General features: G+C 36.0%; 2 protein-coding genes across 2 annotated transcripts; one reads left to right on the top strand and one right to left on the bottom strand.

Annotated features, from left to right (window-relative positions):
- Positions 1–30777: 30777 nt before the first annotated feature.
- LOC127083826 (protein FIZZY-RELATED 3) lies at positions 30778–33950 on the top strand. The gene is made up of 10 exons (XM_051024163.1): positions 30778–31529; positions 31783–31905; positions 31998–32102; positions 32190–32369; positions 32586–32648; positions 32762–32956; positions 33043–33144; positions 33230–33292; positions 33410–33478; positions 33566–33950. Exons 1-10 carry the CDS (start codon positions 30996–30998, stop codon positions 33617–33619), a joined length of 1488 nt encoding a protein of 495 aa, XP_050880120.1. The 5' UTR covers positions 30778–30995; the 3' UTR covers positions 33620–33950.
- A 24106-nt stretch (positions 33951–58056) lies between these two features.
- On the bottom strand, positions 58057–62320 carry LOC127083825 (telomere repeat-binding protein 4). Its single transcript, XM_051024162.1, has 9 exons — positions 61982–62320; positions 60908–61048; positions 60056–60800; positions 59752–59973; positions 59576–59655; positions 59253–59485; positions 58808–59122; positions 58659–58722; positions 58057–58431 (listed from the first exon to the last, which is right to left on the bottom strand). Exons 2-9 carry the CDS (start codon positions 60986–60988, stop codon positions 58228–58230), a joined length of 1944 nt encoding a protein of 647 aa, XP_050880119.1. The 5' UTR covers positions 60989–61048; positions 61982–62320; the 3' UTR covers positions 58057–58227.
- Between the last annotated feature and the right edge of the window lie 9769 nt (positions 62321–72089).

Raw genomic sequence — 72089 nt, 5'->3', positions numbered from 1 at the left:
TATACAAAGGGAAGGTATTAGCACCCTTTGTATCCATGGTTATCCATGGGCTCTTAATTGCTGGATCACTTATATTTTTGTCTGAAAAGTGTTGGTGAATTGTTTAAAAATGTTTCGAAAAGAGAGTTTAACTTTGTAATGATTCTCGTATGAATGTATACAAAGTATTTATCTCGTTTGATTTTGAAAAACAGTTTAGAAAAATATAACTTAGTAATGATTCTAGTATGAATGTATACCAAGTGGTGATTTTCTAGGACTTGCAAAGTGTGAGGGGTGGAAAATGTTTTAGGTTATGATCCAGTAATTGAGAGTTATACCTTCCTAAGGTCGTTATGGGCATTTCCTATCCTTATGAGGGTAAAACTGTCCTTACTATTGAGAAGTAAGTAGTTTTATCCTTTGGATGTAAAAAGGGTCATTGTAGGGTCATCGATAGGTCATTGAAGGCAACAGTTGTAAGGATACCTTAGCATTCGAAGGGACGATCATCATTTAACCGTAGGCTACACCGAAGGGTCATCGAGGGACAAAATCGTATTTTCGAAGGCAACATCCGAGGGACCATGATTTATTTTATGATGATTTAATCGAAGGGTCTTTGCTAAGTGTATCCCTACATTCGCGGGGCACGAGCGTTATACCGTAATACCGTAGGGAAGCAAAGAGAGGTCCAAGATCACATATTTAAAGGCCGTATTTTACAATCAATTAGGCAATTAGGATGAATCTCCACATTAAAATCAATACATTAAAATCATCTAAGTAATTGAGGGTGGATCTCCACATTAAAATTAATACATTAAAATTAATTAGGTAATTTAGGGTGAAACTCCACAAAGGGCATCCCACAAATAAAGTGGAATACCTATCTAGCTAGCTTTCCCGGCGATGTGTGAACCTTTGCAAAACTCAGCAAACATGTCAGAATACCAAATCAGGGTGCAATCGAGAATTACACCACAAAAGAAACCAGAACAGCAGTAGGGTCAGATAAACAATGCATGGCTATGATAAAAACATGACAGGTGGGCAAAAGTCAGAACAGAAAAGTCGGCTGCTGTCGCGTTCGCTCCTGCTTCGCCTAGCGAAGTCTTAGCGAACACTCGTTGCATGCTCGCTTAGCGATGTGCTAGCGAGCGGCTGCGGATTCTGGTTTTAATAACGATATAATGGCAGCAAGCTTCACACCTTATAGCATTCATTACAGAGATTATGTGGTTAGACATTCAGATGTTCATGCATACTTAAATTCATATGTAAAACTTAAGATAGTTTCATAAATTCAATCATGATACCATGCGCAAATTAAGAACATAAGGTAGTAATAGCAATGCCAACCTGTTTGTAATCGAATTGTAACCTTGAATTGGCCGATCGGATCGAATTGAGCGGAAGTGACCTTGCTGCCGCCGGCTTTTCCTTCAGGGTTTCCTTTAGGGTTTTCCGTCTGTGAGCGCTAGGGTTTGCTTACTAGGGTTCTCCTTTCGTCCTTTTTCCGTCCTCCCTTTTTCAGACTGGAGTTGTGGTATTTATAATGCCTTTTTTCATGACCTAATGGGCTCAGAGTGAAGCCCAGAATTTTCTATTATCTGCCAGCTTCGCTAGGCGAGCGTGTAGCGAACGTTCGCTAGGCGAGCGTGCAACGAACGTTCGCTAGGCGAAGGATTTGCTCGCCTAGCGAGCAGGCCAGTTTGGGCCATTTTCTGGATTGGGTCATTCGTGAGCTGGGCCTTTGTTCCTTTAAGATCAGTGTCATAAAAATGAGTCGGAGTGCCCTGAAAAATGTCTTGAAATATTAATGGGCAAATTTTGGGGTATGACAAGGTCCCCATGTGCTCAAGATGATTGAGTATGTGGAAAACCTTGAAAGGTTGGGTTTTCCCCTCAGAAAGGAACTTGCGACTGATTTGATCTTGCAATCGTTTCTAGATAGATTCAGTCAATTTGTCCTAAATTTCAATATGAATGATATGGACAAATCTCTTTCTGAACTGCTAGACATGTTAAGAACTGCTGAGCAGAATCTGAAGTCAAAAGGGAAGTCCATTATGATGATCGAAAATGGAAAGAGACAGAACAAAAGACCCACCAAGCAGGGTGATAAAGGGAAAGGCAAGGAAGTTGCCAAACCCAGACCCACTGTTGCTGCTTTGAAGCCTAGTGGAGGCATAGCAAAGGCAGGCACCTGCTTCCATTGCGGTAAGACCAGACACTGGAAGAGAAACTGCCCAAAGTACCTGAAAGATATGAAGAATGGAGTAGAGACTTCAACTTCAGGTATTTTTGTTATTGAAATTAATTTATCTACTTCTGCATCATGGGTATTAGATACTGGATGCGGTTCTTACATTTGTACAAATGTTCAGGGGCTAAAAAGGAGTAGAGATTTGGCAAAAGGCGAAGTTGACCTACGAGTTGGCAATGGAGCAAAGGTTGATGCTTTAGCCGTAGGAACTTATGTATTGACTTTACCTAGTGGTTTAATAATTCAGTTAGAGAACTGTTGTTATGTACCTGCAATTAGTAGGAATATTATTTCCGTTTCTTGTTTGGACAAGTTTGGTTTCATTTATAATAAAGAACAATTGTTGCTCAATTTATTTGAATGATATATTTTATGCTACTGCACAAATGAACAATGGACTATATGTCCTTGATCTTGAAATGCCTATTTATAACATTAATACTAAAAGAATGAAACCTAATGAGTTAAATCCAACTTACCTTTAGCATTGTTGATTAGGCCACATAAATGAGAAACACATTTCCAAACTCCATAAAGATGGACTCTTGGACTCTTTTGATTATGAATCATATGAGACATGCAGATCTTGTTTAATTGGAAAGATGACAAAGTCTCCATTCACAGGAAAAGGTGAAAGAGCTAATGATCTTTTGGCCCTCATACATACTGATGTATGTGGACCATTGAACATATCAGCCAGAGGAGGTTTTCAATACTTCATCACATTTACTGATGATTTCAGTAGATATGGTTATGTGTATTTAGTGAAACACAAATCAGAGTCCTTTGAAAATTTCAAGGAATTCAAGAATGAAGTACAAAACCAACTAGGTAAGAATATTAAAACTCTTCGATCAGATCGAGGTGGTGAGTATTTAAGCCTAGGGTTTGATGACCATCAGAAAGAGTGTGGGATCCTATCCCAACTTACTCCTCCTGGAACACTCCAATGGAATGGTGTATCTGAGAGAAGAAATCGAACCCTGTTAGACATGGTTCGACCCATGATAAGTCACGCCGATCTTCCAAACTCCTTTTGGGGACATGCACTACTGACAGCAGCTTACACACTGAACATACCAGATATGTCTTACATGAAGATTTGGGGTTGCGAAGTTTATGTGAAACGACAAATTTCAACTAAGCTTGAGCCTGTAAGACCCCAATTTTGTCCCTAAGATCCCTCATGGCATCATAGCATTGCATTACATAGCCTCAAGGATATTTGAGCATCTTGGCTTCCTTTCCTTTTGGGTAGGGATCTCCTGTGAGTGGATTGAGATCACCAAGCATGCTTGAATTGTATATCATTGCTTTTCTTGTTTTATCCACTAACCAAAAGCACAAAAATATGTCATTTACTGTTTTGTTTGTAGCTTAAGCAAGCATCAGGTCAAGAGCTTCAAGAAGATCCTTTGTGCAAGAGATGAGGTATTTTTCTTGAGATGAGGATTACATGATCATTATAAAGAGCTTACATGAGCTAGGGTTCCATTTTGGAGCAATTTCCCCAAGTGGTAAAGGCTCAAGCTAATCCAGACATTTCATGGTCATCTGAGGACCAAAAAAGTCAACTGTGCAGTCAACTGAGGACTATGAGGTGGGGAAATGATTTGAAACACCTCAATCATGTTCAAATTAGGCCTATTCATCATTCTAATAATCCATCTTGAAGATTCAAAGGTCATGGCAAAAGTTACTAAAAATGGAAAATGACCTGTAATTCAAGGTTTCCAAATTTGGCAAGTTTTTAATCCATATTCAACTTGACTTTTCAATGTCAAAGAAGTTTCAAATGGATTTTTGGTGAACATGAAAGTTGTAGATCTTTGTCTCCCCTTTCCAAAAAGTCCTAATTCATGTCCATATGATGGATGGTTGAGAAGTTATGGCCATTTGATCACAAGGTGTGCATGGAAATTCAAAATGGCATAACTTTTGATACAAAGCTCCAATTTGGTCCATTCTTTTTGCAAAATGTTTCTCTTGATCAAGACATTTCAAATGAACCATTGCCATGCATGGGAAAAGTGTGTATGCTCATCATTTCTCATGTGATCATTTTGGAGGGAATTTCCACAATTCAAATTTGGCTTATGATACAAGCAAGAACAACAATTCCATGATGATCCTTGGTTGATTTTAAGTGAATTCAGGCCCTTGCATGAGCATGTGCACGTGTGTTTTGGCCATGCAAGCTCAAGGTGCAACTTTGCAAGATACTCCAATTCTCACTAATCCTGATTAAACAAAGGCTAATTTGGATTTCAGTGTGATTAGCATGCCATATAAATACCAAACCCTAACCATAATCACAAGAACAGAAAATTCAGATCTGAAAATTGAAAATTCCCTCCATTTTTCTCTCTCTTCGAATTCTTCATTTCTTCACATAAACACCAAAAATTCTTGCATAATCTTGTCATCATGCTTCATTGAGCAAGAATCAACCATTGGTTTGAGCAATTCAGTCAAGATTCGAGCAGTTCAAGTGCAAACTCATAGCAATGGAATCTGAAAATTGAAGTAGATCTAGGTGGTTTCAAGTGATCCTTTATGCATAAAGCTTCAAGGCAAGGATAGTGGAGTAGATCTGGAGCTGTAGAGTGCTTGAGGACGCGTAAACAACAACCTGCATTTCAGGTGAGTTGAAATTCAATCCTCTCATTTTGCTATTTTATGTACATAGATTTGTAGGTCTCACTTAGTAGAGCTTGTGCATGTGTTTAGATTTTGATTTGGTTGAGAATTGAGCCTGTATGATGAACTGGAATTTTTGATCTCAAATATGTTTTGCTTCGATCCGTGCAATATAGGAAGAATTAGATGAAATTGATTTGATATTTGGATTCCTTGTTGAAAACTGGTTCGATTGATGTATGATTTGTTAACTTCTGGAAAATTTTTGGTTGAACTCCGCCGGAGATGGCCGGAGAAGACGACCGGAGACTGTAGCTGCGGCGTCTGGTTCATTTTAGGGTTTTGCCTTGTCATCTGCTGATGTGTTGCCTTGCGTGTCCATTTGTTTGGCTATGGATTGTTTGACTCGCTTGCGTGTGCGTTTGACTTGCTGATTGTGCTGATGATGTGTTTAATGAAACACATCGTTTCATTTATGCTTGCGTGTGTTCCATGTGTACACTGGCGTGTGTGTTTGATTGGTTAGGAATGTTTGACCAGGCCAAGTGTGGCGTTGAATTGCTGAGTGTGCTGCTGACTCAATTAATGAAGTGATGCGTTTTGGTGTTTTAAATGTGATCCGTTGATACGGATTGCGCGCCTCATCGTGTGGCTGTGAATATTTCTGATTTTTATTTGAATATTGCTTTTCCCTCCATTTAATTTGTTTATTTCATTTCTTTTGTTCATTTTGTTTTAATCATAAAAAATAGAAAAATGATCCAAATTAACTCCAATTTTTTTTCATAGATTTGTTTTGATGTCTAGTTTTTTTTGATATTATTTTCATGATTTGTTGATGTCTGATTTTTAATGTGTGAATTTTTTGATCCATGCCATGTTATTTTGATATGTGGCATTCAATGCATTGTGAAATCTTCATCTTTGATCCAATTGATCTGATTTTTTGCATGCTTGATCTTCACACATGATGTGAATTTTTGAGCACTGGTTTTGATTTTTTCTCATATGCTATCATTGTTTTTGACACATGAAGATGAATGTGACAATTTGTGTCACATTTTTGACATTCAATTTGTGCATTTTTGTTCATCTATCATTTGAAACTTTCTGGATTTGATTTTTTGCATATTGCTTGTTCATAACATGAGGAGCTTGCATTAAAAATTTCAAAGCCATTGCATGCATTTCTATTTTGATTTGAATTTTCTAAATTGGAAGTTCAATTTGTGCATATTTTATGATCATTGCATAGCATAGGCCATTTGAGATATTTGCTTTTTAAATTGATGTTGGTCCTTTTGAGAAATTTTGTGACATGTTTGAATGTGCATTGTGTAAAAGATTGAGTTCTGTTTTGATCTTTTGGTTTGGTTTTGAACTTAGTCTTTGTACTAGTGTTTTGTGCATATACTAATTGTGCTTTGTGTTTCAGGTTTGGACATTTAGCATTGATGGTTGATTTGTTCTCACTTTGTGAGATGCAAATGATTTGAGTTCTAACTTTTGTTTGTTTTGTAGGATCTTAAGTGATGTGCTTGAGCTCATGAGTTCATTTGAGTGCTTGAGCATTGTTCACTAAGTTGTGTAACTGTGAATGGTTCCACTGTTTGTCTGTTGGTTTTCTGACTGAAATATTAACTGTTTATCTTTTGTACAGGTACATTAGTTGCTTGCTTTTAGCTCTTGCTTGAGCTTTGGATTGTGGTTGATACACCACTTAGGTAGTTATCTTCTTACTTCATGTAGTCTGGAAGTCCTGTCACCTTTTTGGCAGGCATTTTGCTGGCAAGTCCTCCTTAAGAGGCTCTGTTTGTGATTGTTTACAATTGTGCCAAAGACCTCCAAGGTGAGGCATGTGCTACTTGATAAGACCTCCAAGAGTTGAGGCAATTGACGGATAAAAGGGATTAGTAGCCAATCCCCCGTTATTCAGTGAGTCGTTCATTATGCTCGCACTACGTGCTGATGCTTTTGAACATGTACCCAAGATCTTTGTCTAGTGTCTGTCAAGTGGAATAGGATCTCACTTTCTGGATCCCCACGCTTTCTTTATCATGAGCTCACCCCGGCCAGGGTTAAGAGCATGAGGTCTCATCCTCATTTCCATCTTGATCAGCTTCACCCTAACTTTCAATGTTAGTGGTTAAGAGCTACAGATTACCCTTGTACAGTTTTGGCTTGTTTGTCGAGGTTGATATGACCCCTCTTGACTAAAGCCCACCCATTGTTTGAGCCTCTTGTATGTATATAGTGTGTGATGATTGTTTGCTTGATTGCTTTTGATGTGTTTGCTTTTGATGTTTGTTTGTTGTTAGGAGTCGGATATAAGTCCATGTATTGGCATTCTGTTTCCTTTTTGTTGTTAGGAGTCGGATATAAGTCCATGTATTGGCATTCTGTTTTCTTTTATTAAGGATCTCTTATGAGTCTTGTGTAATTGCTTTGCGCTTGCTTATTCCAAAGGATGGGAACCACTTGGATCATCAATATGATCTCAAGAGAGGAACTCCTAGTGTGGTTTTATTCCATATCCATCACCTTTTTGTTTCCTTCATTTCTCCATCTCAACCCAAACCAAAAACCTTTTGTGCAAACATTCGACTTGTTTTCAACATTAGAAACCTAAGCCTTATGCTTTTGATTTTCAAACTTTCTTTTCATAACACTCATTTTGAATTGAATCTTTAAGTCAACTTTGACCATTTTTGTACATGCTTCTAATTGGTAAATATAACCCATTCAAATGTGCTTTTTGGGGTTTCAATGATCACTTCTTAATTAAATTTTCCATAATCTTTAGCTATTAGGTTTGAGTTCTCTTTGTGGTAGATGTAATACTCACCTTTGTCCTTAGTGATGGACAATGAGCCTTCCATGCTTATTATAGGGTTAACCACTCACTAGCATGTTGAAGCTATCCTCACATGGTGGACTTGTGGTTTTTCAGGTTGAGTTTTCTCCCTTTGATAACAAAAGACCTTAAGGTTTTTGGACCAATCAATCCACTCATTTGTTTTGAATTTTTTTACCCGAACTACGAGGTTTTGATCCTAATCTTTTTATAAGAGGGTACGTAGGCAATGGGTTTATCCATCCAAACACAAAATGTAAATAAACTTGTATATTCTTTTCTCATCTCTTCAATCATGTTTGCACAAATAAAATTTCCACAAACAATAACCTTTGCAACAAGTGTGAAAAGGGCTCCCTAGGAGTACCTATGATGTTTTGGGTGCCTAACACCTTCCCATTGCATAACCAACCCCCTTACCCAGATCTATGTTTCTTTTACTAGTTTTGTTTGTAAAACTTTTAGGTTTTTGTTCGCTTTCTAACCTTTCCTTTGGATAAATAGAAGTGCGGTGGCGACTCGACTTTGTATGATTTACCTTGGATTTAGACAATAGCTCCAATGGTAACGAGTACACCGCTACAGAGCCCAAATCTGACAAATGCTTATTTGTGGGGTATCCTAAAGAAACAAGAGGGTATTACTTCTACAATCCTTCTGAGGGTAAAATGTTTGTCGCTCGAACTGAAGTTTTCCTAGAAAAGGATTTTATTTCCAAAGGAATCAGTGGGAGGAAAGTAGAGCTTGAAGATTGTCGCAGCCTAAAAAATATAGTGTGCGAAAAACAACAACCGACGAGAAAGAAATGACAGAAGAGTCGCCACCGTGCGTTATTTATCCCAAAGGAGGGAAAGGAAACGCTCGAAGTAAACCTGGAGAAAGGAAAGGAAAATACAAGGTCTCGCAACCAAATCTTGGGTTCGGGAGTCGATTATGCGAAGGGAAGGTATTAGCACCCCTACGCATCTATAGTACTCTACGGGATCCACTCCTGTTGTTCTTGTCTAAAGGGTGTATGTTTATCTAATGTACTATTTACTAAAAGAAAAGGGTCAAAGGAAAATGACTCGCACGGATGTCGTATCCACTACATACGTATCTCATCTAAATATGAGAATCAGAGTCTTCGTAGCTCGGCTACCTATGGGTTAAGGAGATGTGTGCTCGCCAAGACATCGCGTCTTATGCCTACGTATCTCATCTGGAATGAGAATCAGAGCAAAACGTAGTTCAGCTAAACTACGGGGACAAAGGTCTCGATTGCAACTAGGGCAAGAGAAAGGGAATGTCTCGATCGCAACGAGGGCGAGAGAAAAGAATCGCAACGAGGGTGAAAGCAAACAAGGATTAGTTGTTAGTTGTCAGTCAAAAAGGAAACTCGGCAAGACATCGCATCTTGTGCCTACGTATCTCATATGAACATGAGAATCAAAGTTGGCGTAGTTCGGCTAACTAGGGATTGCCATCTGAACATGGACTTACAAAGAAGGACACCAGTTGTGTCAAAGAAGAGTGGGCAATGTGTTCACGTCCTAGCAGCAGGTGTCGCAGCTCGCTGAATCGAGTCTTAGGCAGTTACCTCTTTGAAATAGAACGGACTGACATGCCACAGGATCGGAGATGCACATAAGGTCTAAAAGATGGGGGAAGCTCTGCCCTAGAGTTGTCATGCAATGTGGACTTAAGTGTTAGGATTTACAAATGGGAACATCTACCTAATGTTAGCATGCAAAAGAATATGGGAATTCTACCTATGTTATCATACAAAAGAATGAGGGAATACTACCTATGTTATCATACAAAGGAATGAGGGAATTCTACCTATGTTATCATACAAAAGAATGAGGGAATTACACCTATGTTATCATATAAAGGGTTCTACCTAATGGGTGCTACCTAAACGGAACAAGAATCGAGGAATGGAGCAAGAAGAGGAGTGGGGTAAAGGTATATGGCGATGCACGAAGCAATCGACTTACAAGGTAGATGGCATGCATGAAGCAATCGACTTACAAGAGAAATGGCGATGCATGAAGCAATCGACTTACAAAAGAATGGATGAATACGTGCTGGTTCTGTTAAGTTTTGAAAAGGATTACTCGACGTTGGATCGAGGTTTTGATCGTGTTTTGAAGTGGTTATTGGATGTTTGTTTTAGTTCTTTATATTAACAGATGAATAAAGAATGAAAAAATAAACATTATACACTTAATGGGAGAGGGGTACATTTGTTATGAATGGGGATTGTTCATGGCAATAGGACAATGGAAATATATGCCTCATATACCATACAAGTAGACCACAGTTAATCAGATAAGATATAAACAAGTATATGATCAAATCAAATAATCAAAGAATAAAATGAATGAGCATTAGACAAAGCATGAGAAGTATAAACATGTTAAACAATCAAACAATGGAAGCATGGATGAAAGAAACAAGTATAGAAAATATCAGATGAATCAGACAAGTGAAACTATGCACACAAAGAATCAATGAATAATTTAATCGGGAAATGATGCAAGGATCAAATAAAATCAAGATGAAAGGCCTCTAATATGTGGCATATGAGATGAACAAGGAAGGATCAAAAGATCTCTTAAATTTCCCTAAGCAATCCCTAAGTCAAACAACAATCATGGAAAAGTCAACTGTGAAGTCTGGTCAACTTGAAAATTATCAAATAAATAGTAAATTAATTCAATAAATTATGAAAAAATAAATTAAAATAGGTGGGGTCAAGACATCATCATCCCCCAAAAATATTTTAAAAATAATGAAAATTGGTTATTGAATTAATTGAATCAAAACAAAGGTCAAACCAAAAGTTCAACAATAAGACTAGGTTGGAAATAAATCAAGAATAAATAGTAAATTAATCACAAAAATTATGAAAAATTAAACTAAGTTAGATAGGGTCAGGACATCATCATCCCCGAAAAAGATTTCAAAAAATAATGAAAATTAGTGTATAAATTAATTGAAATAAAATAGAAGTCAAATGAAAAGTCAACCAAGCAAACTAGGTCAAAAATAAATCCAAAATAAATTGAAAATGGGAAATAAAATTCCAATAAAAGGTCAGGTTGACCATGAGACATTTGTCAACCCTCATCCCAAAAATCAGAAATTAAAAATAATTTTAAGTTAAGAAAATAAAATTAATAAAAATAAGTGTGTTAAAATGGACTATTTGAAACAATTAATTAAAATAAAATATTAACATTAAATAAAAACGAAAATTAAAATTAAAATAAATAAAATAAAACATTAAGGAAAGTAAAAAATATTTTTTCGTATTTTTATGAATAAATAAAATATTTTTTATTAATTAAACTAAACAGAAAGTTAAAATAAGAAATTAAAATAAAAGTGTACATTTAAAATGCATGTGACATTAGCTCAATTGGACAAGCTTCATTAAAGCCACAAAAGGATAAAATAGCGCTGGGCGGTGGAGATCATGCATGGGGCGCGCGATCTGAAGGCCATTACGCGGACACGTGTCCGCTCTGCATGAAATAAAAAGAAAGAACAAAAGCCATGCATAACATGCGAAATGCAACCCATTTCTTCCCATCTTTCAACCAACCTATCTCACTCTATGGTGCTCCAAATGAGATGATGTAAAAACCAAAGTTTAAGTATGGAACATGTAGAACACAATGGTATCTTGTTTTATTAAAAATAGTGGCTTAAACATGTAGAAAAGCGAACAATAAGGGGGCTTCATGCACCCGGATTCAGCACACATGAAAAACACAGCCCATTTCCTCCATTTTCAAACCAACATAACTAATGCTACAGGGCTCCAAATGAGGTGATGTAAAAATCAAAGTTTGAGTTTGGAATATGTAGAACACAATGGTACTTTGTTTCATTAAAAATAATGGCCTTAATATGTAGAAAAGCGAACAACAAGGGGGCTTCATGCACCCGGATTCAACAAAAAAAATGTTACAAAATTAAAGTTAAAAGCAATGCCTCATGTTGAGGGTTTTGTAAGCATGTATAGCATATTATTTACATGGACAATAAGCATAGAACAAGCATGGCATAAATGGAAAATAACATGAAATATGGATGGTAAGCATGAAAGAATAGTAATGAACAATGGTAAACATGATGATAAACATGGATATATGGTCATAAAAATGGAGAAGTGAAGGTACCTAGTGGATGCAAGGTCCACTGCCCCTTTGAAGATGGAAGGAAAATGAGATGCTTTGAAACTTCAAGAACCTTGTGGAAATGCAATGGAATAAAACTTGGTCTTTTCTCCCCTTGCCTTGCCTCCTTTGAAAATAGCAGCCTCTATTCTGATTAGGGTTTTAGAAGTTTATATATGTAGGTCTTATGTGACTAATGGGCTTGAAATGTTGGTTTTGAGTCATGAACAAAATGTGCAAAAATGAGGTGTGAAAAGAAATGGCTAAATGTGGCAAAACTTAAGTGAATGAACCAAAAGCAAATGGCCAAATGGAGTAAAAAGTGTGTTGGTCGTTTTTGGTGGTCTGACTTGGTTTGGCTTGTGCAACACAAAAATAGTCCAATAGGGTGACTTTAAGACCTTGTATCTTGATGAATATGTAACCAAATGGCAAGGCAATGCAAACAGTAGAAAGAGGGTATGGAGCTTAACATCTTTCATGTTGAACACAAGTTGAAATGATGAGTGGAAAGAGGTGAAAAATGGCCATAAAGTTCAGGTTCCATAGCTGCAAAATGGTTGGGCCAGTTTGGCCTAAATGCTGTCAAAAAATTCAGTCTATGATACCAACTTTAGATGAGTGTATCTTTCAAACCAATGATCCAAATAGGGTGGTTCCAAAAAGGTGTGAAAGAGGACATATCAAGGAACAACTGTCATGAAGAAAGTATTTTCAAAAGATGCCTTGAAGTGCAAAAAATATGGCCCATAAGTCTTGACAAATCTTGCAGATTTTGGACTTAGAAAATTTTCTAAGTGTTCTAAAATAATGTCTCACTTTGACCAAGCATAAATTTCTCAATTTTAATACAAATGAAATAAACTTTATATCTCTAGAAAGCTTGGAACAAGGGGAACAACTTTCATGTTGGAGAAATTTTCAAATGGAGCTTGCATCTTGATGGGATATAGGCTTAAAGTGGGTGCAAAAACCATAAAAACTTGCCTTAAATGGAAAGTCAACTATTTCCAAATTTGGTAATTTTTCCAACTCCTGATTAAATGATGAATCCATGATCCAACCTTGATCAAATTTCACATGTAGGCTCCCTTAGGCATGAATTTTGAGATTCCACCTTCAAAATGTCAGGAGTTGACTTTTCTGGCCCCACAGTTGACTTTTCCCAAACCGTCTGATTTTTGAATCCATTGATCAATTGAAGCGCCTCCGGCTCAAATGAAGAGCTGATTTTTTGTATGTAGATCCTTGTGGACATATGGAGGGCCATGGAAATGAGTTTCACCCAAGGAATCAGAAATAAACCGATTTTATGCAAAAACCCTAGTTTAGGGCAAAAATGCTCAAGAACTGATTGCACTGACCGCCAATGGATCTTTGTGAGATGATTATGAATATTCCTAGGCCAAGATGCCTCTATAATCATGACATGAATGAGCCCCTCTACTTCCAATCAAACATTGCCTGTTGCAGATGGCCCTGAAACCTTAATTTCCTAATTAAATCCAGATGCACCCTCTAAGAGCTCTGAATCTTCCACTGATGAACTGAGGACCATAATAAGACATATGGAACTCCTTGAGACCCTTGAGACTTGTATAATTGGAGAATGAAGTCCAACTCTCAACTTTGCTTTGTATGGGCTCCTTCTGGTTAAGGAGTGGTCAATCAAACCCTGATTTCCCAAGTCACTGATGCAGTATGCAATGAGTATGACCTAGTATGTTGCTAATGCAATCCCATGCTTTCCATGAAAAAATGAAGGGTAAATTTTGGGGTATTACAGCTGCCCCTATTCAATCAACTAGAGACCCGAAAGGAAGATAGCAACGACTTTCGCACTTTCGAGGTATCAAGGGATTGAATACAATAAAAACCCGAAAATTTACACTGAAGTGAAGTGAAGTGACAATGCCTGTCAGAATCGGCAAAGAGGTGGTTTTGAGCAAGAATCCGTCTGGTACGGTGAAAGTCGGTCTGAACACCGAAAAAAGAGAATGTTAGCCTGAATACCAAAATAAATGGTAACACAGAGATAACCATGGCCTGAATACCGCTCATCAGTCTAAATACTGGAAATGATTTCGATCTGAGCATCGGAAGATATGAGATTATTAACATTGGTCTGAATACCGGGAAACTAGCCTGAATGCCATAAGTTGCATCGACCTGAATGTCGGAAACTTCTTCGATCTGAACATCGGAAAATTGGCATGAATGCCACTTCGGTCTGAATATCGGAAATCTGGCCTGAATGCCACTTCGGTCTGAATACCAGAAAATTGGCCGGCTGGTGTCAAGTCAGAATCGGTAAAACCCAACCCGTTGCTTGCATGAACATTGGCAACGATCCCTTCTAGTTGGTTTACCGAGATTTCTTGAGGTACATAAGCAGCATTAAGAACCTTCAGAAGTGCCTCCATGTGTGCCTCCGAACATAACAGGAGTGAGAGAATAGATATCTTAGACGGAGTCTGAATCAACTGATCGACTACCTTGTAGTCGCTTTTCTTTATGATTCTCAGAAGCTCGTCCACATCCTTCGCAAAAGTAGGCTCAGAACCAGCATGTGGTACAGAGGTACCCTCATTCGCAGCTTGCTTACCTTTGGCCTTGGCCGCGGTGTCAGCACTATCAGCTTGGGTAGCCGGTGGTGAGAACAGCCTACCACTCCTGGTGAATCGCCTGATTCCACCAACATTGTCCACTGCGGGATCTTCTACTTCAACCTCGGATTTAGACTTCTGATTCTGCACCTCCTCTATTTTTAGTGGTTGTTCCACTCTGTGATCATGCGTGTATACACTCCCCCCATAATGCCACGGAATGGCCCTTTCGCTGGTGAAAGGTAAAGGACCAGGGGTCGTGATGGTCATAGTGGATGGTCGCACTGGTGGCACTGATTGCGCTTCTGGCACACTGATCTGAGCAGTTGGGTAAAAAATGGTGATAGTAGCAACATCACAGTCGTACTCGGAAATCTCATTCATTGAAATGCAAGCATCCGAAACATCGGAATCAAGTTCAATTACATCAGAATCAACCACATTATTTGGGATATCAGCAATAACATTGGAAAAATTAAATACATCAATGGGAATTACACAATCAACAGGATCAACATTTGGAAATTCATCAGCAGCATCTTCAAACACCTCTTTATCAACCCCTTCAACAAACAAGTCTTCGACTTGGAGGATACCATTGTCAAGCAAGGCCTGGATACCCTGCTGCAGCTTCAAACAACCGTTGCTCTGTGTAGCACAATCCAAACAACCATTCCCACAACCGGGGAAAACATCGGCCTTCAGCAAGCAGTCTTTAATCTCCAACAGCGGAGTCTTCAGTTTCAACACATCCTTGATGGACTTGACTTCTTCTCCCACCATATTAACATTTGCACCACCATGCTGCGGCATGGGATTGTTGACGACATTAGGAGCCGGCGCAAAGTTGATGGCCTTTGAGTCTATGAGGTCCTGAACTACGTGCTTAAAAGCTTTGCAGTTATCAATGTTATGGCCAGGTGCCCCAGAGTGGAAATTACACCTAGCATTGGCATCATATCCTACTGGGAGTCTGCCAACAGGAGGAGCCAGAGTGCGTAACTGCACAAGTTGTAGTTGTTGAAGGCTAGGAAGCAACTGAGCGTACGACATTGGAAGAGTGTCGAAACGCCTGTCTATCGCCTTTTGCCTCTGTTGATAGGCGGGTCTGTTACCCTGTTGCTGTTGTTGGTACTGAGCTGGTTGACGTTGTGGTTGTTGTTGTTGTAGTGGTGTTGCAGCCGGAATGGTCACAGCCGCAACATATGGTTGTTGATGATAGTTCTGAAAATTGTTCCTTCTGACACCCCTGTTATGATAGGAAGACACAACACTGATATCCCCTTCTCTTCGCTTCTGTCCCTGAATGAACGACTTCTTAACCCCTGATGATGATCCACCTCCATTCTGGATCTTGCATGTCTTCAAATAGTTCTCCACCCTCTCACCGGTAGAGACTACATCAGCAAAGTTGGAAGCGTTGCAACCCACCAAGCGCTCCAAGTAAGATCCGGGAAAAGTGTTCATGAACATGTTTTCCATCTCCTTCTCTAGCATTGGAGGCTGAACACGGGAAGCTGTCTCTCTCCAGTGTTGAGCGTATTCTCTGAAGCATTCATTGCTTTTGAGAGACAGATTCTGAAGTTGGGTTCTGTCAGGCGCCATATCAGCATTGTACTGATACTGCTTCACGAAAGCCTCAGCCAAATCCCTCCAACAATGGATGTGGGCTCTATCCAGCCTCATATACCATTCTAGGGATGCCCCAGCTAGGCTATCTTGGAAAAAGTACATAAGCAACTTTTCATCGTCAGAGTATGCAACCATTTTACGGAAGTAGGCTTGCACATGAGTCTTTGGGCAAGAGCTGCCATTGTATTTGTCAAAGACTGGGACTTTGAATTTCGATGTCACCCTCACGCTTGGGACCAATCCCAAGTCAGCAACGTCTACTCCCAGAGGATTCTGTCCTTCCACTGCCTTCAGCCTCTCCTCTAATCTTCTAAACATGGGGTCCATGCCATGGCCCATGCCAAAGTCTTCCTGCATCTGGGTGAACTGATCGTCCTGATCATCATGGACGGGCTGTTGACCGGAGTTGACATGTGGGATCGGCGTAGGCCCGGGTCCACTGGGTCCGTTAACCTCTCCAGCTGGAGGATCAGTCAACGTCTCTGGTTGAGTAATGGAGGGATTCCTTTGCATCATCTGTCTGAGCTCTTGATGTCCTTGAGCTACTCCCTGAACCACATCCATGAATTGGTTCATGCGGATCCTCATCTCGGCGAGTTCTGCTTGTATGCCCTCCATAGCTCTCTGCTGGTTTCTGCGGGAACCGTACCGGTGAATTCCTAAATCAGCTATCCTGCTAGTGGAACACCAAATAATATGAGAACACCGCAGCGGTACCTATTATGCAAGATATGCAAATGAATATGTTAATGCAATGACATGTTTATCGATTCCAAAGGGTATTCTAACCCCTTGATTCCAGTCTCACATCAGGTGAAAGTGCAAGAAGACCGAGTCATGGATAAGCTTCTGAGATCAAGATGCAATAAAGGGAAACCATCATACAAATGAGTTCAAGGAAAAGGGCCTTAGCCAACAATACATCAAAAGAGGATCTCCACAACAAGCTTGTGGATCATCACTATATAGCAACAAGACAATAAGTAAGAAGAGGAACAAAAATCAGAAATCAGCCTCCTATACACAACCCATAAGGACTGCTCCTCACTCAAGCCAGTAATGCCACCGTGTCGGGATGATCTGGAGATTCTGTCAAACGCCGGATAAGCAGATTCCTCTTGTGAATAATCCCATCGAGTTCGTTGATGTGCTCTATGTAGTAATTCCCATCATCCTCTCTGAATACCTCTTCAAGTCTAGATTTCTTCAAACCTGCCAGCACCTTGAGTTCTCCAATTTGTTCTTGAGCCTCATTGAGTTGATCTATGATGCAACCATTGGTTGAACGGGTGCACAGAAGCTCATTGTTCTTCTCCTTCAACTGAGTCTTCAATTTCTCCATCTGATCAGTCAATTGAGCTACCATCTCCTCCTTTTTCGCCCTCCTAGAAGCTAAGAACGCATCCCATTGCTCTTGCCACCCAGCTAACCTACCATGGGCATCTGTTAACTGCTGCTTGACTCGCCTCAACTCAGAACTGGACGACCCCAAGGCTTTGTCAGTCTTCCTAAAGAAGTCCACCTCCACAACTAATTTCTTCTCTGTTTCCTCTCACAATCTGATGGATTCCCCCTTCTGATATTCCGCCTCATGGTACAGGTGCATACAGTCTTGCAACTTCGCACTCAACTCCAAGTTCTCAGCTTGAAGTCCCTCCATGGCATTCTTCAATTTGTCATACTCCTCTCAGCTCACCATTGTTGACCGCTCAGGAGTAGGTGGATACAAAGGTTCTTCAATAGGAAACGACAGACCAAACTCTTCAACTCTTCCCTAAAGCCAATCTTCATACTGAGGGTAAGTTCTATAATCTCCTTTTCCAAGCACAGTTCTTCCTCTCTTGATCACCTCGAGCCAGGCCTCTGCTGCCTTACGGGATACAGTCAAATCAGGCGAAGAATGGAAAAACAGAGATTCTTCCACATCTTTTTCAAACGGAGGAGTTTTCAAAGCATATCCAAACTGTCTGACTGCAAGAGAAGGATTATAATTCATCCCTCATCTTCTTCCTACCAACGGTACATTCGGGAAGTTCCCACAACTATGAATAATATCCGCCCGAAGCAAGTTCTGGTCTGACCACCAAGAAATATCTTCAGCTCTTAACCCCATCAGCCTCTTCGACCAACTCGATAAGTCCTTGAGATCGACGAATGCTCCGGACTTGGGTAGGTGGGAACTGAACCACTTATAAAACAAAGGCGCACAACAATTCACCAATCCTCCTCTCCTATTCTCATTCCTGTGATGCACTGAATGAAAGAAATCTCCCAACAAGGTCGGCACTGGATTTCCCAACATGAAGAGGCGTATTGCGTCTATATCCATAAATTTTGCAACATTAGGGAACAGGACAATCCCATATACGCAAAGAGCCAACACAATATTGAAACCCCTCTAATCACCATCTTCAAGCTTCTTCTTGGCTTCTCCCACTAAGAAACTCAAATGAAAACCACTGACTCTTCCCTTCTGACACATATTAGCCTTCAAGATTGATTTCCCCAAATATGTGGCTGAAGCAACCATGTTGAGATCGGGCAGAAACTCAGAACTGTAGAATAGCAACTGCGGCTTGATAGGAACTCTGAGAAAACTGGCAATCTCCTCCAAAGTAGGGACCAAAATATAATCCGGGAATGTGAAACACCTCAATGGAGGGTCATAGAACTGCGGCAGTGTGAAGAGAGCATCATGTTGATCTTTGGAGAGAACCGTGACGAAACTTAGAATCAGCCCGTAGTCCTTCTGGAATCCTTCTAGAGAATCGTGATCCATTGCCTTCATCAACTGTTAAATGGGCTCCAAACAAACCACAGGAAACTTGTAAGCAACGTGTCTCTTTCTGCCAATATCCATCTTAGGAGAACCAGAAAACCCCGACCGGAATCAAGAAGAAGATGTAAACCCCTGGATATAGATAAACATGTATCAAATGATATGAATGCAAATGATGTGATGCAACGCAGTGACATGGAAATCAGGACTGATGTATCTGCTTGACATTTGTCGGGTTGCATTGTCTGAAGAGAAATCCACTGAGGAATATAATACAAGATCAAAACTCTGCTCCAGAAAACTGGGTTGGTTGGAGGTTAAGGTTTCCTGAATTTAGCCCGCCCCTCACTGGTAGGTTCTAAGAACAGAAGTTTGTCAACTTCAGCCCTTCAGTCGAGAATAATACGTTTACCACTGAAGGTTTGGCATTATTACGGGATAAAAGACCTCCACTGACTCCCCTCAACAGGATATCCTAAAGCAAGTTCCCAGTCTCGGGGTCCTCGGATTGAGCAGCGAGAATGCGCCCACCAGAGCTAACATAAACGCGTCTCAGAGGAGAGGCCTTGATTGAGTCCTCGGGAAATGGTCACCAGAGTCGACGATTTCTAAAGGAATATCTGTCGTATTGGAACACCCATAGGACATAATATATCCAAAAGAAACCTCGTCTGGGTGTGGGTCTTCATGAACGACTTAACGTAGCAACATACTACGCAAGCCTCATGACTATCCACTCTAAAAACCTGTGTGTACGCTCAAGCATGGGTAGTGGGCTTATCTCTCATAAAACATCCCACCCCAACAAACAATCAACCCTCCACAGAGCCAACAGATACAAGCAATGATATGTACACCAATGCAATAAGATAAATCAGGTAAATGCTGGAAATAAATAACTGTACAAAAGAATAAACACCCAACAAACAAGAAACCTACAAAAGCTAGGAGGGACTCGCTTAGGGAAACCGGGTCCCCAGCAGAGTCGCCAGCTGTCGCAGCCTAAAAAATATAGTGTGCGAAAAAAAACAACCGGCGAGAAAGAAATGACAGAAGAGTCGCCTCCGTGCGTTATTTATCCCAAAGGAGGGAAAGGAAACGCTCGAAGTAAACCTGGAGAAAGGAAAGGAAAAGACAAGGTCTCGCAACCAAATCTTGGGTTCGGGAGTCGATTATGCGAAGGGAAGGTATTAGCACCCCTACGCATCTGTAGTACTCTACGGGATCCACTCTTGATGTTCTTGTCTAAAGGGTGTATGTTTATCTAATATACTATTTACTAAAAGAAAAGGGTCAAAGGAAAATGACTCGCACGGATGTCGCATCCACTGCATACGTATCTCATCTGAATATGAGAATCAGAGTCTTTGTAGCTCGGCTACCTATGGGTTAAGGAGATGTGTGCTCGCCAAGACATCGCGTCTTATGCCTACGTATCTCATCTGGAATGAGAATCAGAGCAAAACGTAGTTCAGCTAAACTATGGGGACAAAGGTCTCGATTGCAACTAGGGTAAGAGAAAGGGAATGTCTCGATCGCAATGAGGGCGAGAGAAAAGAATCGCAACAAGGGTGAAAGCAAACAAGGATTAGTTGTTAGTTGTCAGTCAAAAAGGAAACTCGGCAAGACATCGCATCTTATGCCTACGTATCTCATCTGAACATGAGAATCAGAGTTGTCGTAGTTCGGCTAACTAGGGATTGCCATCTGAACATGGACTTATAAAGGAGGACACCAGTTGTGTCAAAGAAGAGTGGGCAATGTGTTCACGTCCTAGCAGCAGGTGTCGCAGCTCGCTGAATCGAGTCTTAGGCAGTTACCTCTTTGCAATAGAACGGACTGACATGCCATAGGATCGGAGACGCACATAAGGTCTAAAAGATGGGGGAAGCTCTGCCCTAGAGTTGTCATGCAATGTGGACTTAAGTGTTAGGATTTACAAATGGGAACATCTACCTAATGTTAGCATGCAAAAGAATATGGGAATTCTACCTATGTTATCATACAAAAGAATGAGGGAATACTACCTATGTTATCATACAAAGGAATGAGGGAATTCTACCTATGTTATCATACAAAAGAATGAGGGAATTATACCTATGTTATCATACAAAGGGTTCTACCTAATGGGTGCTACCTAAACGGAACAAGAATCGACGAATGGAGCAAGAAGAGGAGTGGGGTAAAGGGTATATGGCGATGCACGAAGCAATCGACTTACAAGGTAGATGGCGATGCATGAAGCAATCGACTTACAAGAGAAATGGCGATGCATGAAGCAATCGACTTACAAAAGAATGGATGAATATGTGCTGGTTCTGTTAAGTTTTGAAAAGGATTACTCGACGTTGGATCGAGGTTTTGATCGTGTTTTGAAGTGGTTATTGGATGTTTGTTTTAGTTCTTTGTATTAACAGATGAATAAAGAATGAAAGAATAAACATTATACACTTCATGGGAGAGGGGTACATTTGTTATGAATGGGGATTGTTCATGGCAATAGGACAATGAAAATATATGTCTCATACACCATACAAGTAGACCACAGTTAATCAGATAAGATATAAACAAGTATATGATCAAATCAAATAATCAAAGAATGAAATTAATGAGCATTAGACAAAGCATGAGAAGTATAAACATGTTAAACAATCAAACAATGGAAGCATGGATGAAAGAAACAAGTATAGAAAATACCAGATGAATCAGACAAGTGAAACTATGCACACAAAGAATCAATGAATAATTTAATCGGGAAATAATGCAAGGATCAAATAAAATCAAGATGAAAGGCCTCTAATATGTGGCATATGAGATGAACAAGGGAGGATCAAAAGATCTCTTAAATTTCCCTAAGCAATCCCTAAGTCAAACATCAATCATGGAAAAGTCAACTATGAAGTCAAGTCAACTTGAAAATTATCAAATAAAGAGTAAATTAATTCAATAAATTATGAAAAAATAAATTAAAAGAGGTGGGGTCAGGATATCATCATCCCCCAAAAATATTTTAAAAATAATGAAAATTGGTTATTGAATTAATTGAATCAAAACAAAGGTCAAACCAAAAGTTCAACAATAAGACTAGGTTGGAAATAAATCAAGAATAAATAGTAAATTAATCACAAAAATTATGAAAAACTAAACTAAGTTAGATGGGGTCAGGACATCATCATCCCCCAAAAAGATTTCAAAAATAATGAAAATTAGTGTATAAATTAATTGAAATAAAACAAAAGTCAAATGAAAAGTCAACCAAGCAAACTAGGTCAAAAATAAATCCAAAATAAATTGAAAATGGGAAATAAAATTCCAATAAAAGGTCAGGTTGACCATGAGACATTGGTCAACCCTCATCCCAAAAATCAGAAATTAAAAATAATTTTAAGTCAAGAAAATAAAATTAATAAAAATAAGTGTGTTAAAATGGACTATTTGAAACAATTAATTAAAATAAAATATTAACATTAAATAAAAACGAAAATAAAAATTAAAATAAATTAAATAAAACATTAAGGAAAGTAAAAAAATATTTTTTGGTATTTTTATGAATAAATAAAATATTTTTTATTAATTAAACTAAACAGAAAATTAAAATAAGAAATTGAAATAAAAGTGTACATTTAAAATGCATGTGACATTAGCTCAATTGGACAAGCTTCATTAAAGCCACAAAAGGACAAAATAGCGCTGGGCGGTGGAGATCATGCATGGGGCGCGCGATCTGAAGGCCATTACGCGGACACGTGTCCGCTCTGCATGAAATAAAACGAAAGAACAAACGTCATGCATGACACGCGAAACACAACCCATTTCTTCCCATCTTTCAACCAACCTATCTCACTCTATGGTGCTCCAAATGAGATGATGTAAAAACCAAAGTTTAAGTATGGAACATGTAGAACACAATGGTATCTTGTTTTATTAAAAATAGTGGCTTAAACGTGTAGAAAAGCGAACAACAAGGGGGCTTCATGCATCCGGATTCAGCACACATGAAAAACGCAACCCATTTCCTCCATTTTCAAACCAACATAACTAATGCTACAGGGCTCCAAATGAGGTGATGTAAAAATCAAAGTTTGAGTTTGGAATATGTAGAACACAATGGTGCTTTGTTTCATTAAAAATAATGGTCTTAACATGTAGAAAAGCGAACAACAAGGGGGCTTCATGCACCCGGATTCAACAAAAAAAATGTTACAAAATTAAAGTTAAAAGCAATGCCTCATGTTGAGGGCTTTGTAAGCATGCATAGCATATTATTTACATGGACAATAAGCATAGAACAAGCATGGCATAAATGGGAAATAACATGAAATATGGATGGTGAGCATGAAAGAATAGTAATGAACAATGGTAAACATGATGATAAACATGGATATATGGTCATAAAAATGGAGAAGTGAAGGTACCTAATGGATGCAGGGTCCACTGCCCCTTTGAAGATGGAAGAAAAATGAGATGCTTTGAAACTTCAAGAACCTTGTGGAAATGCAATGGAATGAAACTTGGTCTTTTCTCTCCTTGCCTTGCCTCCTTTGAAAATAGAAGCCTCTATTCTGATTAGGGTTTTAGAAGTTTATATATGTAGGTCTTATGTGACTAATGGGCTTGAAATGTTGGTTTTGAGTCATGAACAAAATGTGCAAAAATGAGGTGTGAAAAGAAATGGCTAAATGTGGCAAAACTTAAGTGAATGAACTAAAAGCAAATGGCCAAATGGGGTAAAAAGTGTGTTGGTCGGTTTTGGTGGTCTGACTTGGTTTGGCTTGTGCAACACAAAAATAGTCCAATAGGGTGACTTTAAGACCTTGTATCTTGATGAATATGTAACCAAATGGCAAGGCAATGCAAACAATAGAAAGAGGGTATGGAGCTTAACATCTTTCATGTTGAACACAAGTTGAAATGATGAGTGGAAAGAGGTGAAAAATTGCCATAAAGTTCAGGTTCCATAGCTGCAAAATGGTTGGGCCAGTTTGGCCTAAATGCTGTCAAAAAAATTCAGTCTATGATACCAATTTTAGATGAGTGTATCTTTCAAACCAATGATCCAAATGGGGTGGTTCTAAAAAGGTGTGAAAGAGGACATATCAAGGAACAACTGTCATGAAGAAAGTATTTTCAAAAGATGCCTTGAAGTGCAAGAAATCTGGCCCATAATTCTTGACAAATCTTATAGATTTTGGACTTAGAAAATTTTCTAAGTGTTCTAAAATAATGTCTCACTTTGACCAAGCATAAATTTCTCAATTTTAATCCAAATGAAACAAACTTTATATCTCTAGAAAGCTTGGGACAAGGGGAACAACTTTCATGTAGGAGACATTTTCAAATGGAGCTTGCATCTTGATGGGATATAGGCTTAAAGTGGGTGCAAAAACCATAAAAACTTGCCTTAAATGGAAAGTCAACTATTTCCAAATTTGGTAATTTTTCCAACTCCTGATTAAATGATGAATCCATGATCCAACCTTGATCAAATTTCACATGTAGGCTCCCTTAGGCATGAATTTTGAGATTCCACCTTCAAAATGTCAGGAGTTGACTTTTCTGGCCCCACGGTTGACTTTTCCCAAACCGTCTGATTTCTGAATCCATTGATCAATTGAAGCGCCTCCGGCTCAAATGAAGAGCTGATTTTTTGTATGTACACCCTTGTGGACATATGGAGGGCCGTGGAAATGAGTTTCACCCAAGGAATCAGAAATAAACCAATTTTATGCAAAAACCCTAGTTTAGGGCAAAAATGCTCAAGAACTGATTGCACTGACCGCCAATGGATCTTTGTGAGATGATTATGAATCTTCCTAGGCCAAGATGCCTCTATAATCATGACATGAATGAGCCCCTCTACTTCCAATCAAACATTTCCTGTTGCAGATGGCCTTGAAACCTTAATTTCCTAATTAAATCCAGATGCACCCTCTGAGAGCTCTGAATCTTCCACTGATGAACTGAGGACCATAATAAGACATATGGAACTCCTTGAGACTCTTGAGACTTGTATAATTGGAGAATGAATTCCAACTCTCAACTTTGCTTTGTGTGCGCTCCTTCTGGTTAAGGAGTGGTCAATCAAACCCTGATTTCCCAAGTCACTAATGCAGTATGCAATGAGTATGACCTAGTATGATGCTAATGTAATCCCATGCTTTCCATGAAAAAGTGAAGGGTAAATTTTGGGGTATTACAAAGATATTCAAGAATCACAAAGCATTGATACACCTATGGAGGAATTAGAGCAGGAAACACAAGTAGTTGTGGAAGAGCAACCTGCTCAAGTAGAACAAGACCAGCGTAGGTCAAGCAGGATACGTCACCTACCTGAGAGGTATGAATATCTCATAACTGATCAAGGTGATGTATTACTCATGGATAAGGATGAGCCTGTGACCTACCAAGAGGCCATAACTAGTCCCGAGTCTGAGAAGTGGCTAGAAGCCATGAAATCTGAAATGGATTCCATGTACACAAACCAAGTTTGGACCTTGGTAGAGCCTCTTGTAGGAGTTAACCCTATAGGATGCAAGTGGGTCTTCAAAAAGAAGACTGACATGGATGGTAAGGTACATACCTATAAGGCAAGACTGGTTGCAAAAGGATATAAACAAATTCATGGGGTTAACTATGATGAAACCTTTTCACCAGTTGCAATGCTTAAGTCTGTTCGGATTTTACTTGCTATCGCTGCATATCATAATTATGAAATATGGCAGATGGATGTCAAAACTGCTTTCCTTAATGGGAATCTTCTTGAGGATGTGTACATGACACAACCTGAAGGATTTGACATACCTGAAGAAGCCCTAAAGATATGTAAGTTACAAAGATCAATCTATGGATTGAAGCAAGCTTCCAGAAGCTGGAATCTTCGTTTTGATGAAACAGTAAAACAATATGGATTCATCAAGAACGAAGATGAGCCTTGTGTCTACAAGAAGGTTAGTGGGAGCATGATCGTTTTCCTGATATTATATGTAGATGACATATTACTCATTGGAAACGATGTCCCTACCCTACAACAAGTAAAGTCTTGGTTGGGGAAATGCTTTTCTATGAAGGACCTAGGTAAAGCAGCCTATATATTAGGAATCAGAATCTATAGAGATAGATCACAAAAAACTGCTTGGCCTAAGTCAGAGTACATACATAGACAAAGTGCTGAGACGCTTTAATATGCATGATTCCAAGAAAGGATTCATACCTATGCAACATGGCATGTGTCTATCAAAAACACAATCCCCTTCAACTAAGGAAGAAAGTAATCGCATGAATAAGATTCCATATGCATCTGCAATAGGATCTATCATGTATGCCATGTTATGTACTCGACCAGATATCTTGTATGCTTTAAGTGCAACGAGTAGGTACCAATCTGATCCTAGTGATGCTCATCGGGTAGCTGCCAAGAATATCCTTAAGTATTTGAGAAGGACTAAGGACTCATTCTTGATATATGGAGGTCAGGAAGAGTTGGCTGTAATTGGATACACCGATGCTAACTTCCAGACAAATAAGGATGACTTTAGATCGCAATCTGGTTATGTGTCTTGCTTAAACGGTAGCGCTGTGAGCTGGAAAAGTTCAAAGCAAGATACAGTTGCTGATTCTACAACCGAGGCCGAGTATAGTGTTGCCTCAAGTGCAACAAAGGAAGCTGTTTGGATCAAAAAGTTCATTAGTGAACTTGGCATGGTTCCTAACATTGTGGATCCCATTGGTCTCTATTGTGATAACAATGGTGCTATCGCACAAGCTAAGGAACCTAGATCTCACCAACGATCCAAACACATACTTAGGCGTTATCACCTCATTCGAGAGATAATAGATAGAGGAGATGTGAAAATATGCAGAGTACCTACACTTGACAATATTGCTGACCCACTGACAAAGCCTCTTGCGCAGCAGAAGCATGATGGCCATACTAGATCTATGGGCATTAGGGGTATGCCTGATTGGCTCTAGTGCTAGTGGGAGATTGTAGGTGTAATCCCTATAGGCCAATACTTTTAGTACTTGTATCGAATTATTTATTAATAATAAAAGGCTTTTTCTTTATTATGTTTGTTTAATAAAGTCCCTAGAATAGCTAGTCCGTTTAATGTATCAAGTGTGACTTAATCGTGAGATCACATTAAACATAAGGACACTATTATTAAAGTATATGCAGTCGAGATTTATTGTGAAGTATATGCAGTCGACATTAAACATATGAATATTGAGAGTAATATTTATACTGGATTGACCCGCTATGAGAATACTATATAGAATGCTATGCAAAGTGTCATAAGTTATTCTCATGGTGATAATGGTGTATACCACCCTTCGACCTGAAACCACTATGGACCCTAGATGTAGAGTCGAGTGCCTTGTTGCTGATAAAACATTGTCCGTAACTAGATGACCATAAAGACAGTTGATGGGTACTCTACGAAGCATGCTAAGGGACATGAGTGACCTATATGGAATTTGCCCATCCTGCGTAACAGGATAAATGTCTATGGGCCCAATATTGAACTAGACAAGGATGACACGGTTTATGCCTTGTGTTCAATATAGACATAAGGGCAAAAGGGTAATTATACACATAAGTATTATCACAGAAGGATTTGTCAGATCACATGACATTTTCGTGTCTTGGGTAGCAGTGATGTGTTGCTAGATACCGCTCACTGTTTATTATGTTAAATGCGTGATTTAATATAATTGCCAATGTCGCGAAAACCTACAGGGTCACACACAAAAGGACGGATTGATGAGAGATAGAGTAACTAAGTAACACCGTAAGGTACGGTGCACTTAAGTGAATTGTAGAACATCGTAAGGTACGGTGTACTTAAGTAGAACACGAAATATGGTCAGGTACCACACGCTTAAGTGATTTTGGCATATTATAAGATATGGGCCACATACACTTAAGTGGGCTTTTTAGCTTGCAGCCCACAAAAGTGGTTCTATAAATAGAACCCTTGTGCAGAAGCATTTGTGCAGTTGCAATTTCGTTTCTCTCTCTTTTTCTCACTCAAAGCCTTCATTCGTAGCAGCTAGCACTGAGATTGAAGGAATCTGTTCGTGTGGACTGAGTAGAGTCGTTGTCATCGTTCAACGTTCGTGATCGCTCCGTAGATCTGCATCAAAGGTTTCAATCGTCACAAGAGGTAACGATTCTATCACTGATCATGCCCATTCGTAAGGATCACTAAAGGATAAAATTTTAAATTCCACTGCGTTTTGGATCGCTATTCTCCTTCAAAATCATCATCCTTCATGTCAGCCATGTTAGCCCATGATTGTTTTAAAAAATTCCCATCTTTCTTTAGTGTTATAGCCATCATATTCTCCAAGTATGTGGTTTGAGTTGCATCCATAAATTCAGACTTTTTAGATCTTGCTACCTCTAATATTGCTAATTGTTTATACTTTTCTAAATTACTCTCTATATTACTCTCATTGTCAAGGTTTTGAGTTTCCTGTTGAACTTCCTTTAATTGTTTCTCCATCATAGAGTCTTCAACTGGTGGAAGCAATAAATAATTATTGAGAGGGTTTTTCTTATTAGCATGAGCACCATTAACATCTTTGATCATTCGACTTGTTTCTACTGCCTCATTCATATTCCTTGTCAGGTCCACCACTCCCATAACCCGATCCTTGGGTTTATTAGTCACAAACACATAGATTTATGTGTATCTTCTTTGCTTTAGTCTTGTAATTTTCTTCTAGAATTGCATTTCTTCTTCTACATGCTTCAATCGAGTGACCAATAACATTGCAATGAGTACAAAACTCTCGTAGTTTCTCGTATTCAATTTTAACAAAGAAAGCAAAACCCAATCTTTTCACAAGGATTTTGTAACTCAAATCTTGGTGCAAATCTATGTCAACCAATACTTTAACGAAGTGGCCAAAAGGAAGGTCAAATTATGGTTTACTTGAGGTAAAATCCATGCATATTGGTGTTCCTAGACTACTGGCTATTATGAATATTATTTTAGACTACCAATACTCTTGCGATAAACCATGGATTTTGACCCAAACCTGAGTTTATGTTTGGTTAACATTTGAAGGTACAAAGTCCTTAGACCAAGGGAATAACTTGAGAATACATGGATTTAAGTTCCATGAACTTATGGATCTAACTCTCTGCATATCTTCAAGGCTTGAAACAGTGAACTCATAAAAACCTTTTCTTAATGATGTTATACCCAATTTTGAAATGGATGACCATTGAGCGGCTAGCTTTGCTCGTAAGTTAATAAGAGTTAAAGGTGTTGAACCCTTATGCCATATGATCCTCCCATGAAGATTGTGTTTACAAATTTCAAGGTCTAGTTTGTATTTTTCTTCTGAGATAGTAATGGTAAGACAATCTCCTCTTAAACATGGCATTAGTAGTTGACTTTGAGGGATGTTGCAGCCATATGCTATTGCGTTTGCAAAAAAAATAGTTTTTGTTGTTTCCCTGGTTTCTTCATGTGGTTTAGAAAGATTCTTTTGGTTGTTAATGATTTCGGAGAACAACAAATGTGAAAGAATGAGAGACATAACTGTGAGAAGAAGATGGATTATATGTCAACCGTGTTATTCAAGAAACTTGGAATATGATTTATTTAGGGATTGATTTTCTAATTTTCTCCTATTAATTCAATTTAGTTGACTTAGAGTAATAGATAAATAAATAAAAAGTCCATATTCGAATACTAAAATTGTACGATATAAAAATAAAAAATCTATTTATTATTCATTTAACGTAAGAATTATGGGTGACAATTAAGTCAGACATATTTTTATTTAAATAAGAATAATAAATTATTTAGATTTAAGCAAGACATACCATAAACTGCTTATAAAAAACATAATTTAAATTTTTTTTTGGATAAAAATATAATTATTTAGTACTAATTGTCTCTCAATATATATATATATATATATATATATATATATATATATATATATATATATATATATATATATATATATATATATATATATATATATATATATATATATATATATATATATATATATATATATATATATATATATATATATATATATATGGTTTAAATAATTATATGGTTTAAATGTATAGTTTACTATATATAATTATTTAGCATCTTAGTTAAAAAAAATTAAATATTTTAAATGAGTAGTTTTTTAAAATGTAACAACAAAAAAACGAAGAAAATATCAATTGTTATATATTATAGTGTTAACTTGTATCCTTTATTAGTTAAAAACTAAATAAATAAATATTGTCATGCGTATTAATTTTAATAAGTTTATATAATTCTTGTTTTTTATTATTTTTTCAATAAAACTATAACTTTATATGATATCCTCTATTTTCAAAGAGATAATAATAATAATAATAATAATAATAATAATAATAATAATAATAATAATAATAATAATAATAATAATAATAATAATAATGGTAATTATAATTTGTGCCTAAAAGCACATGTTAAGAATGTAGAAATATTTTTTTTGAAATTGTGTAGAAATATTTTTATTGTTTTTTAATACAAATTTTTAAATATAGAAATACTTTTATTGTTTTCTAATACAAAGTTTTTATTAGTTGATTTCTTTAAGATATATCTCTATGGCATAAGGAAGCATTACTATTCTTCTTCTAATAAATAATAATAATAATAATAATAATAATAATAATAATATCTAGGACTAATAGTCAAGAAAGAAAATAGCAAAATTCAGTGTAACAATTATTGTGAGATGTTGGAAAGAACATGGACATGAAACCTCAACGGCTTGCAAACTTATTTATGTAATTGACCGTTGGAATATCTCTCTTCCAGAAATTAATTAATAATAATTTAATAAACTTACCAAAACCACCTCCGCTCTCTCTATAAACATCCTCAAAAATTCGACCGTTAAGGATCTTCTCCTTCTTCTTCCTCCTCCTTAATTCCTTCAAATAAAAAAACCTCCTCTTTCTGTCTCTTTTTCTCCCTTTGCTCTCACAGAGAGAGTGACCATTGAAATTCTCATTCTTCTCATTATTCTATTGTTTCAAGAAAAAATAAGCAGAAAAATGGAGTCACCACAAACAAGAAAATCAGGGCTTAATCTCCCAGCTGGAATGTCCAGCATAACCTCTTTACGCCTCGAAACCCTCTCAACTCCCCCATCTTCCGCTTCACCTCGTGCAATCTCAAATCTCTCATCCTCATCATCACCTTCTAAATCTTCTTCATGTAGTGATAGATTCATACCTTGTAGATCCTCTTCAAGGCTCCACACATTTGGCTTAATCGATAAACCATCACCGGTTAAAGAAGGGAGTAATGAAGCTTACTCGAGATTATTGAAATCTGAGCTGTTTGGATCTGATTTTGCTTCTCCTTCTTCTCCTGCAGGTTGTGGTGCTGGTGCTGCTGCTGGTGGTGCTGTTTCGCCTATGATCAGTCCTAGCAAGAATATGCTTCGGTTTAAGACGGATCATTCTGGACCTTCTTCGCCGTTTTCGTCCTCTTCACCTTCAATTTTTGGACATCATTCTGGATTCTCTAATGAATCTGCTACTCCTCCTAAGCCTCCTAGGAAAGTTCCCAAGACACCCCACAAGGTAATCTCTTCTATTTCTTCTCTTTTCCCTTTGTGTATATTTACTCATTTTGTAGGATACAGTTACACCCTAAACCCTGAACTCTAGTAGAATCAAAAGAGTTTGTGCATTGTTCACCTTTCAAGCTCAAAAGTCTTTGCAATTTTAAGTAGTTATTATTTAAGAGAGTTTGTATTTGATACTGTAAGAAAGATTCTTAGAGTTAATAGTGATTGTTTAATGTTGATGCTAAAATTGAACATGGGTTGTGCAGGTTTTGGATGCACCTTCACTTCAAGATGACTTTTACTTGAATCTTGTGGACTGGTCTTCACAAAATACTCTAGCAGTGGGGCTTGGCACCTGTGTTTATCTATGGAGTGCTTCAAACAGCAAAGTGAGTATGAACCTGTAAATTGCCAACAATAAACAAAAAGGAGAAGCACCTCTTCTAAACATGGTGAATATATACTTTTGTGTGGCTTTCAGGTGACTAAGCTTTGTGACTTGGGGCCTTATGATGGTGTTTGTTCTGTTCAATGGACCAAGGAGGGTTCTTTCATATCTATTGGTACAAACCTCGGTCAAGTTCAGGTACCTTGTTAGCGATTAGTTTAATTAGATTATGTTTTAAAATCCATACATGTATTTGAAAATAACAGATTTGGCTTATGGTAACAGATTTGGGACGGTACTAAATGCAAAAAGGTCAGAACAATGGCAGGGCATCAAACAAGAACCGGTGTCTTGGCTTGGAATTCTCGAATTTTGGCTTCGGGGAGTAGGGATAGGAACATACTTCAGCATGACATGAGGGTTTCAAGTGACTTTATTGGCAAGCTTGTTGGCCACAAGTCTGAGGTATAAAAAAATATTAGACAAACATATATTTTAGAGGTCAAGAGAGCCATGTCTTAAGTTTTCAGAGGCTCTGTCTAGGTTAGCTGTTGACTTTGACAAAAAAAATAAGGGTCCGATTTTGCCACGCGACAAATAATTTCTTGAATACAGTCGCGAAGGCCAATTGTATGTAAGTAGAGAAACTGTTGACAACTTTTACCTTTTAACTTGTGACAGGTTTGTGGATTAAAATGGTCATGTGATGATCGGGAGCTTGCGTCTGGTGGTAATGATAATCAGGTATACCACCAAGGCACATAATTGCATCATTGTAAGCTTTATGTTTATTATTTTTCTAGATCTTTCAATTCTCACCTCTTGTTCAATGTCATGTTTTATTATTCTACGAGCAGCTGTTGGTATGGAATCAGCACTCTCAGACACCAACTTTGAGACTTACAGAGCACACTGCGGCCGTGAAGGCCATTGCTTGGTCGCCTCACCAGAGCAACCTCCTTGTGTCTGGAGGTGGAACTGCTGATAGGTGTATTCGTTTCTGGAACACTACAAACGGTCACCAATTGAACTCTGTTGACACCGGAAGCCAGGTTTGTTTCCTTACCTTTTCTTTTCGGCAAGAATCCATATTGAAACAATGTCACCAAACTCTAATCTTATGTGTATAATCTTGCAGGTGTGTAACCTTGCTTGGAGTAAAAATGTAAATGAGCTAGTAAGTACTCATGGTTACTCACAAAATCAAATCATGGTGTGGAAATATCCATCACTAGCAAAGGTACTTTACTTTGAGAGTTCAATTCCAACCAGAAAGTATTATCAAAAAACATAAATTGTCTTAACCATATGGATTTGTTTTTAAGGTTGCAACTCTAACCGGCCATAGCATGAGAGTACTATACCTTGCAACGTCTCCTGATGGTCAGGTATTAATGTCATGATACATTTTTACTACATTATAGTATAACAAAATGGTCATTAATACTTATGATGTACATGAACTTTGATTTATTTTAATCTAATGTTGAATAATACAAATACAGACAATAGTGACTGGTGCTGGGGATGAAACTCTGCGGTTTTGGAATATTTTCCCATCAATGAAAACACCTGTAAGCATTGTAACGAATTTTCAATTTGCAAACTTAGAGAAAAGCCTTATCTATGTTTCTAAACATTTCTGTTTGCATCATTTCCAGGCTGTAGTTAAAGATACAGGCCTTTGGTCACTAGGCCGTACCCAAATTCGATGATCCATTAAGCAAGAAGGGGAAGCGTGGAGTTGTTTATACAATTTGTTTTGTATTTAGATGATTTTTTTTCTGTATATGAGAATAAATAACACACTGACACTGACATATTACCAAATACAAGAGCATAAACCTTCAAACTGTAAAGTTAAAGTTTTTCATTTTAAGTTCTTCATAAACCTTCAAACTGTAAAGTTAAAGTTTTTCATTGTGTTAGAGTTAGCTACTTTCACTATCTGTTAACCATGTACTTAAATATCAAATTATAGTTTGAACGTGATTCAATTTAGTCTCAAACATAATGCAAATATTGTTTACCGTTTGTGGTGTGTAATTTTATTGTTTATCTTTCAAATGATCGTTATGAGATATCTTTCATTCGGCCACGCAAGCTACTCACAATTTAGCCAAGTGTCTATGCATTGTATCGTAGATTTACATGTAAACTTTGATGTTAATCATTGATTAGGACTGAAAAATGAAAACCCTCTCGAAAGAGGGTTTTTCTCTCGAACCAGACTCTACCACCCTTTTCTGATCATGGCGGATAACATTCCCATGGCTGTTGCTAAGTCCATCCCCTCCCCCCACAACAATTGCAAGTCAACTACCATAATCGATCTCCCCCCACAACAATTGCAAGTCAACTCCCATAATCGATTGTGAAAGGAAATAGAATCACAATTACAACTCTCAGTAGTATCTAGGATGATTGGAAAATATGACTGGAAAATTGTAAGCACAATCTTCACGGTCACATAACTTGGTCCAACGGTACGACCCCTCTAAAAATCGATGTCTTGCATTTAAAGTTAAACACAGTTTAGAGTCATTAGGAAAATGGGGCCTGATTAAAGACGGGTCAGAACCATTTCATCATGGAGTTAAAGTCATGATTTTTGAAGCTTTTTGCATGGACTAGAGAACCTCAGCACAAATGTGGATTCCAATTTCTAGCCTCTCCTAAGGATATTGGAGGCCTCTAGTATAACAATGGCTCCAATTTGTATGGATGACACCACCAACAAATTGATGTTTGATCGATCATTTGGATATTTTGCTAGAATACTTGTTGATATGGCTATGTTTTTTTTCCTTCAAGTTGTTTATGAAAATTTGTCAAATTTCTCTGATCATTGTCAAATAATTGAGCACAATGTGGGAAATTGTAGAAGAATCACCAAACACAACATTGATCAAAACAAAGATGAGGTAGAAAAGAAATCCAATAGACAAGAGCATGGCCAAATTTATGTGATAAAGGAAAAGCCTCAGCAACAACCTATTCACATTTCAAGTTCATCCAAGGATCCCTCTTAGCAGGAAAATGAAATAAGCACTGGAGGAAAGAAAGTATCAACTACCACCGGACCTGTTATTGAAGGTGATATAAACCATGATGTCGGTTCTACCAAGGATCAAGCGGAGTTCCTTGAGACACAAGTAAACCCACACATTACTTTGACCATTACCGAAGAAGGACAAAGTTCAACTGAATCTGAGTTTGTTGATGCAACTTTGAAAATGACATAGAAAGTTGAATCTAGCGAGCAAGGTCTATCAAAAGCAGTCCAAGACCCTCAAACTAAGAAAGATGTCGAAAATGACAAATATTCACGTGTAAACATGACAAATATTCAAGATATTCAAGACCCTCAAACTTAAAAAGATGTTCAAGAAAGACAAGCTGATGTTGAGATTTGTGCTCAGTTCCATCCTGTTATGTACAAACACTAGAAGAAGAAGGCCAGACAAGCACTTAAAGGAAAGTCTTTTGCATGGTGTTGAAGTACCAGATCCAAGTTAATCACTCCAAACTCCCATCGATGAAGTGCATTTATTGTAAGGTAAGAGGGATTGTCAATAGACCATCTAGATTAAGCTTAAAGTATTCTTATTGAAAAAAATAAACTTGAGTTTTATTTCTTAGCCAAATCTTGGATTGCTTAAAGCTTTATTCTGATAAAAAAAAACATTATTCTGATCACGGCCTTTTCCTTCTTTATTTCCAATATCAAAAAAATTAGATTGATTTCTCATTTCAAATTCATGAAGATAGGGTATCTGTTGGAGTTCAACAATGAACATCCTTTAACAATGTACAAGAATTGGAGAAGATGAAGATGGAAGAATGAAAAGAGAGAAAGACAGAAAACGAAAATTTCTAACTAACTTTTTCAAAATGAAAGAGTTGTTACAATTTGTTACAAATTTATTTCATTTGAATTTATATAGATTCCCTCAAACTCAAATGCACATTAAATGTAAACTAACATGCAAAACCAAATTCAAATGCTAATGCAACTAATCTTGATATGAATTTCATTCAACACCATCTCTTAATTCATATTCAAGTCTAAAAATCAACTACACTAATTTCATCCCTTAAATTTATGAAGTGTTCAATTTTGATTGTCTTTGTCAGCACATCTGCAAGTTACTTTTGAGTACTTATAGCAGTCAATCATCAACTTGATTGATTTGCTCAACTTGAACTTTAGTTCCTGCAGCAAATTCATCATCCTGACAAGCTGACAAAGCACCAACTATGAATTCAACTTCATAGGTTGACAATGCAACCACTGGTTGCTTCTTGGAACACCAAGAAATTGAGGCTCCCATATACATAAACATGTATTATGTAGTGCTTCTTCCGTCCACTTTATCACCACATCTGTCAGAGTTTGAGTAACATATCAGCTCAACGCATCTGACACTCCAGATGAAAACAAAATTCCATGCCACTGAGTTCCTTTTACATAACTCTGAATCCTAACCGCAACCTGATAATGTGACCACTTTGGTTTACTCATAAACCTACTCACAATTTCAACTGCATAACATATGACAAGCATGATGTTACACAAATATCTCAGACAATCAAACAACTGTTTGAAGGTTATAGTATCTACATCCTCACCATCAGAATCAGAGTTTAGTTTATGATTTGTCTTAGCAGGTGTGACTGCTGACTTACAATTCATTAGCTTAAATCTCTTCAGCGGCTCAAAATCGTACTTCAGTTGGTGCACAATAATTTCCTTCTTAGAATTCAAAATCTTCATCCCTAAAAAATATAACATATTTCCAAGGTCAGTCATATCAAATGCATTCATCAGCGCCTTCTTGAACTTGTTTATCTCAGAAGTACAACTCCATGTCAAAAGTACAACTCCAGAATCACATTGTCTTTAGAAGTATGTTGTACATACATACCATATTCCATTTCATATTTCTTGAATCACGTATGCTTGAAAAATAAATCAATTTTCATATTCCAATCCCTTGGAGCTTGTTTCATCCTGTACAAGGCTTTATGCATCTTGTACACCTTCCCTTCTTTATTCTTCTTGCAATGGATCTTTTAGAAAAGTTGACTTTACATCTAAATGTATCAGAGGCCAATTCATATTTGCAGCTATAGCAATAACAAACCTTATGGTTTCACGTCTGCTACATGTGCAAATAATTCAAAGTAGCCTAACCAAACTTTTGTAGCAATCCTTTAGCTACTAACCTTGCTTTATGCTTAGCAACCGAACCATATAAAACTATTCGTGCATGAGACACTTGTGTGAGAAAAGGGTTTTTGTCTAAAAAGAGAGAGAAAAGAATAGAGAAAATATGATTATTATTATTGAATGAGTAGAATTTACAAGCTATATCTATTTATATACATGTCTAACCCTAATTAACTTTTGGGCTTGGGCCTAACCAAGTAACTAACTTGGATTATATTCATAACATACCCCTTATAACCCAAGTTGTCAAACGCACAAGCTTGTCAAATACGAATGTACAAACTTGTCGAACACACTAACTAGTTAATCTGAACTATTTCTAATTTCTTTCTCAATGTTAGAAATTTATCGATCTTCAAGGCTTTGGTGAAAATATCGAAAAACTGTGCTTCACTAGAGCAATGTCTCACTTCAAGTTCACCTCGACTCACCTTCTCCCTTAAGAAGTGAAATCTATCTTCGATGTGCTTGCTTCTCCCATACAAAACTTGATTCTTTGCAAGATTTATGGATGACTTGTTGTCGATCTGTAGTACCGAGGATTTCTTCACTTCGACCTCCATTTCTTCTAACACTTATCTGGTCTGAATTGCTTGACAAGTTGCATAGGATCTAGCTATATATTCAGTCTCACATGACGACAATGCCACCACAGGTTGCTTTCTCGAGCACCATGAGATTGATGCACCAAACACTTGAAAGAAATATACAGTCGTGCTTCTTCGATCTTCCTTATCTCCACACTAATCAACATCTGAATAACAATTAACAACTTCTTTACTTTCAGAATCTCGTGGAAACAAAATTCCACAATTTATTGATCCTTTTAAGTATCTCAGGATTCTTCTTGCAGCCTTCATGTGTGACACTCTAGGTTCACTCATGTATCTGCTCACTAATCCGACTAAGAAACCTATATCAGGTCGACTGTTACATACATACCTCATATATCCTACTATTTGTTTGAACAAAGTTGTGTCGACTATGTCATCTTTTCCATGTTTTTTCCAGTTTCAGGTTTGTTTCGACATGCAAGGATGCAGGATTCGACTCATCCATCATGAATCTCTTGAGTATTTCTTTGACATACTTTCTTTTATGCAACACCATAACTTGCCTGGTATTTTTAAATTCCATGTCTAGGAAATATGACAAATTTCCCAAATCCGACATTTCAAATTCCCTCTTCATTAGCTCTTTGAACTTCAACAAGTTCTCCATGTTATTTCCTGTTACCAGCAGGTCATCGACATACAAATAGATGATGGTTATATTTTGTGCCTTGACCTGTACATAGACACCATACTCCGACCTATATTTAACAAATCTCAATTCGACTAAGTAAGATTCAATCTTCTTGTTCCATGCCCTAGGTGCCTGTTTAAGACCATAGAGCGTTTTGTGCAGCCTGTATACTTTCCTTGCTTCCTCTTGAATCACAAACCTATGAGGTTATGTGACATATACAATTTCGTCTAAGGGACCATTCAAAAATGTTGATTTCACATCTAAGTGAAATGTTGACCAACTTTGCTTGCATGTCAAGGCTACCATCAATCTGACAGTTTTCAATCTTGTTATTGAGGCTTATACTTTAGAATAGTCGAGTCCTTCTCTATGAAGAAATCCTCAAGCTATCAATCTTGCTTTATGTCTTGCTATCTACCCATCAACATTATGCTTCAATTTGAACATCCATTTCACTTTGATAACTTTTGTATATGCTGGCAATTCGAATAACTCTCATGTGTTATTCCTTTCAATTTCTTGCAACTCTTCGACCATAGCTGACTTCCACAGTTTATTCTTTAAGGCTTCTCTATAGTTGATTGGTTCAGCACCTGCAAGTAAAGAAAAATAAACTAATTCGCCATCTGTTGTGACTTCATCATCCCTAGCAACTTCATAGTCTTGAAGCCTTGCTGGAAGAAATCTAGTTCTTTATGGTCTTTGGCTTATACCATCCACACCATCTCAACTATTTGCTTCGATGTCGACTATATCTTGAATCTCAGCAACGTCTTCAACTTCAATCTCATTAGTTTCTTCGTCGATGCCATAACCCATAAGTGGCTTGTTAGTTGCTTCACCAGAATTCCAATCCCATACAGAAAATTTCATCAATCATAATATCTCGACTCATTACGATCTTCTCATTTATTGGATTGAACAACCTGTACGCACCAGTTTTATGATATCCTACAAGTATCATAGGTTCACTCTTGTCATCAAGCTTCCTTCTCTTCGCATCAGGAACATGCTTGTAGAAAATAGAGTGAAACACCTTTAGATGGTCATTTTCTACTTCATACTTCTTCAGGAACCTTGCTCGTTAACTTCTTGGTAGGGCACCTATTTAGAATGTAAACAACAGTGGTGACTAGTTCACCTCATAAGGATTTTGGCAAACTCTTCTGCTTTAGTATGTATCTTGCCATATCCAATATTGTCCTATTTCTTCTTTATGCTATTTCATTATGTTGACGCATGTAAGGAGCAGTTACCTCATGATCAATACCATATTTTGCACAAAACTCTTCAAAAGTCTTGGTTGTGTATTCACCACCTCCTTCTGTACACAAAACCTTGATCTTCTTTTCACTCTGTTTTTCAACAAGCTTCTTGAATCTCTTAAAGATTTCAAATACTTCGTCCTTTCGCTTGATCACATAGATCCACAGCTTTCGACTATAATCATCAACAAATGAAACAAAATACTTGTTTCCACCAATGGTATGATCCTCGAACGGGCCACATACATCTGAATGTACTACTTCTAGTATGCAAGAGGATCTCATTGGTACAGTTGAAACAAAAGCATTTTTGGATTGCTTCTCTACTAAGCAACCTTCACATAACTTGTCGGGCATTACAAGACTTGGCATGCCATTTACCATCTCTTGAGTAATCAGTTGATTGAGTGACCTAAAATTCAAATGGCCAAACCTCAAATGCCACAACCAACTATCCTTGTTGTCGACAACTGTCTTCAAGCATTGCATCTCTGTCGAGCAGATCTTGATCTTAAATGTCATGTTCTTCGACAGTAGAGACTTTAAGACCAAATTATTCTTTGTGTCGAATAAGTCTAAGGCTCCATTTTTCATCCCGACTGAGAAACCTTTTTTGACCAGCTATCTAACACTAAGAAAGTTTCACTTCATTCCAGGTACGTAGAGTACATCTTTGATCATAGATTTTCCATGATTACTCCTTTGAATAACTACGTCGCCTATACCTTCTACTTACAACGATCTATGTTGACGCGTGTAAGAAGAAATTACCTTATGATCAATACCATGTTTTGCACAAAACTCTTCAAAAGTCTTGGTGTGTAAGGTTTGCTCATTTGTCCTTTCCTTTTATCGCTCTCTTGTCTTTTCTGTACCAACAATGCTTGGCCAAGTGGCCCCATTTTTCATAATTGTAACACTGTACACCTTTCTTTTCTTCTTTATTAGTTGAAGTTCCTTATCCTCTTTTGGAGGAATCATAATCGACCTTATGCTTCTGAGGGTTCGACCAAGACTTTTTACTCTGAGTCTTGCCTCTCAACTTGTTAGAACCACCATGCTTCTTCCATGTTTGAGCTTGGAGTTCCTGTATCAAATCTTGAATTCCCTTTCTTTCAAGAATTCTCAACTAATACACTCCAATGAACCAATCAAATCTTCCAACTTCAGTGTTTCAAGATTGTTGGATTCTTGAATAGCGACGATATAGTGATCAAAGTGAGAGGTTAACATACACATTACCTTCTCAACTATCATCTTATCAGTTATGGTTTCACCACAACCTTTCATGAGATGAACAAGATTCTGCACCTTAGCAACATAACTTGCAATCTTTTCGTCTTCTCCCATCTGCAGTAATTTGTACTGTCGTCGAAGCACCTCCAGCTTGACGCCTTTAACCTTGTCACCGCCTTCGTAATACTTCACCAGAACATCCCATGCCTCCTTTGTTTATTCAGCATGATAAATCCGATCAAAATTCGTCGAGTCTACTACCGATTGAATACAAAATAACGCCTTGAAATATTTCGTCTTGGCATCCTTGTGGATGACTCTCTGAGCATCAATTGCATTTGCAGGAAGCACATGAACGCCATTACTAACCACTTCAAAGGTTTCATGGAAGCCAAGCAATGATTGCATTTGTTTATTCCATCGAATTCAATTCTTACCGTCAAGAACCATAAGAGAGTTTGGAATACCACCATTATTGTCGTTCATCTTTGCAACAATCAATTAACAATCCACAATCCCGAAAACACTATCACCAACGTATGATTCTTAAAAGCACGATCAAGAAAACCGAAGCTATGATACCAATTTGTTAGTGCATGAGGCACTTTTATGAGAAAAGGGTTTGTTTCGAAAAAGTGAGAGAGAAGAATAGAGAAAATAGGATATTATTATTAAATGAGTAGAATAATACATAATTGTGTAAGATATTATATCGAACTCTTGTACGGTCGAATGGTAGCTTCTTGGTTCGACAATTTGATAGGACCTTAGCATGTCGTCAAAGTCTATTCACATGCTGTAGTCGAAGTATGCTAGGATTGCTAACATGTCGAATTGAGCATGTTTGTTATGCCCAATTATTTAAGTTAGCTTGTTCTCTAAGTTAACTTGTGTAATAGGCATGTGTGTAAAATCCATTAGTTTGCTATGTTAGTTTTCTTATAAATAGCATACTAGTCTCTCATCATTGTACAACGCAAATTCTAATTAGGGTGAGAAAGGTTATTTTTATATTATGTAACACTTGTCATCTTGTTTCAAAGAAAAAGTAAAGAATAATAGTTTATAACCAATTTCATTGTGTTCTTATTGTTTTCTTCTTTTCTACCCTTGTGGGTTTCTTACCGATCAAGAAACCAATTTTACTTTGTAATTCCGACATCATTTTCATAAAAAATTGGTGTGGTGAGCATGGAGAAGATGTCTTCAACAAAGTATGAGATTGAAAATTTCACCGGAGTGAACGATTTCGACCTGTGGCGCTTGAAGATGAAAGTTTTACTGGTTCAACAAGTTTGTTTAGAAGCGTTGAAGGGAGTCGGAGCCATGGAAGATGCGTTAAAGGATAAATAAAAATTGACTATGGTAGAGAAAGCCCACATCGCCATCTTATTGCGCCTTGGTGATAAGGTTCTTCGACAAGTTTCGAAGGAGACGATGATGTCGGATCTTTAGGAGAAACTCGAAATTTTGTACATGACCAAATCATTGGTCTATCGCCTATACCTGAAGCAAGCTTTGTATTCACTCAAGATGAGTGAAGACAAAGTTATGGATGAGCAGTTGGATATGTTCAACAAGCTGATTCTTGATCTTGAAAATATAGATGTAAAAATCGAGGATGAAGATCAAGCGTTGTTATTATTGTGTGCTTTGCCCATAACACATGCTCACTTCAAATAAACTCTCTTGTATGGAAGAGAGTCTCTGACCTTTGAAGAAGTTCAATCATCCTTGTACTCTAAGGATTTGAACGAACGAAAGGAGTACATGCCATCTTCGACCGGTGAAGGTCTGTCGGTTAAGGCGAAATTCACAAAAAGAGATGGCAAGTTCGACAAGAAAACGGGTAAAAGTTAGCATAAGTCTTGTAGTGGTGATGCATCTGGTATTCGATGGTACCACTGTAAGAAGGAGGGTCATACAAGAAAAGTGTTCCCTGAATTCTTGAAAGATCATAGAGGTAAGGATAATGGCAACACAACCATTGTTCAAATGATTTTGACTAATTTGATGTTCTTGTGGTTTCAAGTGGAGACTCAAGTAAAGAGTGGAGTATGGATTTAGGTTGCACTTGACACATGACTCCAAACAAAGACTTGTTTGAGGAACTATGTGATCAAGATGGTGGATTTGTATTGCTTGGAAACAATAAAGCTTGCAAGATTGCGTGTTGGATCTGTGAGATTCAAGCTCCATAATGAGTCAATAAGGTTGTTGACTGAAGTCAAGTATGTACATGATTTGAAGAGAAATTTGATTTCTCTTGGTGAATTCAACAAGAAAGGATATGTTTTACAAGGAGAGAAAAGTATTCTAAAAGTTATGAAGGAGTCGAAGGAAGTCTTAAGAGGCGTGAATAAACAAGGCTTGTATACCCTTGAGGCTAAATTTGTCAGTGGTTATGCAGATGTTGCATCCACGAAACCTTTGTCGAAGACAAAAATTTGGCACATGAGATTGGGCCATGTCAGTGAAAGGGGTCTGGTCAAATTGGGGTAACAAAATCTAATTGGTGGAGACAAAGTCGAAAAGCTAAAGTTTTGTGAACCCTGTGTACTTGGAAAGTCTTGTAGAGTGAAGTTCAATAAAGGCAAACAAAGAACACCTGGATCCCTTGGTTACATCCATGTCGATCTTTGGGGGCCTGGGAGGTGTCTATCAAATTCAGGAGCAAGGTATTTTCTATTAATAATTGATGATTATTCCAGAAAGTTATGGGTATTCATCCAGAACACTAAGGATGAAACTTTTGAGAACTTCAAAAGTTGGAAGACTCTGGCCGAAAATCAGACTGGCAAGAAGGTCAAGAGGTTGAGAACCGATAATGGCCTTGAATTTCACAATGAGGCGTTCGAAAAAATTTATGCAACCTCTGGTATTGCAAGGCACAAAACTACTGCAGGTACTCCCCAATAAAATGGTTTGGATGAAAGGTTTAATCGGACCATTTTAGAAAGAGTTAGATGCATGTTGACTAGTGTTGGGTTAAAGAAGGTGTTTTGGGCAGAGGATGTTTCGACAATAACATATTTGATAAACAGATGTCCTTTGATCGTGTTAGATATGAAGACACTTGAAGAAGTTTAGTCGGAACATCCACCAGATCTCGACAAACTTAGAGTATTTGGCTGCATAGCCTATGCTCACATTAGGCAAGACAAGGTCGAACCTAGAGCTCTAAGATGCATGTTCATGGCATACCATGAAGGAGTCGAATCTTATAGGCTATGGTGTCTAGAGCCAGGTCACAGAAGGTGTATCACCAATCGAGATGTAGTTTTTAATGAAGTTGAGATAGCTCTCAAGAAAACTGATGACATTAGTCGAAGTGCACAGATATCTAAAGAAGAGCTGGAACAGGAAGAAATTCATGTTGAGGCGGAGCATGTTGAAGATGCTGAAGATACTGAGGAAGATGGGGAAACTGTCGATGACTACCTGTTGGCAAGAGATAGGCCGAGAAGAATCATCAAGCCACCTCAAAAACTTGGGTATGCAAATCTCATAACTTATGCCTTAATCTCTGCAAGTGAGGTTCTAGATGAAGAACCTAAAGACTATAAGGAAGTTACGAGGAGTCGAAATAAGACCGAATGGTTGAAGGCCATAGATGATGAGATGATGTCTCTTCATGATAACCACACTTGGGAACTGATCAAGAAATCTGCTGGAGCCAGGTTAGTCAGCTGTAAGTGGATTTTCAAAGTTAAGGAATGAATCAAAGGAGTGACGTCGAAGAGATACAGGAAAGATTGGTCGTAGGGGGTTTCACTCAGAAAGAAGGTGTCGATTTCAATGATGTGTTATCTCCTGTTGTGAAGCACATGTCCATTCGAATGTTACTTGTCATAGTGGCACAGTTCGACCTAGAACTGGAACAAATGAATATGAAGACTACTTTCTTGTATGGAGATCTAGATGAAACAATCCTGATAAGGCAACCTGAAGGGTATGCGGAAAATGATAAGGAAGATTATATGTGCAAGTTGAATAGATATTTATATGGATTGAAACAATCTCCTCGACAATGGAATAAGAGATTCGACAAGTTCATGACACACATAGGTTTCATTAGAAGTCAGTTCGACCACTGGGTTTACTTCAGATTTTGACCTGGAAATTCATTTGTTATTTTGTTGCTTTATGTGGATGATATTCTCATAGCAAGCAACAATGTCGAGGATGTAATGAAGGTGAAGGTTGAACTCAATAAAGAGTTTGATATGAAGGATCTGGGAGCAGTATCTAGTATTCTTGGGATTGACATCCGAAGAGACAGAAAGTAGTCAAAATTATGTTTATCTCAAGAGACATACCTACGAAAGATTCTCGACAAGTTTGGTATGTCGAATTCAAATCCTATTGTGACTCCGACAAACCCTCAACTCAAGCTAAGTACAGATCAGTGTCCTAGTACTGAGGTCGAAAGAGCTTATATGAATAGTATCCCATATGCTAACATAATAGGTTCTTTGATGTATGATATGGTCTGAACTAGACCCGACATAACATATGCAGTAAGTCTTGTAAGCAGGTACATGGCGAATCCTGGAAAGGCTCACTGGCAAGCATTGAAGTGGATTCTAAGGTACATAAATGAGTCTCTGAACAGAGTCATGATTTATGGTGGAGCATGTGGTGAAAATAGTAAAGCAGAAATCAAAGGGTATGTGAACTCTGATTATGCAAGTTGCATGGATTCCAGAAAATCTATTTCTGGATATGTGTTCACTATGTTAGGCACAATAATCATATTGAAAGCAACACTTCAGAAGGTTGTTGCCTTATCAACCACTGAAGCGGAATATATCGACCTCACTGAAGTTGTGAAAGAAGCATTGTGGCTTGAAGGTTTTGCTAAGGAACTAAAACTTCAAGGTCGAGTTATCACTATTAAATGTGATAGTTAAAGTGCTATACACTTGTTGAAGAATCCATCCTATCATGAGCGAACCAAGCACATCGATGTGAGGCTGCATTTCATCAGAGGGGTAATCGAGCGTGGAGAAGTCCAAGTGCTGAAGGCTTCGATAAATCACAATGTTGTTGATATTATCACCACTGAAGCGGAATATATCGCCCTCACTGAAGTTGTGAAAGAAGCATTGTGGCTTGAAGGTTTTGCTAAGGAACTAAAACTTCAAGGTCGAGTTATCACTATTAAATGTGATAGTTAAAGTGTTATACACCTGTTGAAGAATCCATCCTATCATGAGCGAACCAAGCACATCGATGTGAGGCTGCATTTCGTCAGAGGGGTAATCGAGCGTGGAGAAGTCCAAGTGCTGAAGGCTTCGATAAATCACAATGTTGTTGATATTATCACCACTGAAGCGGAATATATCGCCCTCACTGAAGTTGTGAAAGAAGCATTGTGGCTTGAAGGTTTTGCTAAGGAACTAAAACTTCAAGGTAGAGTTATCACTATTAAATGTGATAGTTAAAGTGTTATACACCTGTTGAAGAATCCATCCTATCATGAGCGAACCAAGCACATCGATGTGAGGCTGCATTTCGTCAGAGGGGTAATCGAGCGTGGAGAAGTCCAAGTGCTGAAGGCTTCGATAAATCACAATGTTGTTGATATTATCACCACTGAAGCGGAATATATCGCCCTCACTGAAGTTGTGAAAGGAGCATTGTGGCTTGAAGGTTTTGCTAAGGAACTAAAACTTCAAGGTCGAGTTATCACTATTAAATGTGATAGTTAAAGTGTTATACACCTGTTGAAGAATCCATCCTATCATGAGCGAACCAAGCACATCGATGTGAGGCTGCATTTCGTCAGAGGGGTAATCGAGCGTGGAGAAGTCCAAGTGCTGAAGGCTTCGATAAATCACAATGTTGCTGATATTATCACCAAGACATTACCAAGTTGTAAGTTTTTCCACTATATGTCGTTGATAAAGCTGCTTGAAGAAAGCTAGTTTGTTCCCTTGATGTTATAGAGTTTGTTTCAAGATGGAGATTTGTGAGATATTGGATCGAACTCTAGTATGGTCGAAGGGTAGCTTCTTGGTTCGACAATTCGACATGACCTTAGCATGTCGTTGAAGTCTGTTCACATGTTGTAGTCGAAGTATGATAGGGTTGTTAGCATTTCGAATTGGGCTTGTTTGTTATGCTTAATTGTTTAAGTTAGTTTGTTCTCTGAGTTAACTTGTGTAATGAGTCTGTGTGTAAAAATCCGTTAGTTTAGTATGTTAATTTTCTATAAATAACATACTACTCTCTCATCATTATACAACGTAAATCCCAATTAGGGTGAGAGATGTTATTTTGTTATTCTGTAACACTTGTAATCTTGTTTCAAAGAGAAAGTAAAAAATAATAGTTTATAACCAATTTCATTGTGTTCTTATTGTTTTCTTCTCTTCTATCCTTGTGGATTTTTTACCAATCAAAAAACCAATTATATTTTGTAATTTCGACATTATTTTCACAACATATTGAATTACAAACTATATCTATTTATATATATATATATATATATATATATATATATATATATATATATATATATATATATATATATATATATATATATATATATATATATATATATATATATATATATATATATATTCAACCCTAATTAACTTTTAGACTTGGATCTATCCAAATATTTAACTTAAATTATATTCACAACAAAAATAAATAAAAATCCTATATTTTATGTTGAGCTAAAAATACCATATTTTATGTTGAGTCATTGAACAAATAAAACAAATAAAGCATAAAGCATAGGACTACAAATAATATATTTAATTGTTACATTAAAAAAATATTAACCAAAGAGATAAGATGATGATAACAGTTTCATTATGTTATTTTCTCTACGTATCAAACACTATCTTACTAAACCATTTGGATTATGCACTCATTAATTAGTCATTAGTTTAGCAATTACGGAAACAGACAGTAAAGAGTCCCGTCTCTATAAAACAGAAAACAAAGAGTAGTTAGACTGGAATATGACCTGCCCTTTATAGAGTACCATAAAACTCAGCCACAAAAATTTTATGGCCAATCAAATTTCAGATAATACTGTAAATAAATATTAAGTTTTGAATTATATCAATTTAAGGGGTTTTTGAGTAATGGCACTAAAATTATAATTGTTATATTTTTCTGAAAATATGAATATAATGGTCACAGTTTTATTTTATTTTATGCAGAGTCGGTAACATAAAATGGTCAAAACCAAAGGCCTTCAAATTTTGAACCAAAATAAATAGCTTGTGATGAATGATTTATTTTTTATATTTACCAAAATAATAAACAACATATTTCATTTTTATTTTAGAATTATTTTATCTTCATCTAGTAGCTCATATTTCATCTCGTTATAATTTTATTGTTCTAGTTTACTTAATATTTTTATGTACAACACGTTTTTTATTTTGTTACAAAAATTTAGATTAGTTGAATTCTAAAGATTCACCAATCAAGATAGACTTTAAAACCCAAAAGATTTGGATTATTATTTATTTAGAATGCCTTTTAAAATAGGAAATGTTGTTTCCAATTTTATGGATGGTCTCACATTATTATGAAAATTTCAAACTGTTTTTAGAGTTCAGAGATACAATTTCATTCTATTTTAGAAATTTCTCAAGTCAAATTGAAGAGATATATTTATTGTACAAAAAATTAATCTAAAGACACGTCTTTGTATGCGTAAAATGTGTGTTTAAAAAAAGATTATATTATTGTAGTTCTTTCTCCTCCTTTCCAGCATCTCAAACATTCAATCTTTTGCTACTCGTCAATTTGATTGGTAAGTTTTAAAAATTTTATTTACTTTTATGTTTTGATTTGTAGTTAGTTGTTTAAGTTATAGTAGTTGTTTTAGGTACATTATATAGTAGTGTAAGCGAAATTGATAGGCTATAAGCACATGCATTAAGGTTTTTTTGGACTATTAGGGCAAAAAAAGGGGTTTCTGTCATGGGAGCAATATCGCAGGTTTGTTCGGAGATGCATTTGCGAATTTGCTCTGCATTATTTTCGGAGATACATCTTGTTGTTTGGACTCTGGCAAAGAATTGGATGATTTTTTTGAATTTGTGAATTTCTTCGGACATATTGTTTATATATGTCTATGTTTCTAAGGCAGGTGTAATGGCTGAAAATAACACTAGTCAGATTAGGCTCAGGCGTGTGTCCCAAACTGTGTCGGTACGACGTGAGAGGGCCGCAGTGGGGACCACGAGGCCACGAGTTATTGATAATTCGTTTGATGATGCATCTACTTTGCAACCCCGAGGTTCCCACTCGTATGATTCTTGTAGTCGACTCTCTCAGGCCTCACGGGCAGCAGAACCTGCAGTTCCTGAAGTCCTTGTTGATCCTGAAGCCTCTGAAGCCCATGAGGAACTTGTTTCAGATCCCGATGCCACATTAGAGAGTTACATAGGAGTCCCATTTGATACCTTATTACTTCATCTTTATGCATTCCTTGCTATTATGCATCACTGGCATGGAGAGGTCTATTTATTTTCTTTTGAAGTACGTTGTCAACTAATTAAATCCATACTGATGGTTATTTTTTCTTTTTACAAGAGCGTGATTGTTTGAAATTGATTAACCATGGCTGAAAGATTTTGGAGCTGGAATAACCCACTACTACTTAGTCCGTTAATGTTATCTGTTTTTTGGGCTTGTTGGTTTATTGTCGAGAGTCAACCCATGTACATTGGGCTTATGCATAGGGCTATATGACATGGTTTTATAGGGTGTCACACCATATCATGAAACCAGATTCTCCTAGAATACCACCTAGGTCAGCTAACCAGGAGGTACTAGAGGTTCAGGATGAGTAGGCCGAGAGCGTGATAATGGTTTGTCGCCATGTTGTAGAGATGTGTAGAGGATCCATAGAGGCATGAGTCTTTGAGGATGATAATCCTTAGTTGGCCCTCGTGGAACGCATGGTTGTCGAGTTACGGAATATTGTGTAATACATACGGAGGAAGAGGTAGGGTTAGACATATCTAGTAGTTAGTTTATGTTTGGATGTATTTTTATTTTTGTATTTTCGAAAAAATATTATGTATGGTCTTGACTTTTTGGAATAATGTATGACTTTTTGTTTTCATTTAAATTTAATAATTTTATTTTACTTTTATTTTACTTTAATATAAGTTGGCCTCAAAAAATTATGATGTTGGGACAATGGTGCTGCTATGAAATGATTAAGGGGGATTTCTAAAGATGCATCTTAGAAATAATTCACCATTACCATTAACATGCTCCCAACACCTTTTAAAGGACTTCAGGGAAAATTTCATAGATACATCTTCGAATACATCCAATCAATATACAGAGATGCATGTCTAAACCATAACTTTTTTACTGGGGAAAAACTCAAAAGAAAAGGTTGGTGTGCTTTTGCATGCGTCCAGAGATGTTTTACGTGCTTTAAGCATCTGGTATCTTTTACGTGCTTTAAACATCTATTAATTTTTTATGTCTTTCAATTCAATTATTGTTTTATTGTGCATTTGTAATGTGTATGCTATTTCAATTCATTCGTGTGATTGAGATCTTTCTTTCCAGTTGTTGTATTTGTTTGGTTATGTAACTGTACCACTAATACCACTTTGCATTTCATATTGTATCAGTTGATCCTTGTTAGTTATTTCCTTTTTTAGCATATGAAAGTTATTGTTTTGTCACTTCCACGTGAGTAGCTTGAATCACAAGTTAGAACATTTGAATTTTGATATTTCTGGTAATTGATTCGAATCATGTGTAATATCATATTTGAATCATTCACCTGTTGAAAATTGGGATTTTACTATGGATCATTTGATTCATATTAAATTTTGAACATGATTCGAATCAGAATCCCATTTGATTCGAATCAAGTAAAAATAATGATTTAAATCACGTGCCTGAAAAAGAAACTCTTTTTGGTTCTATCCAGTTGATTCAAATCAAATTTCCTTCTTGATTCAAATCAAACCATAAAAACTCAATTTTCTATCACTCATTTAAATGCTTATTGATCAGTGCATTTTGATGCACGTTCTTCCATGTTTATACTTAAGCATTTCTTCGATTTGCTTTGATTATTTTTATGTTTTAATGTGTTTTCATAAGTTATGTTATTTTTGCACTTATTTAATTTTCGTGTTTAATTTTCAACATTAGCAGCTTTCGCGAGAAAAATCATATCTTGAGCTAGGAGTATCAGATTGAGACGTTCTACCAGTCGATGGAAAGATAAGAAAAAGATCTACAACTTTTGTTCAGAAGTCGAGAGCTGAATCAGACTGTAACAGGGCCAGAAAATTCGTTGAAGTTGCAGCACTAGTTTTATTTAAGTTTTGGGTCATTAGTTTTAGGCTTGGGGTTATGTTTTCGATCCAGTTGGGTTGTAAACCAAATTCCTTGTTTTCCATATACCTAACAGCCACATAACATTAGGGAACAATCACTATTCACGAAATACTTGAAAGCTTTGGCAAGAATTCTCATGAAGAACTAATCGATCCAAACAATTTGCTGTATTCGGGTTCCGATACCTTGAGATTTTAGTAATTCTTATTCAGGTTTTTTATTCCTTTCAATATTAATATATGTATTTTGTTTGCTTAATCCGATTTACATATGCTATATTGATTTAATCCGATTGATTGTGTGATCCTAACTATAGTCACGATTTCGTTTGCTTAATTCGTTATCGAGTCCGTTTAATTCATGTTTGCTTAATTCATGAAACTTAATCCCGCTTGCTTAATTCGGATAATAGGAACATACAACTTATACTATCAATTGCGCTTGTCAGTTGATATTATAATCGAATAGGAATAGTTAATCTGCGGTTGGAATTACGATAGTCGATGATAGGTAAAGACCGAATCAGTAAATTGTTGCTACAACTTATTTCAATAATCACTTATTTTAATCTATTTTTTTAATTGAATCTTAAAACAACTAAAACCCCATTAATCGTTACTATCATTGGTTAATTCATTCAAGAATCCTTGTGAGAACGATAATCCGAGTCAATTTGTCGCTAACTACGTTTTGTCAAAAATACTCGTTTTTGATCCGCGCGCGACAGCGGATCAAATTGGCGCCGTTACCGGGGATTCTTGTTTCTTTTAATCGTTTTTAGAGTCATAGGTTTAGTGTCTAAGCGTATAGGTCCTAGTTTCCTCGCAGTTTCATCCAACTTACGTATTGGTCTTTTTTGCGGTTTAGGGAAAAATCTGTTTTTAAATAAATTGTCTCAGATTATTCCGAATTTTTGTCAATTCATTAGCAAAAAATCAGTAATCAAAAGCCTCTATTTATGAAATAAATAGTGGATGCCGCCCTAAAAAACCGAAATTCCTTATTTTTCTATTTTTTATGATTTATTTTTGGTTTTGGTAGTTTTAAAAAAATCTGAAAAATTTCTCAAAATTCTTAATTGACGTCATTAGATTAATTTCGGTGTTAGTTTATTTTTCTAAATTTATTTTAATCGTTTTCCTTCATTGTGTTTGTTTTTGACTATGGCTGATCAAAGAACTTTAAGGCAGTTAGCTATCCCTGATGTGAATTATAATGACATGTGTATCGAATATCCTGAAGCTGACACTCCTTTTGAATTGAAATCTGGTTTAATACACTTGTTTCCAAGGTTTAGTGGTCTTGCAGGTGAGGATCCGCATGAGCATCTGAAGGAATTTGAGGTTGTGTGCTCTGCACCTTTTAGACCTTCACTAGAAGATATTGTCAAACAAATGGCTGCAAATAATCTCCAGTTTCAACAACAAGTAGATTCTACTTTAAAGACTTTGCAAACACAGATTGGGCAACTTGCCACTTTGGTGAATGTCATGCAGCAAGCTCAAGGATCAAACCAACAACCCTTGGAAGAACATTCTGTTTTTCAAATAGATTTGATTTATGAAATTGTTGATGATACTTGTAGTGATTTGTTTGTATCTGATTTTCCATCATTGTCTGATTTTGATGATGTTTATTCTTGTGATATTTGTACTGAAACTAAAATTTGCTCTGTTTGTGCTGAAATTGAGGCTGCCTTGCAAGTTGATATTCTTACTGCAGATGAGGTTGCAAATAAAGTATTCCCCCGACAACGGCGCCAATTTGATCCGCTGTCGCGCACGAATCAAAAACGAGTATTTTTGACAAAACGTAGTTAGCGACAAATTGACTCGGATTATCGTTCTCACAAGGATTCTTGAATGAATTAACCAATGATAGTAACGATTAATGGGGTTTTGGTTGGTTTAGGATTCAATTAAAAAAATATATTAAAATAAGTGATTATTGAAATAAGCTTTAACAACAATTTACTGATTCGGTCTTTGCCTATCATCGACTATCGTAATTCCAACCGCATATTAACTATTCCTATTCGATTATAATATCAACTGACAAACGCAATTGATAGTATAAGTTGTATGTTCCTATTATCCGAATTAAGCAAACGGGATTAAGTTTCATGAATTAAGCAAACATGAATTAAACGGACTCGATAACGAATTAAGCAAACGAAATCGTGACTATAGTTAGGATCACACAATCAATCGGATTAAATCAATATAGCATATGTAAATCGGATTAAGCAAACAAAATACATATATTAATATTGAAAGGAATAAAAAACCTGAATAAGAATTACTAAAATCTCAAGGTATCGGAACCCGAATACAGCAAATTGTTTGGATCGATTAGTTCTTCATGAGAATTCTTGCCAAAGCTTTCAAGTATTTCGTGAATAGTGATTGTTCCCTAATGTTATGCGTGTGTGGAGATAACGGTCACTAACATTAGGGAACAATCACTATTCACGAAATACTTGAAAGCTTTGGCAAGAATTCTCATGAAGAACTAATCGATCCAAACAATTTGCTGTATTCGGGTTCCGATACCTTGAGATTTTAGTAATTCTTATTCAGGTTTTTTATTCCTTTCAATATTAATATATGTATTTTGTTTGCTTAATCCGATTTACATATGCTATATTGATTTAATCCGATTGATTGTGTGATCCTAACTATAGTCACGATTTCGTTTGCTTAATTCGTTATCGAGTCCGTTTAATTCATGTTTGCTTAATTCATGAAACTTAATCCCGCTTGCTTAATTCGGATAATAGGAACATACAACTTATACTATCAATTGCGCTTGTCAGTTGATATTATAATCGAATAGGAATAGTTAATCTGCGGTTGGAATTACGATAGTCGATGATAGGCAAAGACCGAATCAGTAAATTGTTGCTACAACTTATTTCAATAATCACTTATTTTAATCTATTTTTTTAATTGAATCTTAAACCAACTAAAACCCCATTAATCGTTACTATCATTGGTTAATTCATTCAAGAATCCTTGTGAGAACGATAATCCGAGTCAATTTGTCGCTAACTACGTTTTGTCAAAAATACTCGTTTTTGATCCGCGCGCGACAGCGGATCACTTATTTCTTTTGATTACAATAAAAAGTGTGGAAATCTATGATTTTTTATAGAGACAAAAAATAGTGATATTTGTCATCTTATATTTAATGTGTTTATCTTTACACCATTATTATCTCTTCTTCACCAAACATCAATCTTTGATATTGAATCCATGTCAATTTTTTATTAGTTTTTGTTGAATCTTGATTGTGTAATTTGAGTTGTTGTTTTGTGTGTTTTTGAGAACGAGTTGTCCAGATCTTATTGAGGATTTGATCAAGCTCTTGATGAATTTCAAGAACCAAGATCCACTTATCTAGAAACTTGTTTAAATCTTATGTGTGTGTTCATCTTTCATCAAAGCTGAGTTACTTGACTAATCGCTTGTAATGTCAGTTGTTGTTGAGATTATCTAGCACTGTTCACCATCTTCATTCTTCGTCTCTTTCCTTGTTTAAGGATTATCCTCTAAAGGTTAAGTAAAAAGGAGACTAGTGGTACATTAGGGTATCTAATGGGTTTGTGTGTAGTTGGTTTTTTATTTGTAATAGGTGCAAATATCATTTCTTGAGTGCAGTTTGGGATTGAGAAGTTATCTAATAGGATAATAATTTCCACTATACTTCAAGGAAGTCTTTGGTAGAATCAAGTATCAACGGTTTGTAAGGTGGAGTTGAAAGTTGTCCTTCTTTGGCGGCGTTGGAGAAAGATTGCTAGCAGACAAAGTTGGGATTTGTCCAATATACACTTAGTTAAGGAAAATCGCTCAAACAAGAAATCGATGGGATCAGGTGGATTGCCACATACAAATACTTTGAGTAGGTTATTATGGATAAATAGGTTATTGGATCAAGATCTTGTGTTGTATTGTGCTAGCAGTTTAGTGTCTACTTCATCAAATGGAATTATTGTGTGATAGTCCCTTGTAATCATATTTTTATCATAGTGGAAGATCGTGAGTATGTTCCGACGACATCATCCATTGAGGAGTGCATGTAGACAAAGCGAGGATGAATGTCGAATCATTATATATCTCTATGTATCTTTCTCTTTCTCTATCCTTTTACTTTTCAAGCATTCACTCATCTCATATTTGCTATTGTATGTTTGCATTTTCATAGAATGTATACCATATAGACTAGATCTTGTTTATAGTGTTTCAATGTATAAACTTAGGTTTGTGGTGTATCAATTCTAAGGAATCATCATGAAGTTAATTATGCATTGTTAAGATCATTTAAGTAATGTGTTTTTAAATCACTTCATTTGCAAGTGGCTTTGTATGTCATATAAATGACTTGTGCTAGAAATCGTTCTTTATATAAGTTCTCTTATGTATCATTCCATGCAACTTGATTCATTGAGATGCTTCCAAGTTCTCTTCTTTGTGTTTTGCTTCCGCTCTTTCTAAAATCTCCGATTTTGTTTTATGAGACCTTAAAGTTTTTAAATTATCTAAAAGGATTTAGGGTCTATTCAACCCCCCCCCCCTCTAGACATTATTGTTTCCATATTCTCACCCAACAATTGGTATCAGAGCTCGAGTTTTGATCAAAGTCTAACGACTCAAAAAGTTGAGGATATGGTTCCTACGATCCCAGACGAGTTTTAGTAAACGTTATGGAAGCTTATGCAATTCAATGAATCCCCATGAAATTATATTGAATTACTTATGATATAACATTCTCTTACAATGAATTATATAGATTATTTCAAAGTAAAACCTTATTAGATTTGTCTTCAAGACATTAATTATATTTAAGATGTTCTTTAAGTGTTGATTCATCAAGGATTGAACTAACAAATTTTCTAAGATATGTGCAGCTTGTTTGTGACATTGTTTCTTAAATGTAATCCAAGATTGATCCTAATTCTTGTATCATGCATTCATTATAATATGCTTAAATGTATTATGAGAAAAAGAATTAGAAAGCATCTTCTTGTGACCTAATCTTTCAAGGTCGTTGAGCAAAAGAAGATGAAGGCAGTTTTTGTGACTATTCAAGCTTATGACTTATATCTTATGGCTTATAAGCTCATATGACAATTTAAATCGATTTAGTAACGATCTTTTCATCACGAACTTATAACTTATTTTACAAATTTATAGCTTATTTTTCAGCGTTTTATCTTATTGCTTATAACTTATATTTTTTCTTCCACTTCTACCCTTTATTATTTTAATAAAAATTCACTTTATCCTTAATAATTCGTTTTAATTTAAAATAAAATAATTATATATTAAATATCCTTTATATCATTTTACATTTATAACATAGTTTTATCAACCACTTCAATTAATTTATCAGCTATTAATCATCAATCATTAATTATAAATTATTAGCTATCAACCATAAACTATAATCTATCCGCTAACTTATTAGTCAATCATTATTTTTATAAGACACTAAAAAATAAATAATATTTATTAATATTAACAAAGCTCTTTTATTTCTTAACCACAAATAAAATATGAACTTGTATATTAGATTGTATGGTATAGTCATATATTCTTGATTTATTTAGTTTATTTTATAGATGCTAAAAAAGATAATTTTTTATTTATTTTTTATATACAAAAGGGATCAAATTGTATGACATATTTTTTATCCAAAAAAACAAGTGTAGCATATTCTAAAAATAATATCCAATCGTGTAGCATATTCAAATATTCTGATGCATTTTCACTTGCATAAAAAAATCTCTCAATAAAGTTTAATTTAGACCTTAAAATATTATTTCATTTTGAATTAAATAAAAATATGCACACTATAATATTCAATTAAAACATTAGGTTTTTCACATTAATGACTAAGTTGTTTTTTAAATAATAATAATAATAATGTGATAAGAATCAATAAGATTTATATTAAATTAAAATATATAACACCAATCAATAATACTATTTTTCATTTACACCGATCAATAATACTATTTTTCATTTTATTGTCTCCTTGACAAATTAAGATTAAAGGGTGAACATTCTAGTACCTATCGATATTCTTGTCCAACAAAAGAATCATATTTAATATTATTTAATATTATATCACTTTTTATATATTTTTTATTTAAAAATAAATTAATATTTTAAATCAGTTTTCATTAAAGATATCCGTCCTCAACTAATACCTAAAAATTTGTTAATTTAAAAATAAAAATAAAAATAAATTTGTATGGTGCATGCACGTGGATATGGAATTTTTTTGCAAAGGTCCGGATAAGGATGATATGTAAGAGATGGAATATTCTAAGTTTCGGCTATTTATGTCCTCAAACCCACTTTGTCTTCCTCTACTTTTCATTTTACTACCTAAAACATCAACAGATTGTACTCATCACAAACTACTCATAATAATGGTGGGTCATATCCATGACCTCATCTTCTCATATATGGATAACATGTCATTTTTCAAATTTTCCTAATCATTCATTCACACCAAATACATAGTAATCCAATTATCACCCATTTTCTAACCATCAATCATTATCCAAATCAAAAGCCTACCATAATACATAATCAATATTCTCATGTCTAAATTCAAATTCAAATTTATGACTTATATAACATGTAACAAACAAACATGAGATGTTGTCAAAAAAACAATTTCTATAAATAGAATGAAAGAAGTTACTTATACAACAAGGAGATCATTTTCCTTTCCTTTTTTTATGTCAATATTTCATTTGACAAATGTTACATACAAATGGAAGAAAAAAAAAATCAAAGAACAGCATAAGTTCCTGTTAGAGTAATCTTTATTGCATCAAATCATTTACAAAATACCAACACAAAAGCAATTGACGGTTGGCAAAGAATTTGGTGTGAGAATATTACAAGAAATTAAATCAAAATGTACAAGTTTTGTCTTTCCTTTTCTTTTTCCTGTTCAACAATACACAAGTCTTTTTCTACACCTGAATCGACACCCTTTCGGCTGAAGCTTCTGTAATCTTCAATGTTCCACTTTGATGTTTCCCATGTTGCTTGATTTGGTGCTGGGACCAATAAGCATGTGCTCCTAAAACCCTGTCCAACAGCTCCTGAGGTACTGGCTCTCCTCTCCTTTGTTGAGGGGAGATTTTTGCAGTGTGCACTAGTGTTTTCCATTTATCCTGCACATACAAATAAGGCCATGTTTGGTTAAACTGCTTAATTAATCACTTATAGCATAAGTAACTATCATATAAGTGATTGTTTAAGAGCTTATGCAAATGTCATAGATTGTTCATATTAAACTCTACCAAATAATCTCACCAGTATTTAAGTCAGTAAATAAGCTCAAATAAGTCTCGGTTTAAAGGACACTTTGTGTACAAAGAGATCGAAAGAAACAATTTACCTTTAGGTCAACATAAGTTCTATGATCTGCATTATCAAAAGCTCGCAACTTAACATCGCGCCACCTGCATGGCGGAAATATTACCAGCAAGTCAGTTTTATCATCCATCAAAATGTAAAGCCGACATTTATTGATAAATAAAATCATACCTTCCAGTCCCGAGTTCTTCAACTGCATGAACAAGTGCTTCAACCTCGGTCACAGAGAACGGTCTCCTGGTTCGACGATGAACAAACTCAGAACGCTTGATTTTCTGACTCAGCGGTACCACAGCTAATGCTTCGTTACTAGCCGGAAGAGCAACTATCGCTTTGGAATCTGGTGTTATCTTGTCAACTATGGTGTCAGTGGGAGAATAAGCAGAATCATGGTTATTTTCCACTAGGTTTCCTGGAATTATCGGCAAATTGGAGTCATCTATAGTATCGGTTATCCCTGAATCTAACGCAAGAGTTTCTGGAGACCTAAAAAAATTAAATGATGATATTAGCTATAGCTGAATCATAAACGGATTTCGTTAAAAAGCATTGTGATTTTCCCTTCATGAATTAACTACGGAAATGAAAAGAAACTACGTTATCAAATTTAGCTCACCTGGTAGGTTCGGATGTATCGCATTGAGAAGAAGGATCACCGATACAAGAAACTGGAGACGCTAGTATTGAACTAGGCTCCAACATGAAACTAAGGGTATCGAGATTCTCATTGCAAGATAAACCTGTCTGCTCAAGTGTTCTATTGTCATCTCCGATTGCTTCACCCTGAAGAAGAACACCGACATGCATACCACCTTCGATTATAGCCATTACCGCCTCCATGACTGTCCTCTACAAAAAAATTGCAACAGTACACAATTTATAGATGAATCTTTAACAAATGACAACAATAAGATCTATGTTGGGAAGCTCTATTTATACCTTTAGTGAACCGACGGTTGCAGTTTCGGGAACCTCGATGTAAAGCTCCGGTATTCTAAATGACTTGATGCTAAACTTCACTGTTCATGAGGAATATAAATCGCAAAAGTAACTATTTAGTGTACCGAACAATCAAATCAAGATTATTAATGAAGGAATATCGGAGAATTAGTTACCACGAGATTCCTCGGTCACTTGTATTTTTGCAGAAGAGCTAGGCTTGTGTCCATCATTTCCTTTCTCGGGCGAATTAGACACACTTTCACTGCTGAATCCTCCATCAGAAGTTACACCAGAAACCCGGTCAAAGAATTTCCTCCGCTTAATAATAGTGTTGTGGCGAGATTTGTCGGATCCATGAGAAGTCTTCCTCTTACGATAAAGAGGTACTTCTAGATCTGCAAATTCAACAGTACTTTTTCAGTTAAAAACACAATCAAGAAAGTAACAGATTCTGTATGCATTTGGAACCACGCTTACCAGATCTAGAAAGTTCACAGTCCTTCAATTTTGGAGCAACGTTCCAGTATTTAGAAGACAGCAGATTCTTGATTCTGCGGTGTGCCATGCGTCGTGGGGACCTAAAAGTCTTCGACTTGGCGCAAACCTTTGTACACCTTATAAAGTTTTCGTCATCATCTCTAAAATCTAACTTAATGTCATTCCCATCCTTGGTAAAGGAATTAGTGGGAAATGGCTTCCTATGAAATGGATATTTTACATTAACTTTCGAGTCGACCAGAGAAGGAGACATATACAATTCCAACCGGTCTTTCAAACCATATTTATCGGATCTGAATCCTTTCTTTATTTTCCTGTTATAAGACTCCCTGAAATTTTCAGGTGCTTCTACTACTAATCTATTAGTATAACTCACATATTTATCATCCGATTCAACAGTTTCGGTCTTCACATTAGCTTTTTCACCTTTTTCCGATGAAAAATCGGACTTGGCGTGCAGAATAGGTTTCTGATCACGGTTTTCTGAGGCTACCTCTCTTGTGAAAATACTCTCTATACAGCTTCCCGGGTGAATACCCTCCGTTATCAATGGTTTAACTTCATCTTGTCGATTTTCCACAATAACGCCTTGGCTATTTCCTTCTGAAGCATTGCTAGACGCCGAACTTTCACCCTCCTCCAATAGCTTCCCAGCTATAGATGCCAATATTTCAAACGCGCAAACCTGACCATCGTCAACCGTTTTTTTCAATGGGCCCCTCCGCTGAACAATTACCAAACTTAAAGGGATTAAAATAGAATTCAAAACACGAAAATGAAATGCATAACAAAATCGCATCGCGAAGAATGCATATATGATTAAGTGCTTACTCTTGCAGATCTAGGAGCTCGAGGAATAACGGGAACTTGAAAGCCAGTGAATCCATTATTTGCCCTCTTCTTAAACACCATAATTTAAACATAAATCTCTCATCAAATAACCAGAAGCATCAACTCAACAGATCCTCGTCACTGTCATAACATCGAACGAGATTAATATCACTAACACTATCACATTTTTTCAACTATTTCAAACAAACAATTATTACATAGTCAAAATTGTACAAAGGCAAAAAGGAATATTCATATCATTAATTTGGAAACTAACATTGAAGTACATGAGAATTAAATATGATAGAAAATCACAAAAACAAAGAACCAAGACATCATCAAAGAAACAAATCTGTCATAAGATCCATCCAAATGTAACAGTTGAACATAATTTCAACTCCAATTCAATACACAAAGAACAATTAAGATCTGATTTAAAACAACTCCAAAAAACTACCAATTTAACACATAGATTCAACTCATTTAACAAGACACAACAGCAACAGAAATTGACTACTATTGGCTGCAAAGGTTGAATCCGGATCACGGAAGTAACAGAAACATGAAATCGACCAAAGATCAAAGCTATTATGGATTGAGAAGAATTCCATGGAGTTTCAGAAACAATTCCAATTCCATGGAAGTAAAAGAATCAAAATCCATGATCCTAGTATATTTTAAAAAAAAACACTTTTTAGGCCAAATCAAAGTAGTCCAAAAACCCCACACCAAAAAAATCAAAAATTTAACATTGAAACCAACGAAAAACCAGTTGTATACGACAAAAACACCTTAACTTCCACGATCGGATCTCAATTCCCACCTCTGAGTTCAACCCCATTACTTTTTCAATAGTAAAAACAGAATCTTCAGATGTTAGAGCAAAATTCATTTACACGCAACCACAATTTCTCTTTTCATCTAAATCTTCATAATTCAATAAGAATTACACAGATTCACCAAACAATCTTCGCCATGATGAGATCGTAACAACCACATAACAAAACCAAAAACACCAAAAACCAAAATTCAAACTCGTAAGATCAAGAAACAAAACAACACAAACAAACTCACCTCTTGGAAAAACAACATTCGAAAAACGATCCGATGAATCAAGTTGTGATCACGTAAGGAAAAATCCGAGGTAACCCATTCTGTCTCTGACAAATGAAGAAAAAAAAGTACAAACTAGGAAAATTGTCGGAGAATGCTTGAGATCTAAACGGAATTCCGAAGTGAAACACAAAAACCTCACAAGTTTTTTTCTCTGTTCTTCAATAATAATAATGTGAAATTTTATTTTTTTAATATTTTTAAAAAAGAAATAATTGTTATGTGATTGTGAGATGAAAGAAAACAATAGAATAGATAGAATAGTAGATAGAAGAGTTTAGGACACAAAAACCCACCAATACCCACGCAACAGTACCCTTAAACCCTTTATAGCTACGTTGTTTTCACCACATAACCGGATTAGCCAGTAAAAGTGTTACTTTACCGGTTATAGTAGGTCATTTTTTCTACCTAAACCCTCTATAGACCCAGTTTTTTTCTTAACCCCTAACCCAACCCAAACCAAACCCTATGACACGTGGAACCTTGAAAAACGTTTGTGTGGAGAGATAAAGAGATGAGACAGAGATAGAGGAAACATTGAGATTTGGCTTTTCCTATCAGGGGTTTGTGTGTGTCCAATTTGTGATTTCCCATGTTTATCTCTTTTTAATTAATACTTTTCTTTTTTTTGAGTTTCTTTATTTTTTTTCAAGTACTAACTTTTGCTCTTTACATAATAATAATAATAAACCTTCCATAAATGCATTTTTCAAATCAAATTTATTTATGTTTGACTTATATTTGTGCACAATACAGATTTTAATTCACTCAATTTCAGAAACATTTAAAAAGTTAACACAATAAATGAGTTCATTAATTTCAATGTTTTTTACTCTTTTCTCGTATACTACTAAATTTTGTATCTTAAATTGATTTATAAATTTATTAGCTTTTTCAATAACTAATTTTATTAATTAATATTAATTTTGTATCATAAACTATATATATATATATATATATATATATATATATATATATATATATATATATATATATATATATATATATATATATAATGCTTTTTAGTAGAATAACATGTTGAGTCTAAAGTTATATGCTTATTTTATTTATTAATTATAATTTTTTATTATATTTAACTTCTTTTATACAAATATCAATACGTCGAATAAGTTTGTATTTATTTATTTATTTTTAATATTTTTTTTATTTTTTATTTTTCTTTTTTATTGAGCAAATATTTTAAATATTTAAGATTTTATATAACATATACTTGTCTCATCTCTCGTTTGCATTTTTTGTTTTGTTTTAAAATAATTGATATTTTATGATATCAATATATTAGCATTTGTCTTTTTTTAATTATTATACCACTTATTTGTTAATTTATACTTTTTCCAACTATTTTATTAATTATAATTAATAAAAATATTTTAATAAATAATATTATTTTTATCATTAAAATTAATATATCTAATTATTTTTTTAAATTTTGCGCATTGCTCAATTTTTATGAGACGAATGAAGTAGTTCCTATGTAAAAAAAACATCAAATCATCTGCATATATAACATAAGAAGAAATAAAGCTTTCGTTTGGACCTCTTATTAAACTAAACTCTTCAACCAAAAAATCTAGAGGATTTCTTAATGCACCCCGTAAATTTTTTAGCCACCACACAAAATACATAAATGCCCTTAGATTTTTGAGATGTATCTCCGGGCGCACCAAAAGCTCAGTTAACGTTAAAATATTTCGAAGATGCATCTCCGAAATATTTGAGAGGTTAAATCGCGTCAGACCCTTCTCCTTCCTCATTTCTCATTTTACTCAAACTCAACTTCAAACTCTCTCAACTTTTTTCTCTACACCAAGTCAAAACTCAATCAACAAGGCTCAAGGGAACTTCAATCAACATCTGTAACATCAGATTCAACATCAAAAACATCAATCTCTTGTAAGTTTTTTGAGTTTTTGATAAGTTTTGGAGATTTTGTGTAAATGGGTGGAAATCGATGATTAAGGTTATAAATAAGTATAAATAGCATTTAAGATAGTTTAAACATGGTGCATTAGACATTTGTTGACCGAAAAGGATGATCAAATCATGTTTTTTGGGATTGCATGAGGTACATTCTGAATGTGAGAAAAATATACACAAGAAGGGGGGTTAAATTGTGTATGGGGGAATTTACTTTCTTTTTCTTAAAACTGTTCAGAACTTGAGATGTCAAGCTCAAATTCTGATCCAAGTAAGAGTCAGAATCAAATTAGAGTGTGACTTCAGAGTTTGTTACACAACGGAATGTAAATGCAAAAGTAAATAAAGAGACTCACAATATATCATGGTTCCTCTCAAACTGAGAGTAGTTCAGCTCCCTTGCAACACAAGAGATTTTCACTATAATCAATCGATTACATTTTGCTCAATCAAATTAAAAAGAGACTTTTGCTCAAACCCTCAAGCAAGAGACTTCATTGTTTGAACACCATGTTCAGGACTTCCTGCTAAATCCCCTAGAAAGAGACTTCTTGCTCTACCCTCAAGCATGAGACTTCAATGCTCAATCTATCCAGAAAGAGAATTCCTGCTCCACCCTCAAGCATGAGACTTCAATGCTTCATCTATCCAGAAAGAGACTTCCTACTCTGCCCTTAGGCATGAGACTTCAATGTTAGAATAAGATTTTGTTTTGCATTTATACCTTGAGTTTTGGTGATAAAGATGTTATATTTGTGTGAGAACTATTTTGGTACCCTAATGGTTTATTATTGTGTAGCTTTAACAGCCAGTTTCAATTCTGAGTATATGACATGCAACGTCATCAGTCTTTGAACATTAGGTTCCAATTCCGCTTTTGCACCAGTCATGAGAAGTTCTGAAAGGTGTTCAAAGTTACTGCTGTAATGACTTTCTTCTTCTATACTAATTCACTCCTGAGAAGCTTCTGAGGAGACGATATGTTGTTGCTGCAACATTCTCTCAGTTTGTGCTTCTAGATGTGACTCTGATCATAAAGCTTCTGAAGAATGGCAAGTTTCTGAAATTGTGTTACTTAGTTAAGGATTCTGAAGATCTCAAGCCAGACATTGAGGTTATCAAGTTTCTGACTGTAGACTTTGAAGATTCTGAAGATATAGAAGATCTCAAGCCAGACTGCTGACATTGTCAAGGTTCTGACCGAAGATTCTGAAGTTTTTGAATCCAGTTTTATGTTTTTTCATTTCATGCTTCATCAACTTTCATCAGAAGCCAATGAACTTTAAGATAAGATCAAATGGGTATGTGATCAAATAGTACATAGTACAAATCAAGTATTCTTTCCACTACCTAATTTCGTGGGCAAGAACGATACTATACATCACATTTGTCACTGAATTTGTGGGTGAAGAACAGTATGCAATATCACTCTTTCACCATCCAATAGTGAACAAATGCTCTATTTAGTTTCCCCATTTTTTTCCCAACGGTCTTCTCCTTGTGTTATATAAGTGAGTCTCTGAGACTTGAAGAAAACAGACATATAGAAGAATACTAAAGCGCTGCAAAACTTGACAAAGTTTATTTGAAAAGCTATCATTTTTCTATGCAGTTTTTCTTTAACTATTTGTTTACATTTGTGTAAAATCTTCTTGTGTAGAAGAAACTTGTAACATAAAATATTATTCAAACTGTTTGTTTTATTCCTTAAGGAGACTAGGGTATAGTCGAATTCTTAAGAAGACAAAGAAAGTTATTCTTTGTGAGTCCTTAAGGAGACTATGTTATAGTTGAATCCTTGAGAAGACAAAAAAGGTTATTCTTTCTGATTATTGTAATCAGTTAATTATAATGGATTAAGTCCTTGTGTATAAGGAAAAATCACCTTGGCGGGTGGACTGGAGTAGCTTTGAGTTTCAAGCGAACCAGGATAAAAATACTTGTGTTTTTATCTCTTTGTTATTAACATGTTAGTGGTGTTCTTGAGTTGAGTAAAAGCTTTTGTTTGGTAAAACCCAATTCAAACCCCCATTTCTTGTGTTTTTCACACCTTCAATTGGCATCAGAGCTCCGATTCTAATTTTGATAAAAGATTTATCAACACTTCACTATGTTCAGTACCAATCCAGTTTTGTGTGAGAAACAACGTTCACTGCTAACGCTGCTAACGTTGTTAACAACAATGAGAGAGATCATTGCAATGCAAAACCACCAATCTTTGATGGTGAGAAATTTGATTATTGGAAAGATATAATAGAAAGTTTATTTCTTGGTTACGATGTTGATCTCTGGGATCTTGTAGCCGATGGCTATGTTCACCCAGTTAATGTTGAAGGAAATAATATAGCAAGAAATGCTATGTTTGATCAACAAAAGAAAGATTTCAAAAATCATCATAAGGCCATAACTATATTGCTAAATGCTATCTCTTATACTGAGTATGAGAAGATAATTAATATAGATTCTGCCAAATCCATATTTGACTCTCTGAGGATGACTCGTGAGGAAAATTCTCAAGTAAAGGAGACAAAGGCTTTGGCCTTAATCCAGAAGTATGAAGTATTCAGAATGGAGGATGGTGAAACTGTTGAGACTATGTTCTCAAGATTTCAAATGCTTGTTCCAGGACTGAAAGTTCTGGATAAATGATACTCTATAACTAATCATGTCAAGAAGATAATTATATGTCTCCCTAAAAAATGGAGACCTATGGTAACTGCTTTGAAGTTGGAAAAGGATCTTAACTGTGGTAGTCTTTAAGAACTTGTTAGTTATTTGAGAAGCCACAAGATTGAACTCAAGGAAGATGAACCTCAGAAACGAGGTAAATATGTTGCGCTAAAGTCCAAGCCTGAGAAGACAAGAGCATATCAAGCTAAGGAAGAATAAGAAGGTTCTGATGAAGACTAAGATGATGATGATGAGTTGTCTTTGATTTCTAATAGGGTCAACAGACTCTGGAAACACATGCATAATGGGCAAGGGAAGTTCAGAGGAGCTAGAAGGACTGATGGTCGTTCCAATTCTTCGTCTGGACAAAAGAAGAAAGGTTCTGGGAAATAAGTTATCTACTTTGAGTGCAAGGAGATAGGCCACTACAAAAATGAATGTCCTCAGCTGAAAAAGCACAAAAGGGCTAAGAAGATTTTTTATAAAGGCGAGAAGGGGATGATGGCTACATGGGATGACTCAGAATCCGAAGAAGAAGATTATGACGAAGAACAAATCAACGTTGCGTTGATGAAAACTACAGTTGATCCAGAAGGTTATGAAGAGTCAGAATCAGACTCTGATTCTAAAGAGGTATTTTCTGAACTATCTTGTTCTGACTTAGAATTATGTCTGTCTAAAATACTGGAAAAGTACCAAAGTCTTCAGAGTAAGTATAAGGACCTTAAACAAGTCCAACTAGTTGCTTTTGAAACTCGTAGTGAGCTTGAGAAATATATTTACTCTCTAAATGAAAAAGTATTTTCTTTAGAAAGTAACAACTCAACTTTGAAAAGAAAAAATTTAAAACTAGAGGAGGAAATAGTCTCAAAAGCTTCTGGTACTGATTACGTCATTAGATATGACAGAGCATTCCAGTACTTTATGGATAAAAGCATAGATAGAAGCAAAATTACTTCTTTGATCTATGGAGTTAGCATAAATGGCAAGAAAGGTTTAGTTTGTACATAAACTATAAAACCTGACAAAAGTCAGAAGGTTAAACCAAAACCTCTTTATGAGTATTTCATGTCTGTTGGCACTGAGCTTGATGTTTCTGCATAGACACAGAAAAATACAAAGGGAAAGAACTCAGTTTTGAAACTTAAGTATCATGCTCAAATCCCATCTGATTATCCTTCTGCTCAAAGACCCAAAATTGTAAGAAACTCTGGGATAACTAACAAAAAAGGATCCAGAAAGTGGGTACCTAATGATAAAATAATTTATGTTGCAGATATCCTTAGCAGCTCAGCTGAAACACCAGTCATGGTACCTGGTGTAAGACCCCAATTTTGACCTTAAGATCCCTCATGCTATCTCATCATATGCATTAGCATTGGGATCACACATTGGCATCCTCCTTACCCCTCTTTCATTGGATTTCTTTTGGGAGAGATCACCAAGTACCATGTGATTGTATCATACTTATAAATTATCATTTTACTAACCAAAATACCAAAAATATGTCTTTGCATTTGCCTAACTCTTTTGTAGGTAGGGCATGATCACATTGATTTATCAAGTTCATATCTAGGGTTTGAGGCCCTCATGACAAGAGCATAACCATGAATTGATCCAAGAATGGTTATAAGCATCATATATGAGTTCCATTTATTTCTACATGTTATATTGATCAAGTTTTCTTCAAGAGTTTGGAGGTGATTTGCCTTGGAAACCCTAGTTTGACTGGGTATCCTTAGTAACTTCTCCAACAAGCCATCTCACCAATTGATCAAATTTCTCAAAGGACACTTCAAAATTCATCATCTTATGCATATATGATCTACCATGAGCCAATAAAGTCGAAATATTTGAAGGTTAGCAAGTTGGTCGATGGTGGTTGGCCAGATGAATTCATTTGATCAAAACTAGGTCTCCCTAGACCCTATCTCCTACAATTTTCACCATATGAAAATGATTCCAAGAGAAAAATTACTCTAAATGCCATTACAAACAACTTTCATGTTGATACCTAGAGCTAGTTTTGCTTGGAAAATCATTTTCTATGTTGAAACATTATAGGTCATTTTGTCTAAACCCTAATTTGAAAGTCAACTTCCCAAGGCCATAACTTGCTCAATTTTTATGATATGAAAGATTTACAAGTTTCAAAGTCAAATTCAAGATGTCTAATTCAACTTTTATGTTTGTAGTGAGAGCTAATTCAACTTTTATGAGCATGTGATATGAGGATACACTATAGGTCATTTTTTACCTATACCATTGAACAAGTGATTTTCCTCAACTTCAAAAATGCATAACTCTATCATTATAAGTCCAAATGACATGAAATTTGTTACCATTTTGAATTCCTTTGAAATAGCTACAACTTTGATGAAGACACTTTTCTCATTTGAAGCTCACATAAAAAGTTAAGCAAGGTGGAATATTGAGACATATGGCTTGACACTTAAATTTTTTTTCAACATGTTGAAATTTCCAAACTTTCACCTTCAAATTCACCATGATCCAAGTTCCAAATGAAAAAGTGTTCAACATAAAACTTGTTCCCCTTAATCTAGGCTTTCCAAAGAACCCAAGTTCATGCATTTTGGATGAAGTTTGCTAGGTCTGCGCATGGCTTTAACATAGCTGCACCATTGGAGGAAATCAAATGTCCAAAACTCCATTTCACATTGACTTGCCAATCAAGCATCATTTGAACTTCAGTACAGTTGCAATTGGATCAAAATGGATTGCTTCATGTGCCTATACACGCCCATGCAAGCTTGTGCATCACATTGCCAAATTTAACAAATTTTCAAGTGTGCAATTATCAATCCCACATGCTATAAATACATGGCCTCTGAGCTCATTTCAAACGGACCTTGCGCGCCAGCTTTGCCCCCCAATTGAAACCCTCTCATTCTAAAGGAAAACCTGATTATTTTCAATCTGAAAATTGAGTTTGAATCTCAACTATTTGGAGATTCAAGAACTCCGGGATCCAAAGCCTTGCACCATTGCTAACCACTCCCTGCAAGCTTCTCAAATGTGATCAGATCGTGTTTGAAGCAAGTAACCTTAAGTTCTGCATAACATTAAAGGTAATTTTCAGAAAACTTCATCTCTTCGATTCTCACTCAATTCTCATCAATTCTCTTGGATCTTTGGTTGTCTAAAGTCCTATCAATGTAGGCAAGAAGATTGAGTTGCTTAAAGGTCAAATCGAAACAACTCAGTTGACACACCTCAAAATTCAACTCCTCGTATCTTTCTATATATGTGAAGTTAGTTAAAATTGAGGTCAGATTCGTGCTCTACGCCATTTTTTCTTTCAGATCATGTCCTCCTTTTTTATTTTGGTAATGGTTGAGGGTGGACCAGTCCGGTGAGGTCCACCGGAGAAGAAGACCGGAGTTACAGCTCCGGCGGTGCGTTGGCACGTCTCCCAGCCACATGATCCATTCAATTTATTTTAATCTTAGGCGTTGGTTTTGATTACCACGCATGTGGCGCGCTGACTAGGTTCCATCATGGAACGCGCGTTTGTGTCCACTTGATATGCCACCTCAATTAATGAGGGAGATCAAGTGACTCACGTTTTTTTGATTTTTTGATTTTAATTTTTATTCCTTTGATTTTCATTAATTCATATTAATTTTAATATTGATCCAAAAAATATGAGAGTTTCACCAAAAATTTTCAAATAATTTCCTCTTTCATATTTTGAATTAGAATTATTTTTTGGATCATTATTAATATTTTTCATGATTTAATTGATTTTGTGAATATTTTTAATTGTTTAAAAATACTTTTAAGTCTTTAAAAATTCTGAAATTTTTTCTCCAAGGTCCTTTGACCTTGTTTGACCTATGATAAATCTCATGACCATTTCTTTGGTGTTTTGATGAGGTTTTAGGAATTTGACAAACCATATTTAATTTAAATGCCTTATTTTAGTATTTTTAATTTGAATAAATGCCAAATAATTGTGTTGAGCCATTTTGGTTGTTTGTATGAGTTTGACTTATGTTGTTGGGCCTTGGTCAAGGTTGATTTGACTTTGTTAAGTTAATATCATTGGATTTAGGGGATTGATGGAATGTACATTCCATCTCCCAAAATGAATGAATGATATTAATTTGGTAAAAGTCCTCCTTTGACCAATTTGAGTTTTGATCCATCCCCTTCCCTTTTCATCTCATTCCCCTTATTTATGCATTCATCTCATTTGGCCTATGATATCTCTAAGTCCTAAGGCTAGTTGATTGCAAAATCAACATAAACATGGATGAGATTAGGCCACCTCTTTTGCATATTCTTTTTGTGTGTGGTATGTTTCATGACTATAGTCCATTATACTATGTCTCTAACATGCATTAACACCAAAATTTTATTGCCCGACCTCAAATAGTTGTGGCTTCTACATAAGTCCAATTACGATTGCTTAACATAGCGCTAAATTTTTGACACAAAAAGGCATAACATTTTAGTTAGTGAGATTGTAAGTCTCCCCTCTTTCATGGTATTATGTGGAAACTTGGCATTTTTCCTTCCTTTGGAAGATGTCTTGGTTCAAGGATCCATGCTTGTGATAAGTGGGTTGAATGTTCTCCAAAGAATGACTTAAAATGAAAAGCAAAAGTAAAACAATACTAACTTCTAACTCATTAACAACTAACATTTAATTTCAAGTCCTTTATTTTTAATGCACCTTAATTTTTAAGTTCTATTCATTTACCATTATTCATATCATTCTAATTGTTTATGTTAATGTCATTTTCCCTTTGTCCCTTTGGACCATATTGTGTGATATATCTTGCTTGTATATATTTTGTTTGTTTGTGTGGTCTTGGACCATTAATGAACATAATAAGAACAAAAACCCTAAAAAAAATTTTGTGTGGACTGTTGACTGGATCTTGGACAAATTGGACTTAGGATTTAGGCAACCTCCCTATGCTAAAGGACTTGGCCAATGCCAACTTATATGAAACCAAGTGATTGCAATTTGAAACTTCATCTGATACATCATTCAATATCCCTTTGAGTTCATCTACAACATGATCATTGTGAAACTGTTATTTTGAACCTGTGACTTGTGGAATTCATCTGCTACATGGGCTAATTTGAAGAAGATCATGGAGTGGCTAAGCTTGAATGTGGCTATATTTATTGATGCCTTGCTATTCATGTTGGTGTAAGCCCTAGAGGCCAATACTTTTGGTACTTGTATCGAATTATTTATTAATAATAAAAGGCTTTTTCTTTATTACGTTTGTTTAATAAAGTCCCTAGAATAGCTAGTCCGTTTAATGTATCAAGTGTGACTTGATCATGAGATCACATTAAACATAAGGACACTATTCTTAAAGTATCCGTAGTCGAGCTTTATTATGAAGTGGGATAACATTAAAGCATAAAGACTATTATGTATATAGAGTGATGATCACATCTCATGGATCATGGATAA

The sequence above is a fragment of the Lathyrus oleraceus genome, chromosome 5 (genome assembly GCF_024323335.1).
Source record: "Lathyrus oleraceus cultivar Zhongwan6 chromosome 5, CAAS_Psat_ZW6_1.0, whole genome shotgun sequence".
Taxonomy (NCBI): Eukaryota; Viridiplantae; Streptophyta; class Magnoliopsida; order Fabales; family Fabaceae; genus Lathyrus; species Lathyrus oleraceus.
Note: the sequence above shows the minus strand (reverse complement) of the source record. Positions and strands in the feature narration are given on the sequence as shown.

Excerpts from the sequence above, each read along its gene's own strand:
- LOC127083826 (XM_051024163.1), top strand. The coding sequence starts at position 30,996 with ATGGAGTCACCACAAACAAGAAAATCAGGGCTTAATCTCCCAGCTGGA. Across the intron at positions 32,103-32,189 it reads CAAACCTCGGTCAAGTTCAG|ATTTGGGACGGTACTAAATG; the intron begins GTACCTTGTTAG and ends TTATGGTAACAG. Across the intron at positions 33,293-33,409 it reads CAACGTCTCCTGATGGTCAG|ACAATAGTGACTGGTGCTGG; the intron begins GTATTAATGTCA and ends ATACAAATACAG.
- LOC127083825 (XM_051024162.1), bottom strand. The coding sequence starts at position 60,988 with ATGGTGTTTAAGAAGAGGGCAAATAATGGATTCACTGGCTTTCAAGTT. Across the intron at positions 59,486-59,575 it reads CAACCGTCGGTTCACTAAAG|AGGACAGTCATGGAGGCGGT; the intron begins GTATAAATAGAG and ends ATTTTTTTGTAG. Across the intron at positions 58,723-58,807 it reads GAAGAACTCGGGACTGGAAG|GTGGCGCGATGTTAAGTTGC; the intron begins GTATGATTTTAT and ends TCCGCCATGCAG.